Source organism: Pleurodeles waltl, chromosome 1_2, assembly GCF_031143425.1.
Source record: "Pleurodeles waltl isolate 20211129_DDA chromosome 1_2, aPleWal1.hap1.20221129, whole genome shotgun sequence".
NCBI lineage: Eukaryota > Metazoa > Chordata > Amphibia > Caudata > Salamandridae > Pleurodeles > Pleurodeles waltl.
Genome location: NC_090437.1, coordinates 1,339,683,543 through 1,339,755,631, shown reverse-complemented (window position 1 = coordinate 1,339,755,631; position 72,089 = coordinate 1,339,683,543). Strand labels below are relative to the sequence as shown.

Here is a 72,089-nt window from a genome sequence, read left to right as displayed (position 1 = left end):
ACTAATAAGACACAATAAGAAATACGTGTTCACGGAGACTGAGCGGGCAAAATCCAGCTCGAACAGTCTGCACAAGGAAGTAATGCATGATCTTTTATAGCATTAAACCGCAGACACATTAACACATTTCATTGGTTCTTGATATTGTTGTATGATTAACATCTTTCTAAATAGCACACGTGATGCTCCATATAAGGGTTAGAATCATGGACAAGAAGCTTGCACAATGTCCTCTGAGTCAAATGTCTTGTGATACATCTATATGTGGAGAAAGAGGAACCATAAGTGCATACGTTAGTACTTTTAGCAGTGAGGATTTCGCAAGCTAGCATGCAGTGGTGTCTTGTGATGGCCATCAGTTTAGCAAGCCTTGCAACATAATGCGTTTCAAGCACAATAGACATTTCTTCAAGGCCTAGTTAATTCAACATTGTAATGTGTTAAACAGAAATGGGCCTGTATTTTCATTGTGTATCACAGGGTCTACTAGGTCCAAATGGAACCAAAGATATGTGATTCCACAACTATAGGCCCAGGGGATAAAATGGGTGGTAGGCCACACCCCCTTTCTGTCTGCACTCCTTCGTGAAGCCCGCAGTGGGGTTGTTGGTCGAAGTTCAGGCCCACTGGGTCGCCAGGATTCTCAGTAACTGGTATCAACCAAAGTCTGTTCACTGATGTCTGGTGCAACCTCCTATGCTATGGCAGTTCTATGTGAGATGCTATCTAAGGTCGCCTATGCCCTGGACTCCCCCGGTATCAGGCCTTGCTGTGGCCAAGAGTTTTGTGGTGGCAGGTGGGTCGCAAAAGGGAAACGGCCTGCTTGGTCAGTTAGCATGACACCAGCACACTCTGATCCCCAAACATTCCAATTCCTGCTTGGGGGTCAACAGCGGATGTGTCAATAATCCCCCACAACTAGTCTGCTTTACCAGTAGAAAAAGATGTGGAGGGGTATATGGTGGAGAGGTAAGCCAGTGTATAATACCATTAAAAAATGTTCATATAAGCTATTTCACAGTGGGATAAGCTTTCTTAAGTTTTAGGTATGTCTCGCCAAAGGGGTTCCAATTGCTTAGACGAAATGCCATCTGTAGTGGTAGTCTGCCTGAAAGTTTGAAATGTGTGGGTTTGAAGAGGTGTGGAGTGTTGAATGGTCCGGTATGTATTGGAGATTAGTCCTTTAGACCCGTCATATGCGCTCACTAATTTTTCAAGTCAGTATAGGACATGGTAGCCCCAGAATAATTGCTGGGGTGCAATGCCCAATGATGCAGCTGGCAGTACTGTAGCCTTGTTGTTTCAGGGAGAGAGTAATAAGCCTTACACTGTTCAAATGATGTAATGGAGGCTCCCGCAAAGAGGTCTCTTAATTTCCTACACTCCTCTGCCTCCAAGCTAGTAAATAATGGAGGCAGTAGCACAAGAGTGAAATCCGGGTTGCGTGCAATTGGAGTGTTGGAAGAGGGGAAGGTAGTAAGCCCTCACCTGATTCCCAACCTGTCTCATATGTCAAGTACCGTCCTAATGGGGGGTAGCTATGTAGGTGCTGAACAATGAAACGTGTTTGGGTAGCCAGGCTAGAACCCAGAGGGGCCAGCAGTCCACTGACAGATCCATGTGGAACCAGTGTTTCTCACACTCGTGGACCACCTACTCAGAGATGTATCGTAAGTGGGTGGCCCAATAGTACTCGAGCATATTACGGCAGGCTAGTCCAGCACTTTCTGTAGCCTGCATTGGTACCGAGTTACAGATCCTTGGATGCTTGCCATTCTTGATAAAGGAGCGAAAGTCCCTCTGTAAGCGAGTTGTCACCTTGGGTGATCAGAGTAGAAAGGGACCAAAAAAGGTGAAGGGCCTTATTTTTATGACATTGATGCCTACCAGCAAAAAGACAATGTGGGGTTTCCAACATCTGAGATCTGTTAGAATGGATCTCTGTAGTTGCCGCCAACTGGCCTGCGTCCAAGGTGGCAGTGTGGGAGTTAGGTTAATACCCCAATATCTTATTGTGTTAAGAGCCCATTGGGTCTACTAGGGCTTGCATATCAGGGAGGTCCTTCTTGGGTATAGTTAAATTGAGCAGTATTCCATGTAGGGGTGTGTGCATGGATCCAGCACCCCTCCTTAATACGCAAGACTCCATGTTCTCATAATTTACTCAATGATGGGTTGGCCACTAATTAAACCGGGCCCTTAGTTGAGTGAAACAAGTCCAGTGCAGAGTTTCTTGGCAACATAAAAAACTCCAATTGTCTGCACATAGGATTCATTCTGGAATCTCATTTTGCACTTATCAGATACCATCTATGACAGATGATTAGCCCTATAATAAAAACACATTTTAGGAGACGCAGGCCTTCTGCCACTGTGTGTGCCTACAGTTTAGTCCTCCGGGTCCTAGGCTTAGTCGACCCCCAATACGAATTGTTTTATCATTCTTTCAACACTCGTCAATAAAGATTTAGCAATTGCAACAGGGCATCAAAAACTCTGCCAAGACCTTTTCTGCCAGAGCGTCCATGTAATGTTAGGTAATAGGACGTTTTAGTATTGCAGATTTAGAATTTCAGAGGGCTCACACAATAAGGCTCTGTAATGTACCCTGGCAGTCAGACTCACCAAAGAACAAAATAGCCTATCTGACATGACATCATCATGTCGGAAATATTTTACAGATTGCCAAAAAAAGTGAGGCCTATTAATATAGGATGGACATAATGGCCCTCATTCTGACCCTGGCGGTCCTAAACCGCCAGGGCCACGGGCAACGGAAGCACCGCCAACAGGCTAGCGGTGCTTCAGTGCCCGTTCTGACCGCAGCGGTAAAGACGCGGTTAGAAAAGGGGATCCGGCGGTTTCCTGCCGGATTTCCCCTGGGCCAGAGAATCCTCTATGGCGGCGCTGCTTGCAGCGCCGCCATGGGGATTCCGACCCCCTTCCCGCCATCCTGTTCCTGGCGGTTTTTACCGCCAGGAACAGGATGGCGGGAACGGGTGTTGTGGGGCCCCCTAACAGGGCCCCACAAAGATTTTCACTGTCTGCTTTGCAGACAGTGAAAATCGCGACGGGTGCTACTGCACCCGTCGCACCCCTGCAACTCCGCCGGCTCCATTCGGAGCCGGCTTCATTGTTGCAGGGGCTTTCCCGCTGGGCCGGCGGGCGATCCTCTGGCGGTCGCCCGCCGGCCCAGCGGGAAAGTCAAAATGACCCCCGCGGTCTTATGACCGCGGTGCGTTCTTTCGGCGGTTACCGACCGGCGGGCGGTGCCCGCCACCCACCTAGGTCGGAATGAGGGCCAATATGTATATCTCCACGGACTTTCAAATTGGTTAGCTTCGACTGTAACCTGGCAGTAGCTGTACCCCAATCAGGCGGTTGACCATAGACATGATATATTTCATCTATACTTTTATTAGTGTTATCTACATGTTGATGAATAAAAATCAGTTCTAATATGAAATATATTACATTGCGTGCCACGTCTAGTAGACTAGTGTTAAAGGTTGAGATCTTCGTATATATGGAATTAACTTCCTTAAGAATCGTGGCAAGTGTGTCTGTTTCTGCCCTTGAAAACAGTGGACCACCTTCAGCCATATTTCCAACACCTGTATTGACGTATGAAAGTTTACGGTTAGCCTCTAATCTGACATGTATATTTTGCTCCACAACAAGTTAAACTCTGATTTAACTTAAAAAGAGAACAAATAAAAACATTTAAAATGATATGACGCAAACACATGTTCACCAATAAATGAAAATTAACACACAGTCTCAGCATCAGTCGCTGTGAATACAGTTAAAAATGATATTGGAGGATTACCCACAGTCCAACCGTCATGATCTCTGGAGGTGGGGGTGTGAGGGGTGGTTAAAAACCCATTGCACTCAAAGATGTATCTAAAAAAATGAAAAGAAAATATGTTTGGAGACCGCCAGCCTAAGACCAGAATTCCAGCCCCTTGGACTCTAATGGTCCTTCTCACTCACCCGTGGGAAAGACTGGAAGATCTGCCCTCATTATACCTCCAGGGAACACAAAGATTACGGGACGCCAAAGGTGTTGCAAAACAAGCATTGGCAAAATCAATAGATCTCACATATGCAGGGGTGGGTCCTCCGTTAGGTCGGAGGAGCATCGCCCCCGCCAGCAGCAGCAGCTATGCTATGAACTATGTTTATTATTGTTGTATTGTAGAAGGGGTGGGGCCACGGGCCCTGACGAGCACAGAGGGGGAATACTCAGTACTCCTCAGTACGCATGTATGTTTAGCTGGCCGTCTCAGGCTGGGCAAACATACATGAGCACTAAGCTCTGTCCAATCCAGCAATGCAGTGCTGGGTTGGAGAGAACAGGCAGACTCTCACAGTCTGCCTAGGAGCATCCTGGCTTGGCACTCCCCCAAATCTGAACACTTGTGTCATGATGCTAACGTTTAGATTGGTCGCAGGGCAGGCTGGGAGCCTATGCCTGTTGCCAAGGAAAGAGGTGATGCTTGGTGGTGGTGATGGCAGCGGCGCATTCAGGTAAGTTTTTTTTCTTCAAATATTAATTTTTCTTCACCCCCGCACCAGCCGCCCCCGCCACGCACTGCTCCTGCACATATGTAAACTATATTGATTTAGAAGGAGTGGAGTGGCGTTGCGTTGCATGGCACTGTGTGGAGTGGAGTGTAGAGGAGTGAAATTGTATTAAGTGGAGTTATGTTATGTTGCATCAAGTAGAGTGCACTGACTGAAGTGGAGTGCCTTGGCGTGGGGGAAGTGTCATTTTGTGGCCTGGAGTGTAGTGTATTATCATTTAGTGGACTTTCATGGTTTGAAGTAGCACTGTGCAACATGTAAAAAAATAGCATTGTGTGGATTAGAGTAGTGTGGTACATTGTGGGATGGAGTGGCACTGTGTGGCTTGGAGTATACTGGAGTGGCATTAAGTGGAGTGGAGTTGCACTTAGAGGAGTGGAGTAGAGTGCCATTGTGTAGAACAGGGGGCCTTTAAACTGGGAGGTGGGTTCCCCTGGGGGGCCTCAAATGATCCCAGGGAGGTGAGGCGCCAGGCTATGGCCAAGAGAAGCATTATGCTGAGAACCGTGCTGTGTCTTAAACTGAAAAAAATGAGCAGTACATGCCTGACCAGAATAGTATGGTTGCCATCATGTATTTGATTGCATTTTTTATAACAGTAACACAAGTTATCTGCAATATTTAAAAACTTTTAAACATTGCCCATTTAATAAATTAATTGTGAAAAAATTGGTGTGGGTGTGTGTGCCTGTGTGGGTGTATTTGTCTGTGTGGGCCTGGGGTTAAAAGGTTTGAAGATCAATGGTGTAGGGTGGAGTGGCTTAGTGCTGGTGGAGTGGAGTTGGTATTGTGTGGTGTGGTATTAAGAGCGGTGTATTTGTGTGGTGTAGGGTGGCATTGTGTGGCTTGGAGTATAGTGGCATGGAGTGTAGTCATATTATGTGGTGTGAGGTGTGAAGTGGTGAGGCACTGAGTATAGTGAAGTGGCACTGTGTGGTTTGCAGTTGCATTGAGTGGAGTGGAGCCATACTGGAACCCACAGATATAAATGGACTTATGAGAAAAAGAGGAATAGCAATATTACGGCCATAGACACAGAGGAGTATACCAAGTACAAAAGAGGACTACATGTTGGAATTTGAATAAGACACTATTAAGTCAATGCAGTAGCAGCCGGACAACAATAAAAGGGCAAAATAAAATGCAAAGAGTTCAAAAGAAACACACAGACCCACCAGCCAAGACATAACCGACAACAAGCATCGAGTGACAGTGCCTATGGGCCGAGCTGAGCAATGAAAAGGGCAACTGCAGACCAAAAACGGTGGTAGGAGATGGTGGGGCAGAGAAGGAGACCTGCTAAACAACAAATAACAAGGCATCAACTGGACCAGCAAGAAAAGCTAAGGTCACACAACCAAGGGCAAAAAGAGGCCTACCTCTCTCTGTGAAGAAAGTTATATAAACACAAACCAGGCTTGGCTAATATTCAGACTCCAACAAGGTAAGTGCAAGAAATGCATCCCTGCAAGAGTGAGCTACACACTAATGAAATATACTATCATGAGGTGTGAATAAACTGTCATACAGCATGAGCATCAGACAACAGCTCAACTATATAAGTAAAGATAGATGCAAATGAAGCACCTTGCAGCTGATGCAGGTCTCGAAGGAGTAAGTCTGTGTTGATTGCGGTAGATAGGATTGAGGTATATCAGGGTAGATTGCAGTAGAGTGGACTGAGATACACTGGAATGGGGTAAATTGGGGAAGAGTGGATTGGGGTGTACTGGAGTATATTGGAGTGGAGTAGTTTGAAGTGGGTTAGATTATAGTGGAATAGTGTAGGTTGGAGTGGAGGAGAATGGGGTATAGTGGAGTAGATTGAGGTAAAGTAGATTGTAGTGGAGTATACTGCACTAGACTGTAATGCCGTAGATTGGGGTGGAGTGGGTTAGATTGCAGTGGTGTGTGGTAAATTTTTAGTGGGATTGATTGGAGTGAAGTGGGGTAGATTGGGGTTAAATACAGAGTGTAAAGGGGATTAGAGTGGAGTGGGCTAAATTATAGTGGAGTACAGTGGGGTGGATTGGACTAAAGTAGAGCGGGGGTAGGTTAACGTGGAGTGTGATACAATGGAGCAGAGTAGATTGGGTAATTTAGAGTATGGTAGATTGAAATGGAAGGTTTGAGTGGAGTGGCATAGATTGTAGTGCAGTGGAGTGGGGTAGACTGGGTTGTATTGAATTGGAGTGGAGTGGGGTAGAATGGAGTGTAGTGGTGTGGAGTGGAGTGGCGAGCCGTGTCATAGAAAGTCTTACAGTGGAGTGTCTTGGAGTGGAGTAGCATGGAGTAGAAGGGCATAGAGTGGAGCAGAGTGTTGCAGAGTGAAGTGATGTAGAGTGTTGTAGGGAGGAGTAGTGTAAAGTGGAGTGGTGTGGTGTTGCCCTACGTAGGAAGCTTATGCCCAGATGTTTATCCTGTGGTCACTGTGCCACTGAATTCAAGCTAGCCTGGCCCATAGGTGGTGATACCCTGAAAACGGTCCCAGAATGCTTGTTTATGGTCCGGGGAGGATCTGGCCTGGCATTTCAGGCTGGACTGTTCCTTGAGGAGTAGGGTAAAAACTGCTTTGCATATGGCAGGTTCCAAACTGGGGTGATATGGTGGCATGGTGGGCAAAAAAAAAGTTGTAATGGGATGCTGCCCAAGCGATTTCCATGGGCCGGGATTAATTCAAGCATTCCATCCATCACCTTGTCATTTTTGCATCCGGTCCAACAGCAAGCAATGGATAGGCTACAAACCCCAAAAGGTAAGCTATATATATTGCAGAGGCAGTAAATGCACTGTGGGCAGTGCAGACCTAAAAATGGAGAGGAGGTGACCCTTAAGACATCAGACGTACGTACACTCCTAAATCCCATACATTCTTTCAGGCACCTGTGGAATTCAGCTTCCCAGAGTCCCAATAAAAACATAAAAAGAAAATGTAACAGGGTATGTATAGTCTAACACACTAGCTTTGGTCCAGGGGTCCCCCTGGGACCCCACCAGGGCTTAAAGGTATTTTGTTTTTAAATCTCTGCAAAATCTGCGGCTGGATCTGTAGATTTTGCAGAGGTTAAAAAAATGGTCTCCCAAGTTTCACAGTTATTTTGCCCCAGGGTTGGCCAGGTCCTCAGGGCATTATGGCTTAAAAATAGGATGGGGGCACACAGGATCCCCCTTACAGTGCTTTTAGAAGCCCCAGAGACCACTACCTCCCTAGGGCTAAGCTTAGTAACTATGCAAGGGCTGCGCCTAGCCCCCACACCCTGGAGACCACCACTTCCCCAGGGCTACAAGTAAAATAATATGATAGAGGTTAAATATAATTTGTCCACTCGCCGTGCGCTGGTAATTAACCCAGATCATTACATCTGTTATAACAAAATTGATGTGAGACCATAACATTTGTAGTAAAATGTTCGATGACATAAATGCATGGCGGGGGAGAGGTTCTAGTTACTATAGCACGGCTGGGTGCATCGCGCTGACTGTGGACTGTACGGCCTAATGGGGGAACAAACCACGCTGCAGCAAGCTGTACAGTTAACTAGCGCGCCAATACCGCGCAGGCCGGGCACCTCTTTATTTTATAACCTCCGCCCGGACAACGTATGGTGTCACAGAGCAGGCAACATTGTAGGGGAGAGCCCGGGTGGTTGTCTACTCCCCCCCCCATGTTTTAGTGAACTACTACAAAAACATTCACCCTCGAACAAGGCATATGAATAACAATAACAACCAGGGATACAAAAGAAAAGAGAGAGAAAGGAAAAGAAGTTAACAGCAGGAGTTATTGGCTGTACAAGCACACCAGTCACTTTTCTTTTAAACACATGAAGTCTCTTAAGACTTTGGCTGGGTTCAGGGTTGGGCAGCAGGTGGTACCTTTCACTTCTCCCGCTCTGCTTCAGCCCTCGTGCGGGTCCCCGATCCGGGGAACAGGACCCTTCGAGATCTCTGCTGGGACCTCCGTCACATCCTGGTCGGCATTCATCTGGAGAACTTGGCTGCGAAACGTAGCCTCCTTCAAGCTCTTCGCCACTCTCCTCCAATGGGTCAGCTCCTGAATCGCCATCCCGAGGCTCCACCCTCCAGAACCACAACACATTCCGGGTCACCTGACGCCCCACTTTTCTGGCAGCAACGATGGTCCCAGCGATCTTCTGGACTATCCATATGTCAGGTTCAAAAGGGGTACGGAACTTCCAACCTGAGTGGCGATCCTTCAGAATGACGGATTCCCACACTTTTAGGTCAGAATGTTTCACCCTTCTCCTCTCGCTGGCCTAGACATTGGTCGGTTTTCGCTTCTCCTGCGTCTTGAGTATATCCAACTCAGTGGGTTGCCACTGCTCATCAGCGTATCTGGAGTCCTGTGGTGGCGAACGAAACATCAATGCTGCCGGGGCACACCCCGTTGTGCTATGGGGTGTCTGCCGGTATGCCCTCAGGAATGCATGCAGGCATTTCTTGGCATTCTCTTGTTGACTTACTCCAGTTCGTAAAGCGGGGTTCAAGGTCCACATGAAGTGCTCAACATCCCCATTTGCCTGGGGCCATTGAGGGGTAATTCACCAGTGTGATATGGCGAACGAAACCTGAAACTCCTGGCTGTGAAATGGAGGACCATTGTCCATTGTTATGTCCTCCAGCAGACCCAGGAGAGCGAAAACCTTCTCCAAGACAGGATGGACGTGCTCAAATGCCGTGGACGTCACCAGTTCCACCATCGGGAATCGGGCGCACAAGTCAGTCATGACAGCCGTCAGCCAGCCATCAGGAAAACTACCAAAATCCAGGCTTACCCAGGGGCATGGTCGAGTGCTGGGCGGTTCGGTCATCACTGGAGCAAGGACAGGATCTTGAGCGGTGATCACACAGGGATCACCTGTTGGTATCAGGTCATCTACCATGGCGTCCGTCCTGGGGAACCACACCTTCTCACGCAAACAGGCCTTAGTCTTCGCTGTCCCTTGATGACCCTGGTAAGCTAATTCTACAACTCTAAGGTGTAGACTGCGGGGTATTACTAAGCGCTAGCCCTGGAGAGGAAGGCCTTCCGGACTCACAGAGAGCTCCAGGCCTCACATTCCAAATCCACTGCACCGTCTTGCGCTCCTCAGAGTAAAAATCATGCTTCTTGTCAAGGAAACATTTCCATGACTGATTGGCTCAGCCGATGACTGCATCTCGGATTGAGGCGTCAGTGATCTCCGTCACCATCAGCACTGTGGGACATGATAGGTTCACAATCATGCTTACGAAACTCTCTGTCCGTCTTCAATATCGTCCATGGTGGGTGTGATGTGGCGTTCTCAATTTATGGCAATGGTGGGAAGGCGCATGTCCACACACAGGCGAATGGTGTCAGGCTGCTTAGGCTTTGGGGCGATGTCGAGTGGCGACACCCAGGGCGTCGGGCCGGTCACCTTCTCTATGACCCCCCACTCCTCAATTGTCTGTAGTTTACTCTCCACCTGGGGTCGTAAGTGGAAAGTCACTCGACGGTGCCTTAGGGCAATGGGTCGTACTGCAGGATCAACATGTAACTGGAACTACTTTCCTTTCAGTTTTCCTAGCCCCTGAAACAACTCCGGGAAATGGGCCAGCACCGCCTCAGCCAGGGAGTCGTGGACTTGCCGGGCGAAAAAAACTAGCTCCAGGTCTTCCACCGTGTGGCATCTGAGAAGGGTTCCTTTCTTGCCTTCCAACAGATGGCATTTGGCATGTGTCGAACGGCGCTCACTACCAACAGTAACCTCTATCGCCCCTCGCCGGGGTAACGGGTCCATGCCCCTATAGGCATATATCTTGGTCCAGCATGGTGTGAGCTCTGGTGGGGGAGATATCTTGCTGTATTGTTCCACACCCATAACGTTTACCGACGCCCCAGTGTCTAAGAGCACAGTCACTGTCGTGACATTTACCGTTATGGTACACATGAGTGGTGGCCTCCACCTCTGGTCCAACCTGTCAGCAAACGAAACAACAAATATCTCCTTGTCTTCATCAACCTGGTAGGGTTTGTTGCCTGGGTATGCGTCCACCATCCCAGTGCCATCGTCTGGCGTAACTTGCTTTATTGCCGCCTTCCGGGCCAACGTGGGATCTGGGCCACCTCCCTCGGAAAACTTTGGCAAAATCATTGGGCTTATCACATTTGGAGCAGTTCTTTCCCTTGGCAGGGCATACTCCTGGTATCCTGTGCTCTAGACCACAGCTGCTGTACCCCTTTTCCTCCAGTCTCGATGGTCGAGCCACATGCGGCTGATTGTAGCATCCTTGGATGGTGTCAACCCGTTCTTCCTTTACTGGGCCCAATTTGGCCTGGCCTGGTGCCAGAGCAGATGGCGCTAGGGCAGCATCCATGTCCTCTGCGACTATTGGACAGTTTGTGTGACCTTCCAAGGATAAGTATTTCATCCAGCGATATGCCTGTATAACATCACGTTTGGGGAGGCACCGACAGACGTACAAGCTCAAACATACAGGCAGCAGCGGTATTTCTGAGCACCCTCTGATATCAGGGGGAGCGCAGACAGACGGGGATGCGCAGACAGACGGGAATGTGCAGACAGCTAGAACACCGGAAGAGAAATGCTTTTGAATTTCTCTTCCGACCAGGAGGTGGGGCGGGAGGGACAAGAAAGGAAAGGAAAGACCTTACCTTTCTTGTCTCTCACAGCATTTCTGCTGTTTGATCGCAATGCGATTGGGCAGCCAAAATGGCCACTAGACACCAGGGATTTTCTTTTAGGTACTGTCAATAAGGGGAGCAGCCCCTTGGGCAAGGATCGCTCCCTAGGAGTCCATATTATTTTTAGGCCATTTCTGCCACCCCTGGTGGCAGATCGGTCTAATATAATTAGGCCGATCTGCCCCCAGGGGGCAGAAAGCCCCTAGACACCAAGGATAATTTTTTTTTTTTTTTTTTTTTTATGTATGGGGAGCGACCCCTTAGGCAAGGGTCACTTCCCGGGAGCCAAATTATTTTTAGGCCAATTCCGCCCCACCTGGGGGCAGAAACCACTAGACACCAGGGAATTGTTTTTTTTTATCATGCTGACACATAAGGGGAGAGGCCCCTTGGGCAAGGGTCGCTCCCTAGGGGCCCATAATATTTTTAGGCCATTTCTGCCCGGCCCCACCAACCCCATGGGGGCAGATCGGCCTAATATAAGCCCCTAGTCACCAGGGATTCTTTTTTTTTTTGTTTATTTTTAATTTTTTATATGTGGGGAGAGACTCCTTAGGCAAGGGTCACACCCCGGGGGGGCAAAATTATTTTTTGGCCATTAATGCACACGGGGGGCAGAAACCACTAGACACCAGGGAATTTTAATTGTTTTTATACTTACTCATAAGGGGAGCGGCCCCTTGGGCAAGAGCCGCTCCCAAGGAGGGGCAAAACATTTTTAGTCCATTTCTGCCCCCACGGTGGCAGATTGGCCTAATATAATTAGGACGATCTGCCCCGAGGGTGGGCAGAAAACCCCTAGACACCAGGGATAACTTATTTTTTTGTTTATTTTTTATATGTGGGGAGCCACCCCTTAGGCAAGGGTCACTCCCAGTGGGGACTAATTTCTTTTAGGCCATTTCTGCCCCCCCCACCGGGGGTAGAAAACCCCCTAGACACCAGGGATAAAACATTTTTGGGGTATTTTTTTTTTATATGTGGGGAGTGACCCCTTAGGCAAGGGTTGTTCCCGGGGGGGAGGGGCGAAATTATTTTTAGGACATTTCAGCCCCCCTCAGTTGCAGAAACCACTAGACACCAGGGATTTTTTCTTATCATACTTACGCATAAAGGTAAAGGGTAAAGGCTGCTCCCCAGACAGGGGGCAAAATATTTTTAGGCTTTTTATGCCCCCGCTTGGGGCAGAAACCTCTAGACACCAGGGATATATATATATATATTTTTTTATTTACTTTATGTTTTTATGTATGGGGAGCGACCCCTTAGGAAAGGGTCGCTCCACTGGGGGGCAAATTGTATTTAGGCCATTTCTGCCCCCTTTGGGAGCAGATCGGGTCATTTTTTTAGGGCCAATATGGCCCCGGGGAGGGGAGAAACCAGTAAACATCAGGAATTGGTGTGTGTGTGTATGTTTGTGTTTTGTTTGGGGGGGCAGCCCCTTGGGCAAGGGTTGCTCCACATGGGGGCATATTACTGTTGGCTGTATCCACCCTCCATGGGGGCAGACCTGCCCATTTTTGGAATGCCCATCTGTCCCCAAAGGGGGGCAGAAAGCCCACCAGTGAAGATTTTTTTTTCAAATTAAGAGGGTGGGGGTATGGCTTCCCCCCACCCCAAATAAATGGGGCCAAAGTTGTCCTGCCCACCAGTGGGCATATGGAGCAATTACCCCTGATACACACCCCGGGGGGGCAGAAAGTCTAGTAGATGCCAGGGAATTAAAAAAAAAAAAAAAAAAACAATAATGGGGTGTTGGCTACCAACCAGTATGGCCCTGGTTATACCCCCACCCCAAATGAAGTGGGTAACAGTCTTTCAGCTCTCCCCCGCAAACTAAAACATCTTATCCCATGGCAAGCAAGAGGACATTTAATTATTTTGGGTTCCGTTTTACGTTTGGGCCATGAGAGCTTGGTAACTCTCAAAAGTGTGCCACTTGGAATGTTGAGGGCTGCGCTTTTTGGACTTTGGGGCGCTGCCATTTAGAAACATCCACAACACCTAGACACATCTGATAACTAAACATCTGGTTGATTCCAGAATAGTGTGCTTCACATGCACCCCGCACCATTTTCTTTCCCACAATGCCTTGCAAACCTGCAACTTTGCTGGGAATCACACATTTCTACCACATTTTTGTGATGTAACCTTCTGGAATCTGCAGGAATACACAAACTTCCTACCTCTCAACATTGTCTCATCTATACCGATAAAAATTATGCTGCACTTGTCAGACTATTTTTTTTTTTATTTCAAACTGCCCTTTTGGACCCGCTTTGGTTCCCCCTCGATTTCCACATGTTTTTGGCTCTTCCCTTTCACAGGCACTTGGCCCACCTACACAATTGAGGTATCATGTTTACCGAGAGACTGAGGGGAACACTGGGTGGTAGGAAATTCGTCCCGGTGCGGTGATCCCAAACAGAAATGAGGGAAAATTTCGATTTTTTAGCTAAATGTGAGGTTTGCTGAGGATTCTGGGTAAGAAAACATTGGCGGCTCCACGCAAGTCAAACCTCCCTGCACTCCCCCTAGTGTCTAGTTTTCAGAAATCTCTGGATTTGGTAGGTTTTCCTAGATGGCTGCTGAATCCAGGAACAAAAACGCAGGTGCGCCCCTCCCCACCAAAACAGGTAGTTTTGTATTTGATAATTTTGATGTGTCCAGATAGTGTTTTGGGGCATTTTCTGTTGCGAGACCTAGGCGTACCCACAGAAGTGAGGTACCATTTTTATCGGGAGACTTGGGGGAAATGCACAGGTTTGGTAGGTTTCTCTAGGTGCCGGCTGAACTTGAAGCCAAAATCCACAGCTAGGCACTTTGCAAAAAACAGCTCTGTTTGCTTTAGGAAAATGTGTCTTAGGGCATTCCCTGTCGCGGGCGCTAGGCCTACCCACACAAGTGAGGTACCTTTTTTATCAGAAGACTTGGGGGAACGCTGGGTGGAAGGAAATTTATGTCTCCTCTCAGATTACAGAACTTTCTGTCACTGAAATGAGAGGAAAATGTTTTTGGGGACAAATTTTGAGGTTTGCAAAGGATTCTGGGTAAAGGAACTTGGTGAGTGCCCCACAAGCCAACTCATTCTGTAATTCCATAGGTGTCTAGTTTTCAGAAATGTCCTGGTTTGCTAGATTTTCTTAGGTGCTGAATGAGCTAGGGGCCCAAATCCACAGGTAGGCACTTTGCAAAAAACACGTCAAATTTCAATGTAAAAATGTGATGTGTCTATGTTACGTTTCTTGTTGCAGGCACTAGGCCTACCCACACAAGTGAGGTACCGTTTTCATCAGGAGACTTGTGGGAAAACAGAATAGAAGAACAAGTGTTATTGGCCTTTGTCTTATTCAAAAAAAATTCTTTCCAAATGTAAGACAGTGTGTAAAAAAGACATCTATTTGAGAAATGCCCTGTAATTCACATGCTAGTATGGGACCCCGGAATTCAGAGATGTGCAAAATAACCACTGCTTCTCTACACCTTGTCATGGCCCATTTGGAAATACAAAGGTTTTCTTGATACCTATTTTTCAATCTTTATATTTCAGCAAATGAATTGATGTACGCCCGGAATAGAATGAAAACTCATTGCAAGGTGCAGCTCATTTATTGGCTCTGGGTACCTAGGGTTATTGATGAACCGACAAGCCCAATATATCCCCGCAATCAGAAGAGTCCAGCAGACGTAACAGTATATTGCTTTTAAAAATCTAACATCACAGAAAAAAGTTACAGAGTAAAACGTGGAGAAAAACATCTGTTTTTTTGGACGTCAATTTTATTACTTTTTCATTTATGCTGTTATTTCTTTAGGAAAACACTGTAGGATCTACACAAATGACCCCTTCGTGAATTATAAATTTTGTCTACATTAAAATGGGGTATGTCCCAGTAAAGTGCCAAAATTGGGTTGAAAAATTGCGTTTTCTGATTCAAGTTTGCCTGTTCCTGAAAGCTGGGAAGATGGTGATTTTAACACCGCAAACCCTTTGTTGATGCCATTTTCAAGGACAAAACCACGAGCCCTCTTCTGCAGCCCTTTTTTCCCTTATTTGAAAAAACTAAATTTTTGCTGCATTTTGGCAAATTTCTTGGTCTCCTTCAGGGGAACTGTAGGAGGCTGGCCTGGCTTGTAGTGGGTACCAAGGTGTACTTACACCCTGTACCAGGTCCAGTTATCCCTTATTAGTGTAGAAGAGGTGTTTCTAGCAGCTTAGGCTGATAGAAGGTAGCTATAGCTGAGCAGCTTAGGCTGAACTAGGAAACATGCAAAGCTCCTACTATACCACTGGTGTCATATGCACAATATCATAAGAAAACACAATACACAGATATACTAAAAATAAAGGTACTTTATTTTTATGACAATATGCCAAAAGTATCTCAGTGAGTACCCTCAGTATGAGGATGCCAAATATACACAAGATATATGTACACAATACCAAAAATATGCAGTAATAGCAAAAGGAAGTAATGCAAGCAGTGTATAGTTAAAATAGATTGCAATAGGAGCACATAGGTATAGGGGCAACACAAACCATATACTCCAAAAGTGGAATGCGAATAACGTATGGACCCCAAACCTATGTGAGCTCGTAGAGGGTCGCTGGGACTGTAAGAAAACAGTGAGGGTTAGAAAAATAGCCCACCCCAAGACCCTGAAAAGTAGGTGTAAAGTGCACCTATATTCCCCAGAGAGCACAGAAGTCGTGATAGGGGAATATTCTGCAAGAAAGAACAACACCAGCAATGCAACCAAAGTGGATTTCCAGACAAGAGTACCTGTGGAACAAGGGGACCAAGTCCAAGAGTCGCGACAAAGTCGAGATTGGGCAGATGCCCAGGAAATGCCAGCTGAGGGTGCAAAGAAGCTGCCACCGGATGGTAGAAGCTGTGGATTCTGCAAGAACGAAGAGGGCTAGAAACTTCCCCTTTAGAGGATGGATGTCCCACGCCATGAAGAAGCTTGCAGAGGTGTTCCCATGCAGAAAGACCGCAAACAAGCCTTGCTAGCTGCAAGGGTCGCGGTTAGGGTTTTTGGATGCTGCTGTGGACCAGGAGGGACCAGGATGTCGCCAACTGCTGAGGAGACAGAGGGGGCACCCAGCAAGATAGGGAGCCCTCACAGAAGCAAGCAGCACCCGCAGAAGTGCCAGAACAGGCACTACGAAGAGGAGTGAAGCGGAGCTCACCCGAAGTCACAAAAGGAGATCCCACGACGCCGGAGGACAACTCAGGAGGTTGTGCACTGCAGGTTAGAGTGTCAGCGACCCAGGCTTGGCTGTGCACAAAGGAAATCCTGGAAGAGTGCACAGGATCCGGAGCAGCTGCAAATCATGCGGTACCCAGCAATGCAGTCTAGCATGGGGAGGCAAGGACTTACCTCCACCACACTTGGACTGAAGAGTCACTGGACTGAGGGAGTCACTTGGACAGAGTTGCTGAGTTCCACGGACCACGGTCGTCGTGCTGAGAGGGGACCCAGAGGACTAGTGATGCAGTTCTTTTGGTGCCTGCGGTTGCAGGGGGAAGATTCCGTCAACCCACGGAAGATTTCTTCTGAGCTTCTAGTGCAGAGAGGAGGCAGACTACCCCCACAGCATGCGCCACCAGGAAAACAGTTGAGAAGGCGGCAGGATCAGCGATACAAGGTTGCAGTAGTTGTCTTTGCTACTTTGTTGCGGTTTTGCAGGCGTCCTGAGCGGTCAGCGGTCGATTCCTTGGCAGAAGGTGAAGAGAGAGATGCAGAGGACCTCTGATGAGCTCTTGCATTCGTTATCTCAAGAATTCCCCAAAGCAGAGACCCTAAATAGCCAGAAAAGGAGGTTTGGCTACCTAGGAAGGAGGATAGGCTAGCAACACAGGTAAGAGACTATCAGAAGGAGTCTCTGACGTCACCTGCTGGCACTGGCCACTCAGAGCAGTCCAGTGTGCCATCAGCACCTCTGTTTCCAAGATGGCAGAGGTCTGGAGCACACTGGAGGAGCTCTGGGCACCTCTCCTGGGAGGTGCAGGTCCGGGGAGTGGTCACTCCCCTTTCCGTTGTCCAGTTTCGCGCCAGAGCAGGGCTGGGGGATCCCTGAACCGGTGTAGACTGGCTTATGCTGAAATGGGCACCATCTGTGCCCATCAAAGCATTTCCAGAGGCTGGGGGAGGCTACGTCTCCCTAGCCCTGACACCTTTTTCCAAAGAGAGATGGTGTAACACCCTCTCTCTGAGGAAGTCCTTTGTTCTGCCTTCCTGGGCCAAACCTGGCTGGACCCCAGCAGGGCAGAAACCTGTCTAAGGGGTTGGCCGCAGTAGCAGCTGCAGTGAAACCCCGGGAAAGGCAGTTTGGCAGTACCCGGGTCTGTGCTAGAGACTCGGGGGATCACGGAATTGTCTCCCCAATGCCAGAATGGCATTGGGGAGACAATTCCATGATCTTAGACATGTTACATGGCCATGTTCGGAGTTACTATTGTGACGCTATACATAGGTAGTGACATATGTATAGTGCACGCGTGTAATGGTGTCCCCGCACTCACAATGTCCGGGAAATTTGCCCTGAACGATGTGGGGGCACCTTGGCTAGTGCCAGGGTGCCCACACACTATGTAACTTAGCACCCAACCTTTACCAGGTAAAGGTTAGACACAGATGTGACTTATAAGTTACTTAAGTGCAGTGGTAAATGGCTGTGAAATAATGGGGACGTTATTTCACTCAGGCTGCAGTGGCAGGCCTGTGTAAGAATTGTCAGAGCTCCCTATGGGTGGCAAAAGAAATGCTGCAGCCCATAGGGATCTCCTGGAACCCCAATACCCTGGGTACCTCAGTACCATATACTAGGGAATTATAAGGGTGTTCCAGTATGCCAATGTGAATTGGTGAAATTGGTCACTAGCCTGTTAGTGACAATTTGGAAAGCAGAGAGAGCATAACCACTGAGGTTCTGATTAGCAGAGCCTCAGTGAGACAGTTAGGCATCACACAGGGAAAACATACATATAGGTCACAAACTTATGAGCACTGGGGTCCTGACTAGCAGGGTCCCAGTGACACATAACAAACATACTGAAAACATAGGGTTTTCACTATGAGTACTGGGCCCTGGCTAGCAGGATCCCAGTGAGACAGTGAAAACACCCTGACATATACTCACAAACAGGCCAAAAGTGGGGGTAACAAGGCTAGAAAGAGGCTACTTTCTCACACAACCCCCCCTCCCCCCAAACGAAGGACAATAAGGCTAACCATGGCCATTTGAGACGTTATTGTCTAAGTGGTGATAAGTAGAGAGTAGCTCTGCAATAGACTGGTTACTCCCTTTATCATCCACTATATGGTTACTTCCCTGTGGGGATGTAAACCACCCTGTTTGAAGTTTTTTAGCTAAGCAACAATGTGAAGATGTATTTTCAGAGTTTCTATCAGTAAGTTTAAGTTTAGAGCAGTGGAAATTGTCCACTGGACCTATTTCTAGTGATGAGAATGCCAGACAGAGATGCTGTCTCAGTAAAGCCATAGCTGGGCAAAAACTTTGTCCATATGGCTGGAAGAGAGAACAGGGATGCTGTTTCTCTTTAGTTGGAGCAGGGCAGGGATGCTGTCCTATGAGCTCCACATTAGGGCAGGGTTGCTGTCCTAAGTGTTGTGAGGCAGTGCAGGGTTTCTGCACTAAAGTTTCTCTGGGAGGGTTGGAGGGATGCTCCATGTTAACTAAAATGGTGCTCTTTTTCTCACCAATATGAGTTATCCCACAGAGAGGTACTTCCACCTCAGGGAGTACAGCTATGCCAGCTGATGATTCCCTTGGAACAGGTGCCACCCCAGGAGAGGTTTCTCCCACCACAGGAATGGTATCCTGAATGGTAGGGTGGTTAGGGGATACTGTCATACCCTTTTTACCTGTTGTTGGAGAGAGATCCTGAGTTTTCAGGCCTTCTCTCCTTTGCTTTTTCATTTCAGTAGAAATGAGAGGGAACAATTCCTCAGGGATACCCAGCATGGCTGCATGGGTATAAAACTCTACATCAGCCCAACCTGAGGCCTCTACTGTAGGTCATTACCTAAGAGACAGTCTACAGGTAAGCTAGGTGACACTACCACCTGCTTAGGGCCAGTAACTCTACCCCAACTAAGTTAAACTATAGCTGAGGGAAGAAACTCAGTGGAGTTATGGACATCAATAATCTTATACTGTTGTCCAATGATGTGTTGTTCGGGAGCCACTAGGTTTTCAGTCACCAAAGTGATACTGGCACCTGTGTCCCTGTAGGCCTGGGCCTCAACACCATTTATTGAAACTGTCTTGGGACTGACTACCCAAGTTTCTATGATGGACCCATAAGTGAACCCAACTACACCCTTAGCTTGACTGTTGCCAGCAGTCCCACCACTAGTACCACTACTGTTAGGGGCACTAGAGCTTGATGTATTAGTGGTGGTAGGCTCCGGGGGTTTACCTGGACAGGACTTATCCCCTGGCCTATGGCCTCTATTTTTACACACAAAGCACCAAGGCTTTTTAATGTGTGCAGGTTGGGAAGAAGAGGAAGAATTTGTTTTATCCCCACCCTCTGAAGAGTGTTTAAGATTTGAAGTGGGATCTTTGGTTTTACCCTTATCCCCATGCTTATCTTGAGATTTTTCACCATCTTTCTTCTTATTGCCATCTTTGTCACCCCCTGTATGAACTTTTCTGTTCACCCTTGTTCTGACCCATTTGTCTGCCTTCTTTCCCAATTCTTGGGGAGAGGTCAGATCAGAGTCTACCAGGTACTGGTGCAACAAATCAGACACACAATTATTAAGTATATGCTCTCTCAGGATTGTGTTATACAGGCTTTCATAATCAGTAACTTTACTGCCATGTAACCACCCCTCCAAGGCCTTCACTGAATGGTCAATGAAATCAACCCAGTCTTGTGAAGACTCCTTTTTGGTCTCTCTGAACTTTATCCTGTATTGTTCAGTGGTTAAGCCATAACCATCCAGGAGTGCATTCTTAAGAACTTGGAAATTATTAGCATCATTTTCTTTCACAGTAAGGAGCCTATCCCTACCTTTTCCACTAAATGATAGCCATAGGATAGCAGCCCACTGCCTTTGAGGGACCCCCTGTACAACACAGGCCCTCTCAAGTGCAGCAAACCACTTGTTAATGTCACCCCCCTCCTTGTAAGGGGGAACTATCTTGTGCAGATTCCTAGAATCATGCTCTTTCACAGGATTACTATCTGTAAGACTGCTGCTGCCACCATGTGGTCCAAACCCCAACCTCTGTCTTTCTTTTTCTAAGTCTAAATATTCACTGTCTAGAGCCAGCTGTTGCTGTTTAAGCTTCAGCCTGGACTCTTCCACTCTCAATCTATTGAGCTCCCTTTCTAACATTCTGTCATCAGGGTGGGTGGGTTGGGCATGCTTTGACACAGAAGAACGGTGTGAATGAACAGAGGGAGAATTGTCCCTAGCAGTTGGCACTCTAACAACCCGGCCTGCAGGAATGACATCCCTACAGTGATGAGAGCTCACATTAGTACCAGTTATGCTAGGTGGTCTGCTAAGGGTCAAGTTGGGAAGGATACCATCTAACATTCTTACTGGGGGTGTGTAGGAGGCTGGACTGGCTTGTAGTGAGTACCAAGGGGTACTTGCACCTTGCACCAGGCCCAGTTATCCCTTATTAGTGTATAGGGTGTCTAGCAGCTTAGGCTGATAGATAATGGTAGCTTAGCAGAGCAGCTTAGGCTGAACTAGGAGACGTGTGAAGCTACTACAGTACCACTTAGTGTCATATGCACAATATCATAAGAAAACACAATACACAGTTATACTAAAAATAAAGGTACTTTATTTTTATGACAATATGCCAAAGTATCTCAGAGTGTACCCTCAGTGAGAGGATAGGAAATATACACAAGATATATATACACAATAGCAAAAATATGCAGTATAGTCTTAGAAAACAGTGCAAACAATGTATAGTTACAATAGGATGCAATGGGGAAACATAGGGATAGGGGCAACACAAACCATATACTCCAAAAGTGGAATGCGAACCACGAATGGACCCCAAACCTATGTGACCTTGTAGAGGGTCGCTGGGACTATTAGAAAATAGTGAGAGTTAGCAAAATAACCCTCCCCAAGACCCTGAAAAGTGAGTGCAAAGTGCACTAAAGTTCCCCTAAGGACAAAATAGTCGTGTTAGAGGAATAATGCAGGAAAGACACAAACCAGCAATGCAACAACTGTGGATTTCCAATCTAGGGTACCTGTGGAACAAGGGGACCAAGTCCAAAAGTCACAAACAAGTCGGAGATGGGCAGATGCCCAGGAAATGCCAGCTGCGGGTGCAAAGAAGCTTCTACTGGACAGAAGAAGCTGAGGTTTTTGCAGGAACGAAAAGGGCTAGAGACTTCCCCTTTGGTGGACGGATCCCACTCGCCGTGGAGAGTCGTGCAGAAGTGTTTTCCCGCCGAAAGAACGCCAACAAGCCTTGCTAGCTGCAAATCGTGCGTTTGGCGTTTTTGGACGCTGCTGGGGCCCAGGAGGGACCAGGAGGTCGCAAATTGGACCTGAAGAGAGAGGGGACGTCGAGCAAGACAAAGAGCCCTCGCTGAAGCAGGTAGCACCCGGAGAAGTGCCAGAAACAGGCACTACGAGGATGCGTGAAACGGTGCTTGCCGAAGTTGCACAAAGGAGTCCCACGTCGCCGGAGACCAACTTAGAAAGTCGTGCAATGCAGGTTAGAGTGCCGTGGACCCAGGCTTGGCTGTGCACAAAGGATTTCCGCCGGAAGTGCACAGGGGCCGGAGTAGCTGCAAAGTCGCGGTTCCCAGCAATGCAGCCCAGCGAGGTGAGGCAAAGACTTACCTCCACCAAACTTGGACTGAAGAGTCACTGGACTGTGGGGGTCACTTGGACAGAGTCGCTGGATTCGAGGGACCTCGCTCGTCATGCTGAGAGGAGACCCAAGGGACCGGTAATGCAGCTTTTTGGTGCCTGCGGTTGCAGGGGGATGATTCCGTCGACCCACGGGAGATTTCTTCGGAGCTTCTGGTGCAGAGAGGAGGCAGACTACCCCCACAGCATGCACAAGCAGGAAACCAGTCGAGAAGGCGGCAGGATCAGCGTTACAGAGTTGCAGTAGTCGTCTTTGCTACTATGTTGCAGGTTTGCAGGCTTCCAGCGCGGTCAGCAGTCGATTCCTTATCAGAAGGTGAAGAGGGAGATGCAGAGGAACTCGGATGAGCTCTTGCATTCGTTATCTGAAGTTTCCCCAGAGACAGAGACCCTAAATAGCCAGAAAAGAGGGTTTGGCTACCTAGGAGAGAGGATAGGCTACTAACACCTGAAGGAGCCTATCAGCAGGAGTCTCTGACGTCACCTGGTGGCACTGGCCACTCAGAGCAGTCCAGTGTGCCAGCAGCACCTCTGTTTCCAAGATGGCAGAGGTCTGGAGCACACTGGAGGAGCTCTGGACACCTCCCAGGGGAGGTGCAGGTCAGGGGAGTGGTCACTCCCCTTTCCTTTGTCCAGTTTCGCGCCAGAGCAGGGGCTAAGGGGTCCCTGAACCGGTGTAGACTGGCTTATGCAGAATTGGGCACCTCTGTGCCCAACAAAGCATTTCCAGAGGCTGGGGGAGGCTACTCCTCCCCTGCCTTCACACCATTTTCCAAAGGGAGAGGGTGTCACACCCTCTCTCAGAGGAAGTTCTTTGTTCTGCCATCCTGGGCCAGGCCTGGCTGGACCCCAGGAGGGCAGCTGCCTGTCTGAGGGGTTGGCAGCAGCAGCAGCTGCAGTGAAACCCCAGGAAGGGCAGTTTGGCAGTACCAGGGTCTGTGCTACAGACCACTGGGATCATGGGATTGTGCCAACTATGCCAGGATGGCATAGAGGGGGCAATTCCATGATCATAGACATGTTACATGGCCATATTCTGAGTTACCATGGTGAAGCTACATATAGGTAGTGACCTATATGTAGTGCACGCGTGTAATGGTGTCCCCGCACTCACAAAGTTCAGGGAATTGGCTCTGAACAATGTGGGGGCACCTTGGCTAGTGCCAGGGTGCCCTCACACTAAGTAACTTTGCACCTAACCTTTACCAGGTAAAGGTTAGACATATAGGTGACTTATAAGTTACTTAAGTGCAGTGTAAAATGGCTGTGAAATAACGTGGACGTTATTTCACTCAGGCTGCAGTGGCAGGCCTGTGTAAGAATTGTCAGAGCTCCCTATGGGTGGCAAAAGAAATGCTGCAGCCCATAGGGATCTCCTGGAACCCCAATACCCTGGGTACCTCAGTACCATGTACTAGGGAATTATAAGGGTGTTCCAGTAAGCCAATGTAAATTGGTAAAAATGGTCACTAGCCTGTTAGTGACAATTTGGAAAGAAATGAGAGAGCATAACCACTGAGGTTCTGATTAGCAGAGCCTCAGTGAGACAGTTAGTCACTACACAGGTAACACATTCAGGCACACTTATGAGCACTGGGGCCCTGGGTTACCAGGGTCCCAGTGACACATACAACTAAAACAACATATATACAGTGAAAAATGGGGGTAACATGCCAGGCAAGATGGTACTTTCCTACAGGGTGCCCCAGAATCAGAGTGTGAAGCATCTGCTAACTTCTCAACTGATGTGCCAGCTAAGGCCTTATCATTCAATGAGCATGTTAATCAACAATTCTCTAGAGGGATTCTTCCCTACCCCTAAACCTCTATCAATGCAGAGACTCCTTACACCTTTCCAGCTAAGGTTATCATAAGCAGTGCTGGTCAGATCAAGAGTAGGACCTGTACCAGACATGATAGAAAACGGTTTAGGGACAGATAAAAGAAAGAAAAAGTTTCAGGACTTTTAAGGAAACAGAAAAAAACTTTTTCAACTTTTTAGAACTTTTTTAAAGTTTTAAAGGTACTTTTCAGCACTTAGCAATAGAGTAAGAGAAGAAAAGCAAAACTTTTTGTTTAGGTGTACATACACTGAACTTGTTTTGTATATTTTTCTCTTATGAAAAGTACAAAATGACAAAGTGGTAAGTAGTTGCAAGTACTTATCCCACCGCTGCACAACCAATGTAGGAGGCTGACCTGGCTTGTAGTGGGTATCAAGGGGTACTTACACTCTGCACCAGGTCCAGTTATCCCTTATTAGTGTAGAAGAGGTGTTTCTAGCAGCTTAGGCTGATAGAAGGTAGCTATAGCTGAGCAGCTTAGGCTGAACTAGGAGACATGCAAAGCTCCTACTATACCGCTGGTGTCATATGCACAATATCATAAGAAAACACAATACACAGATATACTAAAAATAAAGGTACTTTATTTTTATGACAATATGCCAAAAGTATCTCAGTGAGTACCCTCAGTATGAGGATAGCAAATATACACAAGATATATGTACACAATACAAAAAATATGCAATAGTAGCAAAAGGAAGTAATGCAAGCAATGTATAATCACAATAGATTGCAATGGGAGCACATAGGTATACAGTAGGGGCAACACAAACCATATACTCCAAAAGTGGAATGCGAATAACGTATAGACCCCAAACCTATGTGAGCTTGTAGAGGGTCGCTGGGACTGTAAGAAAACAGTGAGGGTTAGAAAAATAGCCCACCCCAAGACCCTAAAAAGTAGGTGTAACGTGCACCTATCCCAGAGAGCACAGAAGTCGTGATAGGGGAATTCTGCAAGGAAGAACAACACCAGCAATGCAACCAAAGTGGATTTCCGGATGAGAGTACCTGTGGAACAAGGGGACCAAGTCCAAGAGTCGCGACAAAGTCGAGATTGGGCAGATGCCCAAGAAATGCCAGCTGAGGGTGCAAAGAAGCTGCCACCGGATGGTAGAAGCTGTGGATTCTGCAAGAACGAAGAGGGCTAGAAACTTCCCCTTTGGAGGATGGATGTCCCACATCGTGAAGAAGCTTACAGAGGTGTTCCCACGCGAAAAGACCGCAAACAAGCCTTGCTAGCTGCAAGGGTCGCGGTTAGGGTTTTTGGATGCTGCTGTGGCCCAGGAGGGACCAGGATGTCGCCAATTGCGTGAGGAGACAGAGGGGGCGCCCAGCAAGATAGGGAGCCCTCACAGAAGCAGGCAGCACCCGCAGAAGTGCCGGAACAGGCACTACGAAGAGGAGTGAACCAGAGCTCACCCAAAGTCACAAAAGGAGATCCCACGATGCCGGAGGACAACTCAGGAGGTTGTGCACTGCAGGTTAGAGTGTCGAGGACCCAGGCTTGGCTGTGCAGAAAGGAAATCCTGGAAGAGTGCACAGGAGCAGCTGCAAATCACGCGGTACCCAGCAATGCAGTCTAGCGTGGGGAGGCAAAGACTTACCTCCACCAAACTTGGACTGAAGAGTCACTGGACTGTGGGAGTCACTTGGACAGAGTTGCTGAGTTCCAGGGACCACGCTCGTCATGCTGAGAGGGGACTCAGAGGACCGGTGATACAGTTCTTTTGGTGCCTGCGGTTGCAGGGGGAAGATTCCGTCGACCCACGGGAGATTCCTTTGGAGCTTCTAGTACAGCGAGGAGGCAGACTACCCCCACAGCATGCACCACCAGGAAAACAGTTGAGAAGGCAGCAGGATCAGCGATACAAGGTTGCAGTAGTCGTCTTTGCTATTTTGTTGCGGTTTTGCAGGCGTCCTGAGCAGTCAGAGGTTGATTCCTTGGCAGAAGGTGAAGAGAGAGATGCAGAGGAACTCTGATGAGCTCTTGCATTCGTTATCTAAAGAATTCCCCAAAGCAGAGACCCTAAATAGCCAGAAAAGGAGGTTTGGCTACCTAGGAAGGAGGATAGGCTAGCAACACAGGTAAGAGCCTATCAGAAGGAGTCTCTGACGTCACCTGCTGGCACTGGCCACTCAGAGCAGTCCAGTGTGCCAGCAGCACCTCTGTTTCCAAGATGGCAGAGGTCTGGAGCACACTGGAGGAGCTCTGGGCACCTCCCCTGGGAGGTGCAGGTCAGGGGAGTGGTCACTCCCCTTTCCTTTGTCTAGTTTTGCGCCAGAGCAGGGCTGGGGGATCCCTGAACCAGTGTAGACTGGCTTATGCAGAGATGGGCACCATCTGTGCCCATCAAAGCATTTCCAGAGGCTAGGGGAGGCTACTCCTCCCCAGCCCTGACACCTTTTACCAAAGGGAGAGGGTGTAACACCCTCTCTCTGAGGAAGTCCTTTGTTCTGCCTTCCTGGGCCGAGCCTGGCTGGACCCCAGGAGGGCAGAAACCTGTCTGAGGGGTTGGCAGCAGCAGCAGCTGCAGTGAAACCCCGGGAAAGGCAGTTTGGCAGTACCCGGGTCTGTGCTAGAGACTCGGGGGATCATGGAATTGTCTCCCCAATGCCAGAATGGCATTGGGGTGACAATTGCCTGATCTTAGACATGTTACATGGCCATGTTCGGAGTTACCATTGTGATGCTATACATACAGTAGGTAGTGACCTATGTATAGTGCACTCGTGTAATGGTGTCCCCGCACTCACAACGTCTGGGGAATTTGCCCTGAACTATGTGGGGGCATCTTGGCTAGTGCCAGGGTGCCCACACACTAAGTAACTTAGCACCCAACCTTTACCAGATAAAGGTTAGACATATAGGTGACTTATAAGTTACTTAAGTGCAGTGGTAAATGGCTGTGAAATAACGTGGACGTTATTTCACTCCGGCTGCAGTGGCAGGACTGTGTAAGAATTGTGAGAGCTCCCTATGGGTGGCAAAAGAAATGCTGCAGCCCATAGGGATCTCCTGGAACCCCAATAACCTGGGTACCTCAGTACCATATACTAGGGAATGATAAGGGTGTTCCAGTATGTCAATGTAAATTGGTGAAATTGGTCACTAGCCTGTTAGTGACAATTTGAAAGAAATGAGAGAGCATAACCACTGAGGTTCTGGTTAGCAGAGCCTCAGAGAGACAGTTAGGCACCACACAGGGAACACATACCTATAGGTCACAAACTTATGAGCACTGGGGTCCTGACTAGCAGGGTCCCAGTGACACATAACAAACATACTGAAAACATAGGGTTTTCACTATGAGCACTGGGCCCTGGCTAGCAGGATCCCAGTGAGACAGTGAAAACACCCTGACATACACTCACAAACAGGCCAAAAGTGGGGGTAACAAGGCTAGAAAGAGGCTACTTTCTCACAGTAACCCACAAAGTCTGGGTACCTCTAGAATCCCTGGGATGTGGGGAAAAAAGGACTAAAATTTGGCTTGTGTAGCTTATGTGGACAAAATGTTATGAGGGCCTAAGCGCCAACTGCCCCAAATAGCTAAAAAAAAATCCCTGGCGCCTGAGAAGGAAGAGGCCCGGCAGCGAAGGGGTTAAACATTGTCAGGAAGGGGTTAAACACCTCGTTTGAAGCTGTGTTGCTGTGACCGCTAGCGCAGTGCGAGACGGACGCACGAGCTGAGACATGCAGGAAGCAGCTGAGTGAGAGATCCCCCTCCGAAGCAGGGGTGCAGATTCAGACGGGGAGCGCCAAGAGGAAGTACAACGGGAAGAGGCGCCTCTAGGGTCTGTGGCCGCCCTGGACATGAGCGCGCAGGGGGGCGTCTGGGGCCACCTGGCCCCTTGGTATCTGGAGTCCTTCCTGAAGGACCGAGTCCTGATCCGCAGGGAGGACACCTTCCGAGCCCTGCAGTGGGTGCTGGAACAGGTGGAGCCCATCCTGGAGAAGGTCCATGCCCAGGATGCCAGGTTCGCCTCCAGCGCCCAGAGGTCCGGCAGCTACATCGCAGGTGTCCGAACCCGACGAGTTCGACTTCCTGGTGCCGGTGCTCGCCCTCCCGGCCCTCTCCTTGCTCCTGGCGGCCCATCTGACGTGGTTAAGTGAACAGCCCCCCGATGCTTCCTTCCAGGCGGTGGGGGTCAGAAACCACTGGTGGTCGGATGGAGCGCGGACCGCGGGCGTGCAGGACTGGGTCACTGCCGTCGATGAGCTACCACGGGCGGCTAATTCTTTTAGTTCTTTTGCATCGTATGCCCTTTTCTGGTATTCTTATTTTTATCCTTTTCTTTATGCCCGAGTGGGCCTGCTGAGCCCTGGCAAAGTGATAGGTGCCTTCAGGGAGCTCGTCCGTAGCGCCAACAGCTCCACAGCAGGTAAGACGCGCACCATTAGAGTCATGCGTAAAAGGCGCGCACCATCTAGAGTCAAGCGTAAAAGGCGCGCACCATCTAGAGTCATGCGTAAAAGGCGCGCACCATCTAGAGTCATGCGTAAAAGGCGCGCACCATCTACCGGCATGCGTTAAAGGCGCGCACCATCTAGAGTCATGCGTTAAAGGCGCGCACCATCTACAGTCATGCGTAAAAGGCGCGCACCATCTACAGTCATGCGTAAAAGGCGCGCACCATCTACAGTCATGCGTAAAAGGCGCGCACCATCTACAGTCATGCGTAAAAGGCGCGCACCATCTACAGTCATGCGTAAAAGTCGCGCACCATCTAGAGTCATGCGTAAAAGGCGCCCAGATACCTGTCGGGACAGGTGCGATATCCCCACGTTCGCAGATGCGAAAGAATGTGTGGAAAGAGTCGATTGAAGGGCAGGAGAGGGCTGACCAACAGTGACCCACAGAGGGACAAACAGCACCCTCGACAGGCCGCTAATACAGCCAGGCAGTCGTGTCACACCACTCACCACCACCAACAGAGTCGCATTGGGAAGGTGGGCGAGTGGGCATTGCTGTTTTTTTTAGGGCCCAAGAGACTTGCTTTCTTCCCCAGCTCCCGCCAGGCCCCTCGAAGGAGGCAGTATTATGGGCACTCCCCTGCCACCCTGTGAGATAGTTGTACTTGTTGTACACCAGTGTGGCTGCTGCTCATCATGGAGTGTCAGAGTACAGTGGGGGAGTCGAGTGTTGTAGAGTGGGTTTGTTTGAATGTCATAGAGTGAAGTAGGTAGAGCAGAGTATCATACAGTTGAGTAGAGGGGAGTAGAGTTCGGTGGTTCAGTGGCAGAGTGTTGTAGAGTGGACAAGGGTGGAATTGCGTCGAGTGGGTTGGAGTGGATTCAGGTTGTGGGGTGGATTGGAGTAGAGTGGGGTGGATTGGATTGGAGAGGGGTAGATTGGCTTGGAGTGGGGTGAATTGGATTAGTGTGAGGTGAATTGGATTGGTGTGGGGTGGATTAGATTGGTGTGGGGTGGATTAGATTGGTGTGGGGTGGATTAAGGTGTTTTGGAGTGGGGTGAGGTAACTGTTGAATTTTAATGGTTTTGTGTGTGTAAAATCAGAACCTAACTATAGTGTCCCTGTAACTGTTTTTTTTTTTCAATGAATAAATATATATGCTGATCATGACTATAAGTATATGTACATAAGCATACATTTACGGTAGCAGGAGGAGTCTGGGAAGAGGAGATGTATTGCAGACCCTTGATTGTACCTCCATATTTGAACTACTGTATCTTCTCCCCCCCCCACATTCCTGCTATCTTGGTTCAGTGACAGTCCGGCCACTGCAGCAGGGGACACCCGCCGTCACTCTCACAATGCCCTACTACCCGAAGCAGATCAGTGTGGACCCGAAGCAGATCAGTGTGGACCCGAAGCAGATCAGTGTGGACCTGGTGCCGCTCATCAAGAATCCCTTTGGCTGGTGCAACATCCCATGGCCGCGTGAGGGAAAGCCCTGGCCGTCTCCAGAGAAGATCCATGACATCAAGGCCACTGGCGTGGACCTGGTGGCCAAGCACCCACTATACTGGAGGTAGGAGATGGACTGGAAGAAGAGTAACTTGACAAGGGAAGGGTTCTTGCCTTTACAGGGGCCTGTGATGTGGCTTTGGTTCTCCATTTTGCTACTCCCACGAAAAGGAAGGCGGTCCAAGGTCCCCCCACTGCGTAGAAAGACAGGTCTCTAGTATCCACCGCACTCCACTCACATTAACAGCTTTCCAGCCTTGGTATTGGCTTGGTTGGTGCTGAGTGCACAAGATATCCCTGCAGTGGGACAGAGAAGCAACATTCATCAATGAAATGTGTCGGCGGGTTAATATTGGGAGTAACAGAGGTGACAGTGGGGCTCAGACACTTCAGATAGGACTTCACCTATGTCTGTTTTCCTCCTGATCCTCAGTGTGCTCTCTCAAACCCCTTCTACTGAAATAATCATTCCAGGCCAAACTACCCCAGCCTCCTTATGGAGGAAGCTTTGTGTGAAGTGTGCTCCTCTCTCCCCTAATCAGTGACAGCTGGATACTTCTGAGAGTCATGGGGGCACTGAAGTCATTTGTGACTTTCACGCAGCAAGTAAGCAAGCCCGACTCATACAAGGATTTTAAAGATGGCGTGGGTAGACGTAAATAGCCAATGAAGTTCCATCAGCATAGGGGTGATGAGGACATATTTCTTCAGGCCCTTGATGAAAGGTGCTGTGGCCTCTATGATGCCCTTTAGGAGAGCAAGTGCACGGTCTGGGACACCATGGAGTAGGGTTTTGCAACCATCGAGATGCGAGAGTGCAAGGGCTTGAACAGCAGTTCTGAAGTTGTTTACTGGAAGAAACAGTTTTACTTTCTTTAGAAGAGAGCTGGTACAGGCCTTCCCTGTCTGTTGTGTTATGCTTTGTCTTTTTGGTGTTGCTAAATACTTAGCACATTTTCCAAAGTTAAACCTGTCCATTCTATGCCATAGCTACCAGGGCTTGAGCCCATGTTTAAATCAATTAAACTGTGTTTAACCTTGTAGGATTTTGGGACTTATTACTTGGGTATGACGCACATCCTCTCAAACTAATAGCCTATTTAGCCCAAGAAAGAGTAGCATAACTGATTGAGAACAGAAGAACAACCATGGTGGTTTGTTAAAACAAAGCCGGTTCATGTCTTCCATTACTGTGTATATTTGGTGTTTCAAAATAATAAAGACTACAGTTTTCTTAGATTGCCCTCGCTGCTGTTTTACAGTTTAATAGGTCTGCCAAATACCAGGAATTACCATTACCCAACTTAATCTTACACTCGTTATCTACACTGGGAGGATGAAAATCTGTGTTAGCTCACCGTGGATTCACACTTGTGATATGCAGGATGTATAACAAGCTCAGCAGCACAAGCTCAAACCCACTGAGTTTGCTAGTCCAAATGCTACCTGAGGAATTCATGTGGAAAGTTGTGATACTGTTTACTGACACTAAACAAAGTAGAATGTTTACACACTCTACCTGGGGACACCAAGACAGGGTCAGAGAGAGAGGGGGGCAGGAAGTAGGTAGAAACATGAGAAGGGGCACCGAGACAGGTGCTAAGAACACAAAGCACCTTAGCTGCAGATATTGAGGTACTGGCCTTTCAGCCTTCCTAGGCATGGCAAAAGGCTGTGGGAAGGGATATTAATTGTACCACTTGGCACCAATGGAGAGAAAGAACTTCCCTCTAAAATGCTTTCTTTTAAAAGAGGTATAGGTTACCAATCCTACATTTGCTGGCCTAAGTTCCCAGCTAGGTGTGTACCAATAGAGACAACTCAAATAGTCTTCAGGTCCCAACCAGAGTGAGGGTGGTCTCGGTGAATAGTGCCTTTACTGGGGTCTTCCTCCTGTAATAGTGGTCTCAGGGGTGGCCCTGCTTTCTACATGGGTAGCTAGATGTACGAGAGTTGTGTAGCTAGATGTACAAGAGTTGTGTAGCTAGATGTACAAGAGTTGTGTAGCTTGATGTACAAGAGTTGTGCCTGAGATATTCAAATGTTGGTGATATGGAAAAGTTGAAAGAGATCTGACTCTCTCAGGACAGATTAAAAGGTCTGAACATGCTTATTGTATGATGTAAGTTGTAAGAACTTGTTCTGCTTTGCTTGCACTGGTCAGATATTCTTTCTCGCGCGTTGAACGAGTGCTGCTTGAAAAGATTGATGATGATGGAGGGCGCCGACGTGACAGTCTTCGCATCCTGAAGAAGGTTGGAGAGGATTGTTGGAAGAAGAAGTATGGGAAGGTGTTGGTGTCGTATCACCTGAAGGTGAGTGTGGAAGAGTCTCCTCTCCTTTGTGTACATCTTTACCAGTCAGGAGCATCAGCCGTGATCTTGGGACCCCTCTCTTGCCGTATATTCGTCATTACCTGACCATCCCGGTGACCTGTCATACGATTGCCACAATCTCACTTTGAGAACGTGCTGCTGGCTCCACCCCCACATTTAATTACTATTAGACATCACTCATTGACTCAGTTCTGGTGAAGAGCAGCAACACAACCCTGATTGCTGCTGTTTATGCCTTCCGCATGCACTGGTTGTCCCAAGAGATTTCCAGACCATGTGCCTTAGCCAGGTTGTTTTATTCCCAGGATCTCCTTCTGGCCTGGGACTCCCTTCTTCTCACTTGCTCCTCTAAAGATTTGCACCTCAGATTAATGATTTTGCTTTGGTTTCTGTTCAATTTGTTACAAAATCCCTCACAAGAGTCTGGTTCTGTATCTATAGTGGGTGTCCCTGTAGTTACATTTGCAGCTATGTTTTCTGATCAATCAGTAATTCGATTTTCCTCCTTCTGTGGCTGCTTCTCCGCCAGGATTGTAAGGCATCCCCTATGTCCCTTCAGGTCACATTCACTCTCCAAAAACATCAGACACTTGTGTTCTTCTGCGAAATTCTAGAGTTATTGGATAGAAATCTAATGACATGACCATCCTATGACTAAGGGAGGATATACATTTGTGGCCAGAGATTGGAGGATTATAATCCAAATTTCCATTTCAGTAGGTGTCCAATTCCTTGCATATCTGGAGTGAAGTTTCCACTTCTCCAGTTACACTTCCTTTCACTCTCCCTTTCAGAATCAGCTGATTCCACTTCACAGAAGAGTTACTAAAGTGATAGAATTCCCTAGACCCTCCCATTAGGCTGCAGTAACTACCCAAGAACCCTACTTGTCACTAGTGCAAGCCATGAACATGCTCCCATGGAATGATACAGATTGCCCACACCTGGTAAAACGTCACCTCTTCCGTAATGGGATAATTCCTGGGAATCTGTGGCATCCATGGCATGATGTCCCCCTCTGATAACATGCTGGCCCTGGTGCAGAGCTGGTAGTTATGTGTCAATACGTGACGTAATACCACTCGTCTGTGCTTGATAAAATGGTACCCTTGCATAGTAGTAGTATTTTTTGGCAAACCATGTGATATCCATGGCATGATGTCAACCCTGGTGAAACCGGACCTCACATAATTGTGGCTTTTCATGGCAACTTATGGGTTTTTGTGTTGCTCCCCGATAAAGTATGGTCCTTGCATGATGCGCGATGCAAACCGTTGGCTGGATGATGTCCCTTGCGTACTGGTGTTATTTCTTGTCAATGTGCAAGAACAAATAGTGGTCTTTGTAGAATGGGTTTATGTATTGGCGCTGCAGGCCTCCATGTTGTGATGGTTTCATCCTCAGCATAATGGAGGACCTTACAAAACAGTGGTAATTTCTGGCATATTGTGGGCATCCATGGATAACCACGCCCCTCTCTCGCTCTCTGGCACAATGCTGGTCCTGAAAGAACGGAAGCCATTCTTGTCCTATTGTGGTTGTCACGGTGGTGCCCACCTAGGGAATAAGGGTGGTCCAGGCAGTATGCAGGTAGCTCTTGACTTATAGTGAGCATCCATGGCACTATGCTGCCATGTTGTCATAATGCAGGTATGCAGTTCCTAGCATATTGTGGGCAACAATGGTATGATGGTATGATGGTGCCAAGGTAAAAATATAAATAATTCTGAATGTATTAAAGTTCACACAGGCTCAGAAGAGAGGAACCAGTACAAGTGAAGATAAGGGAGATGCATGCTAGTGCACACGCGTACCCAGCCCTCTTTCCAAAACCCAGGACAGATGCATCTCTGCCAGTTCCTGGGTGCTGTTGAGAGTTCAAGCGAAGCTTTTGCATTTCTAAGTGTATTTTTCTTGCGGTGATATCTCTCCTGTTTCTGTTTCCTTAGTCACCATTTCAGCTTTCTTTGATAAATACAGTGTTACAGGACCTTCAGATTTTAGAACTTTTATATATGTAACATACATTCTGATAGGGGCTTTCATCCATCCTTCTTCATACACTGGTCTGTTGGGTCATTCACGCCTGTCTTCTGCCCACTGCAGCACAAGCACAGGGCACTGAGACATCCCACTCCAGTCATTGGCTAATTTCACTGTCAGTGGCAGCATTTGTCTCTTTCACAAGGAGCCCCTCCGCACACAAAGTAGTTGCCTTCCGCATTTGTGACCCCAGTTCAGTTGTAAGAGTACTGTTCCCAGGTCAGTCATGAAAACACCGGTGGCTGCCACTTTAAAATACTCGTGCATGTTCTCACACGCTGCACTCTCTGGTGCTGCCCCTGTTGCAAGTGTGGGAGCCACCTCTACAGGACTCCTTGTGTGACCTGCCATGCCCCCATGCACCTTATCTTGTATTATTGCAATAGTTCCTTATACGGGGATGGGTACATGGTACAGATCATGAGGTCTATAGTCCAAATGTAATCTTATCATTTTAAAGAAGCTTTAGGTGCCATCATTTCGGAAGCTTCATAAAGGAACGTCCCTTCTCTCACTAACACACACATTTATGTTCTGTGCACTGCAGGACCCATGGAACTCTCCCTGCAAAATTCAGGTTTAAGGAGTACCGGCCACAGTATCAAAGTTTAAATACCCGGTGTAGGAAGCTGGCTCTGTATATACTATATCAAAGTGAGAAGTAGTGTGCACAGAGTCCAGGGGTTCCCCAAGAGGCTTGACAGAGGCAATAATAGATAATACTAATGCTCTATTTGTGGTAGTGTGGTCGAGCAGTAGGCTTATCAGAGGGTAGTGTTAAGCATTTGTTGTACACACACAGGCAATAAGTGAAACACACTCAATAACTTAACTCCAGGCCAATAGGTTTTTATATAGTAAAATATATTTTGTTATTTTATTTCTACAACCACAAGATTCAATTTGCAGGCAAGTACATAATAATACTTAGAACTTTGAATGGAATCAACAATGTATACAGTTTTCTTTAAAATGGCAAAAAGCTATTTTAAAAGTAGACAGTGCAATTTTCAACAGTTCCTGGGGGAAGAAAAGATTGTACAGTTTAACAGGTAAGTACACGTCTTACAGTGCCTATCTCCGGGTTTTAGGTAGTCTGTCTTTGGGGGTTCAAGTTAACCCCAAACACCAGCCACCAGCAACACGGAGCCAGTCGGGTGCAGAGGTCAAAGAGGAACCAAATTAACGTTGGCTCCTATGGAGACAGAGCGGTCCTCGGATCTTGGTTGGCCAGCAGGTAAGTACCTGCAACTCGGAGGGCAGACCAGGGGTGATTGAAAGAGCACTGGAGGGGCTCCAAGTAGGCACCAAACTTACACCCGCAGCAGCACAGGGGCGGCCGGGTGCAAACAGGACGTCAGGTTTGTAATAAGAATCAATGGTAGACCCCGGGGGTCACTTAGGCGCTGCAGGCAATGCAAAGGGGGGCTCCTCGGGGAAGCCACTGACTGGATAGAATGGAGGGCCGCCTGCTGGTCATAGCTGCATCGGTGGTCGGGTTCTCTCAAGTCTGGGGGCTGCAGGGGCAGTGCTTCTCCAGGCGTCGGATATCTTTGTCCTGGGCAGTCGCGGTCAGGGAGGTCCTCGGGATTCCCTCTGCAGGCGTCATCGTGGAGGGGTGGAGAGGTCAGCCCAGGGTGGACACTCGGTCGGAATCGCCTGTGGATCCTCTCTAGCTAGTTGGGCCACCTGGACACAGCCCGTGGGCGTCGGGTGCAGAGTGGTTTAGGACTCACGCTTCTGGAGTGAGGTAGGAGTCCTTTAGAAGCAGTTTCTTCTTCTTTCTTGTTGGACAGGGCAACTGTCCACGGGAGTTACTTGGTCCTCTGTGATACAGGCAGTCCCCTGGAGGCTTTTCAGGGGTCACTGGTCCTGCAGAATGCGTCCCTCTTCTTTTGCAGCTTTTTGAAGCAGGAGACAAGCCGGTAGGGCTGGGGCTGAGTCAGTTGTTGTCTCCTTCTCTTCTCTGCGTGGTTCTCAGCTCAGAAGTCCTTCTTCTTTCTTGAGGTCATCAGGAATCTGGTGAGCTGGGTTCAGGGAAGCCCCTAAATTCTAAATTTAGGGCCGAGTTAGGGTCACGGGGCAGTAGCCAATGGCTAATGTCCCTGAGGGTGGCTACACCCTCCTTGTGCCCACTCCCTTTTGGGAGGGGGGCACATTCCTATCCTATTGGTCATAATCCCCCAAAGCAAGATGGAGGATTTCTCAAGGAGGGGGTGACTTCAGCTCTGGACACCTTAGGGGTGAACCTGACTGAGGGGGTGACTCCTTGTTTTTCCTAATTTTCCCTCTGGACTTGCCACCAAAAGTGGGGCTGTATCCGGGGGGGGGGCATCTCCACTAGCTGGAGTGCTCTAGGGCACTGTAATATGAGGATTGAGCCTTTGGGGGTCAACGCCAGGTGTTACAGTTCCTGCAGGTGGAGGCGTGAAGCACCTCCACCCAGGACGGGCTTTGTTTCTGACCACAGAGAGCACAAAGGCACTCATCCCATGTGGTCAGAAACTCGTCTGAAAGTAGCAGGCTGGCACAGACCGGTCAGCCTTACACTAGCAGTTTGGCTAACATACAGGGGGCATCTCTAAGATGCCCTCTGTGTGAATTTTTAAATAAATCTCACACTAGCATCAGAGTGGGTTTATTGTGCTGAGAAGTTTGATACCAAACTTCCCAGTATTCAGTGAAGCTATTATGGTACTGTGGAGTTGGTAATGACAAACTCCCATACCATATACTCAATATGGCTACCCTGCAGTTACAATGTCTAAGAATGGACTTGGACACTGTAGGGGCATATTGCTCCTGCAGCTTTACCCTCACCTGTGGTATAGTGCACCCTGCCTTAGTGCTGTAAGGCCTTCTAGAGGGGTGACTTACCTATGCCACGGGTAATGGTTTGTGGGCATGGCACCCTGAGAGGAGTGCCATGTCGACTTAGCCTTTTTCTCCCCACCAGTACACACAAGCTGCAAGGCAGTGGGCATGTGCTGAGTCAGGGGTCCCCAGGGTGGCATAATACATGCTGCAGCCCCTAGAGACCTTCCCTGGCCACATGGGCCTTGGTACCACTGGTACCTTTTACAAGGGACTTGACTGGGTGCCAGGGCTGTGCCAATTGTGGGAACAAAGGTACAGTTTTAGGGAAAGAACACTGGTGCTGGGGCCTGGTTAACAGGGTCCTAGCACGCTTTCAGTCAAAGTTGGCATCAACACTAGGCATAAAGTGGGGGGGTGTAACGATGCCAACAGTGGCATTTTCCTACACCCAGAAGTTTTAGAACATTTTCCTTTGCCACAGTCACAGTACCTTTTACTGAAGTACGAGTTGTTTTAAACTTTGCAAACTCTCTAATAACAACCAGAACACATTCAACACTAAACTCGGGATGCCAGGTACACTGGTGGCTGTGTTGGCACAGGGATGGCAATAGTTTAGTGGCAGAGGCTTTGACTGTTAAGAAGGCAGTCTCTGGTTCGACGTTCGTGATCTGTAGTTCTTCAGTCATTTTCCACTTTATATCAGATTATTTATTTTGCAAACCATGGTTTTAACAGTTATTTACTGATGTGAAAAGGATACTTTGGAAGTAATGTACTGGCTCTTCTGATTATGTTTCCCAGAAAATTGTAAGGCGTTCAAGGGGTTAACTTTCATTGGTTGAATGTGTGCAGTAAACTGGAGAGAATAGCCAATGCTCCATTTCTATTCTTTGAATCAGGGAAATGAGTGAAAAGTTATTTACTGTCAAAGGGCCACCTTCTGCTTGTGCGTGTCAGTCACTTCCCCTCCTGCAGATGTCACTCTCTCCACATGCAGGAGTTCCCTGCCTCTGTGTGGAAGTCACACACTTTACTCCTCCAGATGTCACTATCTCAGTCCACAAGCATTCCCTGCCTCCCATGAGCATACAGTCGTATCTACCAGAGCTCTGCTTAACCTGTGAGTTTGTAGTAGGGCTATGCCTGCCTGGTGAAGTGTTCACTGGTTTGGCACACCCATACTTGTTCATTGGCTGGATTGGCCTTGAGAATGAAATGTCACTGGTGGCATTTCTTGACAATAAAACGGGTGAGGTTTTATCCGACACATGATTTTAAAGCCAGCAAGCTAACTAGTGAACGTCTTGAAACCTCCCAAACCCTTGCAGTGAGGCACCAACCTGCTCCAGGCAGCCTAGGAGGCTTTGCCTGTTGGCTAGCACCATGGCCTGAGGGGATCGGGCCTCCCAGGTGAAAGCCAGGGTTTTGCCCACCTCTCACTGGGGATTACTGGAACTACTCAGCCAGCAGGAGCCCCACACTCCTTCCTTGATCCGACTGCCACCCTGGTCAGGTCAGGCTAGGTGGGAAAGCTTGATGGCTGGGCTTCACGGAGGTCTTATCTCTGCTGCACACCATGGAGGTGCATGAATGTCCTCGCTGCTTTGTACCCACCCTGCCTTGGTTAGGGACTGGAATCCCCTGAGTCAGTGCCTTCCACCTTTCTGTAGCCCGGGCCTTGGGAGCTAAGGAGGGTTAAGCCCCCACCAACCCCCTGCCCCCTATGGCCTGCCCAGGATGCTATTTTTCCTCAACTATTAAGCCCCCACCTTGTGGGGCTTTAATAGTCCTAGGAAAGTCAAAAGTCAGTTAGCTGCACCAGCTGGCTCTCCAGTTGGTGGTCGGCCAGCTGGCCCTCTGGTCAGCTACACCAGATGGCCCAGCTCAGCCTGGCGACCAGATTGTCCAGGCCGACCTGGCGACCAGAGTGCCCAGGACCTTTGCATCTGTTGACACTAAAGGTAGCCATGCTTTTTGAGGCCAGCTCTCAGGAGGGTCCTTTCTAATTCCACCCACCGGCTTGCCTCCCAATGAGTACACTTGTGGCTGCTTCGGCCAGCTGGTTGTCCTGCTCATCTGAGAGGAGCATGCACCCGTCCCTGCACCCAACTGCGTGGGGTAGGAGGAGAAGGAGCCCCTCGTGCTGCATGGCACGTGGTGGAGGCAGCCTCCCACAGGCCTACAGAGGTTCCTTCTACCGGCCGGTCCCAAAGGGTTCCCTCCCCTTTTTTTAAATTGTTGCAAAAAAAAAACCCTGGGGCAGAAATGGCCTAAAACAATTTTTGCGTCTTTGCTATGTAGAATTCCACACAAATGGAATAGAAGCTCAGGCAGTGCTTAATCTGAGCCGGTGTTGAAGGTGGGACCAACCAATACTTATTTTCGGGACTGGCACTTATTTTTCCTCAGCAGACTTTAGTCCAGAGCAAGAGAAACAAAAAATCAAAGGGGGACATGACATTCCCCTATGGTCACCAAGCTTCATTGACAAAGTAAAAGGGACAACATCACCTGTCGGTCCAGTTTAGCAGCATGGTCCCTGAGGTCATCGAGCATCAAAAACTTTCAACAGAATCACAGAGGTGCTAGAGAGACAAAAACCTGAATGACGTGCTTCTGTGGCATGCACACAAGATCTGGTACCTGGAGATTGCGTTACAACAATCCCACTAGTAGCTAGTAACGTAGGGGAAGCGCGTTTAGAGGAAGGAGGAGGCGGCATACAGGGCAGGAGCCCTTTAAATTTGACTCGCGCTCCCGCCGTCGCGGGAAGCGCGTTTGGAGGAAGGAGGAGGCGGCATACAGGGCAGGAGCCCTTTAAATCTGATTCGCGCTCCCGCCGTCGCGGGAAGCGCTTTTGGAGGAAGGAGGAGGCGGCATACAGGGCAGGAGCCCTTTAAATCTGACTCGCGCTCCCGCCGTCGCGGGAAGCGCGTTTGGAGGAAGGAGGAGGCGGCATACAGGGCAGGAGCCCTTTAAATCTGACTCGCGCTCCCGCCGTCGCGGGAAGCGCGTGTGGAGGAAGGAGGAGGCGGCATACAGGGCAGGAGCCCTTTAAATCTGATTCGCGCTCCCGCCGTCGCGGGACGCGCGCGGGCGGCGCCCGGGCGAAGCCCGGGCCAAGGGCGGGCCCGTCCTTCGCCCGTCATCACCCGGAAGAGGCCGGGCTGGGCCCCCCCCTAACGTCTACTCCCTCCACCTGTGGTAATTCCATCTGGGAGCCGTGTTAGATACTGTGTGAGTTTGTTATTAAATATGGGGAAAAGAAAGACTAATGTTCAGAAGGGGGAAGCCGGGTCCAGCTCCCTTCAGTCCTCCATTACTAGCTATTTATCTTCCGTGATGGGGGCCATCGAATCAGAACTTGAACATGTAGAAAAAAGGATTGGGGCTGTTCAAAGTACCGTTCAACACCCCCCTTTGGAACCTATCGTTCACATTTCCACCTTTCCAAGAACTGGTCCTTTATCACTGATTTCGCCTCTGAATACCAGTCAGTTGGGCGTTGATATACTCCCCACTACCGACCGAATCAATTCTTCTCCCCGTTTAGCCACTTCTCCTCTTGAAAGCTCATGCTCTCAGGCCGATTCTCCTCCACTGAAGAAGAGGAGAGCCGGGAAAAAAAACCAAAACACAAAAAAGGCCCTGGGCTCCAAAAAGAAACTACCTACCTTCCCGGCCCAAAGTGACCAACCCCCAATTTCCCTGGTCTCCTTCCCTGAATGCCCTCATTGACCAGACACTCAAATCCTTTTGCGCAACTCTAGAGGCAAAAATTACCACTCTGATCGCTAGGAAGCTTGATTGTTTTTGTAATGATTTGACCAGGTTCTTATCTAGTTTCTTAAAATCAGGTCCTCTATGTACGGGAATACATTATAGTCCCGAACCAGCCCACCAACCCACTCCTCCCTCTACTTTGGTACCCCAAGGTGTAAGTAATTCTTCGCTTGATCCACAAGCCGTCTCTGGCCAAGGAACTCATGATGACAACCCTGTATTAGGGTCGACAAGGGAAGTTTCTTCCTCTAGGACACACGACAAAGGTCCAAATAAACTTACTAACCATGTATACTTTTTACATTTACCACCTGCCTGTAATCCGTACGTTTTGGTTCTCTCAAATGTTCCTCCCCTGGAGTGCTCCAAACAAGAAGATACCCACTCCCTAATCAGAAAAGCTGGTCACTGGCTGAACTCTAATTTCAAATCTAATTGTTTTTTTAATGATAAGATTCTCATGGCCCGAAGAGTGAGGAGGGTAGGATATTCCAAGGTATTGGAGGAGGGAGACTATGTCGTTTTAAATTTTGCTAATCCTCGTTCAGTAGACCTTTTTTTGACCAGTTTGGGCCATTGTAATATGTCAAATAACAGGATTCAAATACATCCCTTGTGTCATTTTTAAGACCCTGTGCTCCTACCAAGCCACACTGTCACTAATTCTAGTATTTACAGACCAGACCCAGAAAGGCTTCAATTACAGGTTACTGTACCCTCTAGCAACCGGTTCTCGACTCTTAGTCGTCTTGACGAGAACGATTGACTATCGGTGTTCCACCCCTGCTTTTCTAACAGGGAGAGACCGAAGGCTGGGAACGTCGACGTGGAATGTACCTGGGACACAGGAAACCCTGAATTGGATCTGAAAGTTCCTATAAATACTAAAGTTCTAATGTCATGCCCTGTGTCTAGACCATTAACTCTGCTTAGCTGGAATATAGCAGGGCTGCGATCCAAATCTGACAATTCGGACTGGAAGAGTTTTATTTCCTCCTACGATATAATCTGTCTACAGGAGACCTGGTCCAAAGATACGTTCCTTCTGAACGGTTTCACCTCTCTGTGTCAGCCAGCACTAACCTCCCAAATGGGGAGAGCTAGTGGTGGCCTTTTAGTTCTTGTCTCCGTACATCTTCCGCTTTTAAATGTGTCTTTAATTTGGTCTTCTCTTTATTTTATGGTTGTCTTGGTCTCTATTAGTGGCCTAAAGGATATCCTAATTTTAAATTTTTACAATAATATCCCTCGGGGCCTGCTTATGGGTCATCTGGAAGAGGTATCGGACCTTATAGATTCCTCACATGTTTTGAAGAATAGTGATCTAATTATTATCTGGGTGGGCGATTTCAATACTCCTCTGTGCAGCAAAGAACACATGGATCTGTGTGCCTTTCCTGCCGAGGGCAGAGAGTCAGTAATTCATTTTAACCATACATCTGAAGGAGATGCCTTAAACCTTTTTACTTCTAAATTTGATCTGGTTCATGTCATCGAGAAATTGGCCCCTGACGCCTGTAATACACCAACCTTTACAGGGAATTTGAGGGGGAGCATTATCGACTTCATACTTATCAGCTCCTCTGATTTATATGTAATTCAAGAATTTAAGATTACGCCCCATTGTGCAAGCGATCATAACCCCCTTAGCATCATATTGGACCTAAAAATTTTCCAGGCACCCAAGAATAAAAGCTTGAGCATTGCTACTGCTTATAATCCAAATTGTGGCATACGTCTAAAATGGGACAAAATAGATCCAAACATTTTTAACCAGGAAATTGTAAGAAGTAGGTCTGACTCGATTCATATGTGTCTGTCCCAGCAGTTAGATTCTGACCGCATAGTGCGTGAATTTGAATTCTTAAGCATTGATATCTCACGCGCCCTGGCGGCGGACAGGCCCTCGAAGGGGCCGGTGGCCCACACATGGTTCGATTCTGCGTGTTCATCCGCCCATAAAAAACTTAAAGTTGCACTTAAAGCAGTTCCTTTCTCCCGTCAATTAGTCAAAATAGCAAGAGCCGATTATAAGGCTGCCATTGACAAACGGAAATCAGAAATTAGGTTTAGGGCCTGGGGCGAACTTTTGGCTGCATCTGAACAGAAGGATACTTCTAAATTCTGGAGAGTGATAAATCACTCTTACTTTTCTGATAACCATTCCTTGGCAAATGAATGTCTTATAGCTGAGGACGTCTGGCTAACTCATTTCAGGAAAGTCTTCTGCTCAGAAACTTATGAGAATAGGTATGTAAATTCCTCTGCACCTTTTATTTCAGACTCCAAAACTAAGGCCCCAAACATCATTTTTGATCTCTATGAGGTCAAAAATGCCATTGACAGATCAAGGCAGGGGAAAGCTCCTGGCCCCGATGGGGTTCCCGCTGATCTTTTTAAATCAGAAATTGATCTTTGGGGTCCGTTAGTTACCAATGTGTTGAATAGTGTGGTAAATAGTAACGTGCCCCTCTCATGGAAATCGGCTATTAGTGTTCCTATCTTCAAAAAAGGAAATAGACAAGATCCTTCTTGTTACAGACCAATTTCTCTTCGATTCGACGGCAAAGATTTTAGGTAGCGTGATCCTGTCCCGTTTGGAAGATTGGGTGTCCGAGGCCCAGATTTTATCACCTATTCAATTCGGTTTCAGACCTGGTGTAGGCACAGTTGAGCAAGTCTTAAACTTGCAGCTGATACTCAGCAAATAAGTGACAGTCAAAAAAGAGTCGATTCACATGGCTTTCATCGATCTAACCAGTGCCTTCGATATGGTTAATAGGTCAAAGTTATGGCAAATTTTGGAAGCCTTAGGCTGCGATCCACCACTATTGGAACTTATTAAACGCCTACACACAGACCTAACGATTTCTGTCCAGGCCGGCTCACACGGGCAGAGAACCTCCCCCATCCCGTCAACTAGGGGTGTAAGGCAGGGATGTACCTTAGCCCCTTTTCTTTTTCTGATTTACATTAATGGGCTCTACGATTCACTGTTAAAACATGCAAAGGATATACCGAGGATGGGCCAGAGACAACTTCCAGTTTTATTATATGCAGACGATGCAGTTTTAATTGCTCGTACAGCAAACGGTTTACAGGGACTACTGGATGTATTTTATGATTTTATGTTGAACCTTGATCTGAAAGTAAATTACCCCAAGACTTTTGTTATGACTTGTGGCCCACGTAATACAAAGTCTAAACAATTTACTATGGGAGGGCACACCCTTACTAAGGTCAAAGAATTTTGTTATCTAGGCATGTACATGAGTTCCTCTTTGTCCTGGAAGACACACATTAATTTTAAGCTTCAACAGTTGATAAGGAACAACGAAGCAATTTTTCGCTTTTCAAATAAATTAGGTCACAGGCCCCCTGCACAGTTGAAAATTCTTTACAATTCCAAATGCACTGCATCAGTCCTTTACGGGGCAGGCGTCTGGGGCTATAATAAAATACCGTCTCTTCAGAGTGTTGAAAATAAATTCCTGCGCAGATTATTGTTGGTTCCAAAATGCACCGCAAATATCATCTGCCATGAAGAACTTGGTCAGTGCTTTTTGGAGGATAGGGTCTTTATGGCCCCCCTATTACTCTGGATCAGATGCTGGTCAAACCCTACGGCAAGTTTGGTTCAAGACTGTATCTCTGACTGTCTACATTTGGAAAATTCAAATAGGATTCCTTGGCTTATGTTTTTGCAAAACTCCTTTGAGAACCTAGGCCTTAGATACATGTTTGATGACCCTCATTTGTTAACTATAAACTCTAGGTCTGTCTTGAAGTCTACTTACTTCAAGCATATATCAGAGTTGAGATTTTATAATTCCCTGAAATTGAAATCCTTTGATTCCTACTCTCGGATCGTGACCGTTCCATGCCTTGAACCCTATTTGACTTGGTTTTCGAGTTTTAGAACAATTTCCTTTTTAACACTTTTTAGACTTAATCTAATTCATTTTAAGGTAGCTTTCCCCGAACCATGTTTCTGGAAAAAGGATTTACCACTTTGTCCCTGTGACTTCAAATCAACTCAGAGCACTTTGCACTTTTTTCTTTTTTGCCCTTTATACGCTACTCCTAGAGGGGCTTTTATTTTACCTACGCTACGTCTTCTTAGACCCATTCATTTTAAGGAAGCCCTACTATATTTTCAGAGATTGTCTGATATTCAAATTTGTCATCATGTATTAGACTTTGTCACAGCTTCCTTAAGTATTAGGAAAAGGCCTACTCCTTTAAAAAAAATTTATGCACGTATAGTATATCATTTTAAAGCCAATATTTGTACTTTTCTGACTTTGTGATTTTTAATTATGTCTTGTATATTTATCTATGTATGTTAAGGGGTTTTAGATTGGATGCTCATGTGGTGTTTTCAGCAATGGTATTAAGTTTTATTTTTACTATTTATAGATCGGTAAATGTGTCTTGGTTTGTACTTTTATGGCAACTGCCGAATAAAGTTATTTTGACTGACTGACTAGTAACGTAGGAAAGATCCTGACATGCTGTTAATTACTGCATGTGATGGCGAGGAAGCTCTCACTCATCTGGTTGGTGACCATAAGTGAGAAATTGACATGTTACTACATGTGACGTACAGGAGGCTCACAGGCCTCTCGGTACACCTACATCTGCTAACATCACATGGGTGACACTATTGCTGACACCTTACTACAGATGACGGTCAGGAGGCTCTCACACCTCTCGGTGACGTCACACATACATCACCTAGTATCACACGGGAGAGCCTGACACGCTAGCTAGTACATGTGATGCGCAGGAGGCTCTCACACCTCTCGGTGACGTCACACATACATCACCTAGTATCATCGGGGAGATCCTGACACACTAGTACATGTGATGTGCAGGAGGCTCTCACACCTCTCAGTGACGTCACACATACATCACCTAGTATCATAGGGGAGAGCCTGACACGCTAGTACATGTGATGCGCAGGAGGCTCTCACACTTCTCAGTGACGTCACACATACATCACTTAGTATCACTGGGGACAGCATGACACACTAGTACATGTGATGGACAGGAGGACTTCACACCTCCCGTTGACGTCACACATACATCATCTGGTATCATAGGAGAGATGCTGACATGTTAGTACATGTGACATACAGGAGGCTCTCACACCTCTTAGTGATGTCACACATACATCACTTAGTATCACTGGGGACAGCATGACACACTAGTACATGTGGCGGACAGGAGGGTCACAGACCTCTCGGTGAGGGTGCACCTGCATCACCTAGTATCATGGGGGAGATCCTGACACGCTAGTACATGTGATGGAGAGGAGGCTCTCACACCTCTCGTTGATGTCACACATACATCACCTAGTATCATAGGGGAGATCCTGACACGCTACTACATGTGATGGACAGGAGGACCTCACACCTCGCGGTGATATCACACATACATCACCTGGTATCATAGGAGAGTTGCTACATGTTAGTACATGTGACATACAGGAGGCTCTCACACCTCTCAGTGATGTCACACATACATCACCTAGTATCATCGGGGAGATCCTGACACGCTAGTACATGTGATGCGCAGGAGGCTTTCACACCTCTCAGTGACGTCACACATACATCACCTAGTATCACAGGGGAGAGCCTGACACGCTAGCTAGTACATGTGATGTGCAGGAGGCTCTCACACCTCTCAGTGACGTCACACATACATCACCTAGTATCATCGGGGAGAGCCTGACACGCTAGTACATGTGATGGACATGAGGACTTCACACCTCCCGTTGACGTCACACATACATCATCTGGTATCATAGGAGAGATGCTGACACGCTAGTACATGTGACATACAGGAGGCTCTCACACCTCTCAGTGACGTCACACATACATCACCTAGTATCATAGGAGAGATCCTGACATGCTAGTACATGTGATGGACAGGAGGCCCTCACACCTCGCGGTGATATCACACATACATCACCTAGTATCATAGGGGAGATCATGACACGCAAGTATATGTGACAGACAGGTGGCTCTCACACCTCTCTGTGATGTTATACCTACATCACTTAGTATGATAGGGGAGATCCTGACACGCTAGTACACGTGACGGACAGGAGGCTCTCACACCTTTCTGTGATGTCACACATACATCACCTGGTATCACAGAGGAGATCCTGACACACTAGTACATGTGACAGACAGGAGGCCCTCACAACTCTTGGTGATGGTACACCTCCATCACCTAGTATCATGGGGGAGATCCTGACACGCTACTACATGTGATGGACAGGAGGCTCTCACACCTCTCGTTGATGTCACACATACATCACCTAGTATTATAGGGGAGATCATGACACGCAAGTATATGTGACAGACAGGACACTCTCACATCTCTATGTGACGTTATACATACATCACCTAGTATTATAGGAGAGATGCGGACACGCTAGTACATGTGACAGACAGGATGCCCTCACAACTCTCTGTGATGTTACACATACATCACCTAGTATCATAGGGGAGATCCTGACACGCTAGTACATGTGATGCGAAGGAGGCTCTCACACCTCTCAGTGACGTCACACATACATCACCTAGTATCATCGGGTAGAGCCTGACACGCTAGTACATGTGATGGACAGGAGGACTTCACACCTCCCGTTGACGTCACACATACATCATCTGGTATCATAGGAGAGATGCTGACATGTTAGTACATGTGACATACAGGAGGCTCTCACACCTCTTAGTGATGTCACACATACATCACTTCGTATCACTGGGGACAGCATGACACACTAGTACATGTGGCGGACAGGAGGCTCACAGACTTCTCGGTGAGGGTGCACCTGTATCACCTAGTATCATGGGGGAGATCCTGATACGCTACTACATGTGATGGACAGGAGGCTCTCACACCTCTCGTTGATGTCACACATACATCATCTAGTATCATAGGGGAGATCCTGACACGCTACTACATGTGATGGACAGGAGGACCTCACACCTCTTGGTGAGGGTACACCTACATCACTTAGGGCCAGATGTAGGAAGGAAGCAATTTGCGAGTTGCAAATTGCGAGTCCTTCCGACTCGCAATTTGCAACTCGCAAATTGCTATGCAGTACGGTGTCTCAGACACCGACTGCAACTCGCTATGGGGTCGCAATGACCCACCTCATGAATATTCATGAGGTGGGTCGCAAATTGCGGCCCCATAGCGAGTATAGGCACTCGCTAACATGGAAGCCTGCTGTAGTCAGCAGGCCTCCATGTTAGCGACCTGCTTTTCAATAAAGCAGTTTTTTTTTTTTTTTAAATGTAGCCCGTTTTCCCTAAGGGAAAACGAGCTGCATTTCAAAAAATCCGAAACCTTTTGTTTCGTTTTTTCAGGGCAGGGAGTGGTCCATTGGACCACTCCCTGCCCTGAAAAAATATTTTGGGGTCCATTCACAAAGGGGAAGGGGTCCCATGGGGACCCCTTCCCGTTTGCGAATGGGTTACCATCCACTTCAAGTGGATGGTAACTGCGACTCCATTTGCGACCGCATAAGCGGTCACAAATGGAATTGCATACCATTGCGAATCGCAAATAGGAAGGGAACACCCCTTCCTATTTGCGATTCGGAAATGCATTTTGCGAGTCGGTAATGACTCGCAAAATGCATTTCTGCATAGGAAACACGCATTTGCGAGTCGCAAACGGCAAATTTTGCCGTTTGCGACTCGCAAAGTGCTTCCTACATCTGGCCCTTAGTATCATAGGGGAAATCCTGAGACGCTACTAAATGTGACATACAGGAGGCCCACAGACTTCTCGGTACACCTACATTTTCTATGGGTGACACTATTACTGACATCTTACTATAGATGACAGACAGGAAGCTCTCGCACCGCTTGGTGAGGGTACACCTCCATCACCTAGTATTATAGGGGAGTTCCTGACACACTAGTACATGTGACGGATAGGAGGATCTCACACCTCTCAGTGACATCACACATACATCACCTAGTATCATAGGGGAGATCCTGACACGCTAGTACATGTGACGGACAGGAGGCTCTCACACCTCTCGGTGATGTCACACATACATAACCTAGTATCATAGGGGAGAGCCTGACACGCTACTACATGTGACGGATAGGGGGCTCTCACACCTCTTGGTGATGTCACACATCCATCACCTAGTATAGGGAAGATTCTGACATGCTAGTCCATGTGACGGACAGGAGGCTCTCACACCTCTCAGTGACGTCACACATACATCGCCTAGTATCATAGGAGAGATGCTGACATGCTAGTGCATGTGATGGACCAGAGTGTCTCAGACATCTAGAAGAGGGTACATTACATAGTACCACAGGGGAGATCCTGACATGTTATGTTACTGCTTGTGATGGACAAGAGGCCCACACACCTCTCATTGAGGATAGACCCACTACCTCCCTTAGTATCATAGGGGAGACACTGACATGTTACTCAATGTGATGGAGGCTCTCGCACCTCTCGGTGAGGGTAGGCCTTTATCACCTAGTACTGTAGGGATATACTGACATGTTCCTGCATGTGATGTGCAAGAAGCACTCTCACCTCTCCGTGAGAGTTCACCTAGCTGCATGAAAGTTTCTAAGGAAAAGAATATCTAGTTTAACTTTGGCGTTTTAGTGATAATTTAGTTTTCTGTAGCTTCATCCGTATCTGAACCTCTGATTCGTTGCACTAAATTAGAGGTCTTGATGTTAATGGTGGACATAATAGGTCATTGAATCAAAACACAGTGTGACCCATTGGTGTTTGGGTGGAACTGGCACAAGAATAGAGAACAAAGCCATGTAATCTGAGCAGAGAATTGAGAAAGGTAAGACACTGATTGACACATGAGCAACGCATGGATACAAACCCACTCTAAAGGCATAACAATTAAAAGGCGACACCTAGCTGATCATCTCACTGACAACCCCACAACTGCCAAGAAGAATTTCCTCAACGGGATGGAAACCGTTGCCGCCTCGATGAAGGACAGCTGCCTCAAGCTCAACTCTGACAAGACCGAGATCCTCATCCTGGGAACACCCACATCAGCCTGGGACGACTCCTGGTGACCATCGACCCTCTGCACCCCCCCACTCTAACAAACCACTCACACAACCTCTGCTTCATTCTGAACTCATCGCTCACCATGACCCGCCAAGTAAACTCAGTCTCATCCTCCTGCTTTCACACACTCCAACTTTTCTACAAATGGATCCCAAAGGACTGCTGCAGAACCATAACTAATGCCCTAGTTACCACCAGACTTGACTATGGCAACACCCTCTATGCCAGCACCACCCAGAAGAACCTGTCGAAACTACAGCACATCCAAAACGCCTCCGCCTGACTCATCCCGGACGTTCCCTGCTGCGAACACATAACCTAGGAGACATCTGCTGGTTTCCTGTTGAAAAAACTTCAAACTCGATGTGTATCCTTAGAAGGCCCTCCATGACCTAGGACCCACTACCTCAACCACCACATCACCTTCCACTCCCCCACCAGACCTCTCCTCTCCTCCCAGCAGTCACTCGCCACCGTACCCCGCATACGGAAGACGTCGGCTGGAGGAAGATCCTTCGCCTACCTCATGGCAAAGAGCTGGCACACCTTGCCCCTGCACCTCAGACAGTCACCATTGTTACTTCAGTTCTGGATGGACCTTAAAACCTGCCTCTTCAACTGAAGCACAGAGGACCAACCCCCTCAGCGCCTTGAGACCCTTACAGGTGAGTAGTTGCACTCTATAAATCCTGATTTGATTTGATTTGAAAGAGGTCTGTGGTTAACAGAAAGTTGAAGAGCTCTGTTGGCAGACTTAAGAAAAGAGAGAATCGACCAAGGCATTGAAGTGAAGGGCAATATTGAATTACAAAAATAATATTTAAAGCAGCAATATGTTCCATTCACTAGTTGACAAAGCATTGTTTCAAAGTGACGACAAATGGCAAACAATTGTGAATTAAAGGTGCAACACCCTCTGACCTCCTTCTGTAAAATGGAAGGTCAGCAATTTAGGCCCTCTGAAGTTGACTCAGTACTTATAAAACAAAAAGTGAAGTTAACAGTATAAATAATAGATTCAGTAAAAAACAGATATGAAGGTCTCAAAAAATTCCATAATCAAATGACATAAAACCCACTGAATACAGTGATAAGCACATGGCATGATTAGGTTGTTTGCAGCATCTTTTGTGGTACTAACTAATGAATGTGCTTGTTTCTACAGACTGTGTTGTTCTGGGCTTGTGAGTTTCACCACTTACCAGACGATTGGAAGGACCTGACGAAGAGCTTCAAAAGGCTGGTGGACTATCTTGAATTTTACCTCCAGAAAAAATGTCTGCCCCATTATTTCCTGGGTTCAGCTGTCAACCTGTTCAAACCGGAGCACAGCTCCCGCCTTCAGGATCTCCTGTGTGACGTCATCAAGTTCAAAATGTCCCCAATGAACGGCCTCAAATTATAATTCCCAGGTAAACCCCACATTTTGCGCAGAGGTTGGTCCATACCACATGCACCCACACCTGTTTTGCACATTTTCTGATGCGAGATTGTGAACACCTAATTTGAGCACCAAGGTGAACTTATTTTATACTGCACACACCCCAAGCATCATCGTGGCACAAGAAAGATGTGTATTGTTATGCAAAAGTAAAGGAAACATGGCCATTGTCTGATGTTTCTACCTGCATTATGTGACATGAAAACTATGGGCTTTATTACGAGTACAGCGGTCCTAGGACCGCCATAGCCACGGTGGCGGTCCAACCGCCATATTATGAAGCTGGCAGTTAGACTGCCACAAGACTGCCACCACCGCCAGGATCTTGGATCCTGACGCATTGGCGGTGGGGAAAGCTGTGGTCAAGCAAAGCGGTGCCGACGCCGGCACCACTGTGCTGATCACATCTTGTCTTTCTGCCGGCCTTTCCATGGTGGTGACACCGCCATGAAAAGGCCTCCGGAAAAGAAGAGATGGGGCTACAGGGTGGCCCCTGCACCACCCATGGCCATGTCCTGGGCAGTGCAGAGGTCCCTCTGTCAGCACAGTTGGAATGTGCACTGTCTGCACTGCCTGCAATGGCAACAGTGTGCATTCTGACTGTGCTGGCAGCACAGACAGTGGGGCAGCATTGGTCTTGGCTGTCCCTTGGAGCTGAAGCCAATGCCCCCACACTGTCACCACTGTACAGCCCTGCGGGGGAATCTGAATTTGGCAGTCAGGAGGCTGGTTTGGCGGCGTTCTCCCGACTGTCCTGTTGGCGGTTTGAGGGTTGGACGGCCAAGTTCGCAGTCAGGCCCTGTATGATTTTAGGCAAGCTCAATATTTGAATTAAGGTCTCAGACTGAGGGTCTAATTTATATAATGGCGGATGGCTCCTTTCTTTGCCAGGGAGGCCAGGGAGACAGAGTAAATAACTCTGTAGCCCTGAAGGAGGTGCTGCCCACCAAATGTAGAAATGACTGCTGGCGGTCATTTCTAAAGCACTAGCAGGAACGCCCATCACTGCTGTTCCTGTCATTGCTCTTTACAGTTTGCTGCAGCCAGGGGCCTAAATTCAGGGGATGTTTGAGGTGTTACGGTCCCCCCCATACACAAACCAAAATGAGGTAAGTAAAACAGTCAGAAAGTAGTGCAAACACTAGAATACAATAGGATGCTATAGGCCTAGGGGCAACACAAACCATAGACTAAGAAAGTGGAATGCGAACCACAAATGGACCCCTAGGCTAGTGTATTGTGTAGAGGGTCGCTGGAAGTGTAAGAAAACACAAAGGGTGTCCAATATACCCCACCCCAAGACCCTGGAAAGTAGAATTAAAGTACTACTATTTCCCCAGAAACACACTAAACTCATGATAGAGGATTTTGCAAAGACCACAACAGACTGCAAAACACTGAAGACGGATTCCTGGACCTGAGGACCTGTAAAGGAAGGGGACAAAGTCCAAGAGTCGTGAAAGTGTCCACGGGGTGCAGGAGCCCACTAAATCGTGGAAGAAGGTGCAAAATGGCTGCCTCCAGATGGAAGAAGCTGAAGGTTCTGCAAGAACGAAAGGTGCTAGGAACTTCTCCATTATGAAAAAGATGTTCCACGGAGTGCTGGAGGATGCAGAGTTGTTTCTTTGGCAAAAGACCGCAAACAAGCCTTGTTAGCTGAAAGAGTCGCAGTTGAAGAAAAAGGGAGCTGCCTGGGCCCAGGAAGGACCAGGATGTCACCACTTTGGAGAGGAGACAGAGGGGGCCCTCAGCAACGTAGAGAGCCCACGCACAAGAAGGTAGCACCCGCAGAAGTCCTTGAACACGGGTTCAAGAAGCCTGAACTCAGCAGTCGTCTCAACACTACAAAAGAGAGTTTCACGAAGCCAGAGGTCAACTCAGGGAGTTGAGCAATGCAGGACGGAGTGCTGGGGACCTGGGCTTGGCTGTGCATGAAGGATTCCTTGGAAATGTGCACAGAAGCCCTAGCAGCTGCAGTTCACGCAGTGCACAGGATTACTGTCTGGAGAGGGGAGGCAAGGACTTACCTCCTCCAAATTTGGACAGTTGGACCACTGGACAGTCTGGGTCACTTGGGTCCACCACCTGTGTTCCAGGAGCCACACTCGTCAGGATGAGAGGGGTCCCAGAGTACCGGTGATGCTGAAGTTTGGTGCCTACTGGAGCAGGGGGAAGATTCTGTCAATCCACAGGACATTTCTTCGTGGCTTCTAGTGCAGGATGAAGGTGGGCAGACCCCTGATTTTAGACATGTTACATGGCCATATGCAGAGTTACCATTGTGAAGCTACATATAGGTATTGACCTATATGTAGTACACACGTGTAATGGTGTCCCCACACTCACAAAGTCCGGGGAAATTGTCCTGAACTATGTGGGGGCACCTTTGCTAGTGCAAGGGTGCCCTCACACTTAGTAACTTTGCACCTAACCTTCAGCAAGTGAAAGTTAGACATATAGGTGACTTAAAAGTTACTTAAGTGCAGTGAAAAATGGCTGGGAAATAACATGTGCGTTATTTCACTCAGGCTGCAGTGGCAGTCCTGTGTAAGATTTGTCTGAGCTCCCTATGGGTGGCAAAAGAAATGCTGCAGCCAATTGGGATCTCCTGGAACCCCAATACCCTGGGTACCTAGGTATCATATACTAGGGAATTATAAGGGTGTTCCAGTGTGCCAATTAGAATTGGTAAAAATGGTCACTAGCCTATAGTGACAGTTTTAAAGGCAGAGAGAGAATAAGCACAGGTTCTAGTTAGCAGAGCCTCAGTGACACAGTTAGTCACTACACAGGTACACACATTTAGGCCACAAACTATGAGCACTGGGGTCCTGGCTAGCAGGATCCCAGTGAGAAAGGTAAAAACAAACTTACATACAAGTAAAAATGGGGTAACATGCCAGGCAAGATGGTACTTTTCTTACAGTCGTTCCCCCCCGAACTTATAGACCAGGCTACACCTCTGGCTGCAGGGCTCTGCAATATGGCACAGCCCTGCACCAATCTGTTTTCTTTTTCATTTTACCAAAATAGGATTTTCTTTTTGAAAATAAAAAGAAAGTGTATCTCTCGCCTTGGGAGACACCCATCTCTCCCCGACCAGCCCCTCCCGCCCCCCACCCGTGGCTAGGGGAGTATTTTGCCACCCTGTAGGTCGAGGTCAAGGGCAACCCTTACAGCCCAAGATCCAGACAATTTGGGACTGGGAATCTCTAAAAACCCAGACTCAATTCAGGACATTTCTTGACTTGATTGGTTACTATAGGAGGTTTGTGAAGGGGTATGGATCCATTGTGACCCCCCTCACAGAACTGACTTAAAAAAAGATGCACAAGAAACTAAACTGGACTATTTTGTTGTCAAATGGCCTTTGACACCCTGAAGGAGGCAATGTGCACAGCACCAGTTCTCAAAGCTCGAGAATACTCAAAGCAGTTAATTGTGCAGACAGATGCCTCTGAAGATGGGATAGGAGCAGTCCTGTCCCAAACAAATGATGATGGCCATGACCAACCTGTTGCTTTCATTTGCAGGAGGTTACTCTCCAGGGAACAGTGTTGGAGTTCCATTGAGAGGGAGGACTTTGCTGTTGTTTGGTCCCTGAGAAAAGTTGAGACCATACTTGTTTGGTATTCACTTTATTGTTCGAACTGACCACAGACCTCTGAGATGGTTGATGCAAATGAAAGGTGAGAACCCTAAACTTTTGAGGTGGTCCATCTCCCTACAGGGAATGGACTTTACAGTGGACCATAGACCTGGGACCGCCCTTGCCAATGCAGAAGGCCTTTCCAGGTTTTTCCACTTAGACAATGAAGACTCTCTTGGGAAAGGTTAGTTTCATCCTCTTTCATTTGGGAGAGGGTTGTGTAGGAAAGTGCCCCCTTTGGCATGGTTACCATCCGCTTTTTGCCTGATATTGATGCTGACTTGACTGTGAGTGTGCTGGGATCCTGATAATCAGGCCCAAGCACCAGTGTTCTTTCCCAAAACTGTACCATTGTTTTCACAATTGGCACACCCCTGGCACACAGCCAAGTCCCTTGTAAAATGCACCAAGGGCTCTGTGACCAGGGAGTGTCCCTAAGGGCTGTAGCATCTACTGTGCCACCCCAAGGGACCCCTTACCAAACACAGGCACACTGCCATTGCAGCCTCTGCGTGCTGGTGGGGAGAAAAAGGTAACATCGACATGGCATCTGTAGGAAGTTGGCTCTGTATGCACTATTTCAAAGTAAGGAATAGTATGCACAGAGTCCAAGGGTTCCTCTTAGAGGTAAGATAGTGGCAAAAAGAGATAATACTAATGCTCTATTTTGTGGTAGTGTGGTCGAACAGTAGGCTTATCAAAGGAGTAGTGTTAAGCATTTGTTGTACATACACACAGGCAATAAATGAGGAACACACACTCAGAGACAATTCCAGGCCAATAGGTTTTTGTATAGAAAAATATATTTTCTTAGTTTATTTTAAGAACCACAGGTTCAAATTCTACATGTAATACTTTGCATGAAAGGTATTGCAGGTAAGTACTTTAGGAACTTTGAATAATCACAATAGCATATATACTTTTCAAATAAACTACATATAGCTATTTTAAAACTAGACAGTGCAATTTTCACAGTTCCTAGGGGAGGTAAGTAATTGTTAGTTCTTGCAGGTAAGTAAACCACCTACGGGGTTCAAGTTTGGGTCCAAGGTAGCCCACCGTTGGGGGTTCAGAGCAACCCCAAAGTTACCACACCAGCAGCTCAGGGCCGGTCAGGTGCAGAGTTCAAAGTGGTGCCCAAAACACATAGGCTTCAATGGAGAAGGGGGTGCCCCGGTTCCAGTCTGACAGCAGGTAAGTACCCGCGTCTTCGGAGGGCAGACCATGGGGGTTTTGTAGGGCACCGGGGGGGGACACAAGTTAGCACAGAAAGTACACCCTCAGCAGCACGGGGGCGGCCGGGTGCAGTGTGCAAACACACGTCAGGTTTTCAATTGGAACCAATGGGAGACCAAGGGGTCTCTTCAGCGATGCAGGCAGACAAGGGGGGGGGGCTCCTCGGGGTAGCCACCACCTGGGCAAGGGAGAGGGCCTCCTTGGGGTCACTCCTGCACTGGAGTTCCGATCCTTCAGGTCCTGGGGGCTGCGGGTGCAGGGTCTTTTCCAGGCATCAGGATCTGGGAGTCAGGCAGTCGCGGTCAGGGGGAGCCTCGGGATTCCCTCTGCAGGCGTCGCTGTAGGGGCTCAGGGGGGGCAACTCTGGTTACTCACAGTCTCAGAGTCGCCGGGGAGTCCTCCCTGAAGTGTTGGTTCTCCACAAGTTGAGCCGAGGGCGTCGGGTGCAGAGTAGCAAGTCTCACGCTTCTGGCGGGAAACGCCGTCGTTTTAAAGTTGCTCCTTTGGAAACAAAGTTGCAGTCTTCAGTGAACAGGGCCGCTGTTTTCGGGAGTTTCTTGGTCCTTCTAGAGCAGGGCAGTCCTCTGAGGATTCAGAGGTCGCTGGTCCTGGGGAAAGCGTTGCTGGAGCAGTTTCTTCAGAAGGGGGGGAGACAGGCCGGTAGAGCTGGGGCCAAAGCAGTTGGTGTCTCCGTCTTCTCTGCAGGGTTTTTCAGCTCAGCAGTCCTCTTCTTCTTAGGTTGCAGGAATCTGAGTTCCTAGGTTCAGGGGAGCCCCTAAATACAGAATTTAGGGGTGTGTTTAGGTCAGGGAGGGCAGTAGCCAATGGCTACTAGCCCTGAGGGTGGCTACACCCTCTTTGTGCCTCCTCCCAAGGGGAGGGGGTCACATTCCTATCCCTATTGGGGGGATCCTCCATCTGCAAGATGGAGGATTCCTAAAAGTCAGAGTCACTTTAGCTCAGGTTGCTTAGGGGCTGTCCTGACTGGTCAATGACTCCTCCTTGTTTTTCTCATTATCTCCTCCGGCCTTGCCGCCAAAAGTGGGGCTGTGGCCGAAGGGGGGGGGGGGTAAACTCCACTCGCTGAATGCCCTGTGGTGCTGTAACAAAGGGGGTGAGCCTTTGAGGCTCACCGCCAGGTGTTATAGCTCCTGCAAGGGGGAGGTGATAAGCATCTCCACCCAGTGCAGGCTTTGTTACTAGCCACAGAGTGACAAAGGCACTCTCCCCATGTGGCCAGCAACATGTCTCGAGTGTGGCAGGCTGCTAAAACCAGTCAGCCTACACGGATAGTTGGTTAAGGTTTCAGGGGGCACCTCTAAGGTGCCCTCTGGGGTGTATTTTACAATAAAATGTACACTGGCATCAGTGTGCATTTATTGTGCTGAGAAGTTTGATACCAAACCTCCCAGTTTTCAGTGTAGCCATTATGGTGCTGTGGAGTTCGTGTTTGACAGACTCCCAGACCATATACTCTTATGGCTACCCTGCACTTACAATGTCTAAGGTTTGGCTTAGACACTAGGGGCACAGTGCTCATGCACTGGTGCCCTCACCTATGGTATAGTGCACCCTGCCTTAGGGCTGTAAGGCCTGCTAGAGGGGTGACTTATCTATACTGCATAGGCAGTGTGAGGTTGGCATGGCACCCTGAGGGGAGTGCCATGTCGACTTACTCGTTTTGTTCTCACCAGCACACACAAGCTGGCAAGCAGTGTGTCTGTGCTGAGTGAGGGGTCCCAAGGGTGGCATAAGATATGCTGCAGCCCTTAGAGACCTTCCCTGGCATCAGGGCCCTTGGTTCCAGGGGTACCAGTTGTGGACTTGCCTGGATGCCAGGGTGTGCCAATTGTGAAAACAAAAGTACAGGTTAGGGAAAGAACACTGGTGCTGGGGCCTGGTTAGCAGGTGTAGGAGGCTGGACTGGCTTGTAGTGAGTACCTAGGGGTACTTGCACCTTGCACCAGGCCCAGTTATCCCTTATTAGTGTATAGGGTGTCTAGCAGCTTAGGCTGATAGATAATGGTAGCTTAGCAGAGCAGCTTAGGCTGAACTAGGAGACGTGTGAAGCTACTACAGTACCACTTAGTGTCATATGCACAATATCATAAGAAAACACAATACACAGTTATACTAAAAATAAAGGTACTTTATTTTTATGACAATATGCCAAAGTATCTCAGAGTGTACCCTCAGTGAGAGGATAGGAAATATACACAAGATATATATACCCAATAGCAAAAATATGCAGTATAGTCTTAGAAAACAGTGCAAACAATGTATAGTTACAATAGGATGCAATGGGGACACATAGGGATAGGGGCAACACAAACCATATACTCCAAAAGTGGAATGCGAACCACGAATGGACCCCAAACCTATGTGACCTTGTAGAGGGTCGCTGGGACTATTAGAAAATAGTGAGGGTTAGAAAAATAGCCCACCCCAAGACCCTGAAAAGTGAGTGCAAAATGCACTAAAGTTCCCCAAAGGACAAAGAAGTTGTGATAGGGGAATAAGGCAGGAAAGACACAAACCAACAATGCAACAACGCTGGATTTCCAATCTGGGGTACCTGTGGAACAATGGGACCAAGTCCAAAAGTCACAAGCAAGTCGGAGATGGGCAGATGCCCAGGAAATGCCAGCTGCGGGTGCAAAGAAGCTTCTACTGGACAGAAGAAGCTGCGGTTACTGCAGGAACGCAAAGGGCTAGATACTTCCCCTTTGAAGGACGGATCCCTCTCGCCTTGTAGAGTTGTGCAGAAGTGTTTTCCCGCCGAAAGAACGCCAACAAGCCTTGCTAGCTGCAAATCGTGCGGTAAGCGTTTTTGGATGCTGCTGTGGCCCAGGAGGTCGCAAATTGGACCAGGAGGTAGAGGGGACGTCGAGCAAGACAAGGAGCCCTCTTAGCAGCAGGTAGCACCCGGAGAAGTGCCAGAAACAGGCACTACGAGGATGCGTGAAACGGTGCTCACCCGAAGTTACACAAAGGAGTCCCACGTCGCCGGAGACCAACTTAGAAAGTCGTGCAATGCAGGTTAGAGTGCTGTGGACCCAGGCTTGGCTGTGCACAAAGGATTTCCGCCGGAAGTGCACAGGGGCTGGAGTAGCTGCAAAAGTTGCGGTTCCCAGCAATGCAGTCTAGCGAGGTGAGGCAAGGACTTACCTCCACCAAACTTGGACTGAAGAGTCACTGGACTGTGGGAGTCACTTGGACAGAGTTGCTGGATTCAAGGGACCTCGCTCGTCGTGCTGAGAGGAGACCCAAGGGACCGGTAATGCAGCTTTTTGGTGCCTGCGGTTGCAGGGGGAAGATTCCGTCGACCCACGGGAGATTTCTTCGGAGCTTCTAGTGCAGAGAGGAGGCAGACTACCCCACAGCATGCACCACCAGGAAAACAGTCGAGAAGGCGGCAGGATCAGCGTTACAGAGTTGCAGTAGTCGTCTTAGCTACTATGTTGCAGTTTTGCAGGCTTCCAGCGCGGTCAGCAGTCGATTTCTTGGCAGAAGGTGAAGAGAGAGATGCAGAGGAACTCGGATGAGCTCTTGCATTCGTTATCTAAGGAATCCCAAGAGACAGAGACCCTAAATAGCCAGAAAAGAGGGTTTGGCTACTTAGGAGAGAGGATAGGCTACTAACACCTGAAGGAGCCTATCAGAAGGAGTCTCTGACGTCACCTGGTGGCACTGGCCACTCAGAGCAGTCCAGTGTGCCAGCAGCACCTCTGTTTCCAAGATGGCAGAGGTCTGGAGCACACTGGAGGAGCTCTGGACACCTCCCAGGGGAGGTGCAGGTCAGGGGAGTGGTCACTCCCCTTTCCTTTGTCCAGTTTCGCGCCAGAGCAGGGCTAAGGGGTCCCCTGAACCGGTGTAGACTGGCTTATGCAGAATTGGGCACATCTGTGCCCAAGAAAGCATTTCCAGAGGCTGGGGGAGGCTACTCCTCCCCTGCCTTCACACCATTTTCCAAAGGGAGAGGGTGTAACACCCTCTCTCAGAGGAAGTCCTTAGTTCTGCCATCCTGGGCCAGGCCTGGCTGGACCCCAGGAGGGCAGATGCCTGTCTGAGGGGTTGGCAGCAGCTGCAGTGAAACCCCGGGAAAGGCAGTTTGGCAGTACCAGTGTCTGTGCTACAGACCACTGGGATCATGGGATTGTGCCAACTATGCCAGGATGGTATAGAGGGGGCAATTCCATGATCATAGACATATTACATGGCCATATTCGGAGTTACCATTGTGAAGCTACATATAGGTAGTGACCTATATGTAGTGCACGCGTGTAATGGTGTCCCCGCACTCACAAAGTCCGGGGAATTGGCCCTGAACAATGTGGAGGCACCTTGGCTAGTGCCAGGGTGCCCTCACACTAAGTAACTTAGCACCCAACCTTTACCAGGTAAAGGTTAGACATATAGGTGACTTATAAGTTACTTAAGTGCAGTGTAAAATGGCTGTAAAATAACGTGGACGTTATTTCACTCAGGCTGCAGTGGCAGGCCTGTGTAAGAATTGTCAGAGCTCCCTATGGGTGGCAAAAGAAATGCTGCAGCCCATAGGGATCTCCTGGAACCCCAATACCCTGGGTACCTCAGTACCATATACTAGGGAATTTTAAGGGTGTTCCAGTAAGCCAATGTAAATTGGTAAAATTGGTCACTAGCCTGTTAGTGAGAATTTGTAAAGAGAGAGCATAACCACTGAGGTTCTGGTTAGCAGAGCCTCAGTGAGACAGTTAGGCATCACACAGGGAACACATACCTTTAGGTCACAAACTTATGAGCACTGGGGTCCTGACTAGCAGGGTCCCAGTGACACATAACAAACTGTAGGAGGCTGGACTGGCTTGTAGTGAGTACCAAGGGGTACTTGCACCTTGCACCAGGCCCAGTTATCCCTTATTAGTGTATAGGGTGTCTAGCAGCTTAGGCTGATAGATAATGGTAGCTTAGCAGAGCAGCTTAGGCTGAACTAGGAGACGTGTGAAGCTACTACAGAACCACTTAGTGTCATATGCACAATATCATAAGAAAACACAATACACAGTTATACTAAAAATAAAGGTACTTTATTTTTATGACAATATGCCAAAGTATCTCAGAGTGTACCCTCAGTGAGAGGATAGGAAATATACACAAGATATATATACACAATAGCAAAAATATGCAGTATAGTCTTAGAAAACAGTGCAAACAATGTATAGTTACAATAGGATGCAATGGGGACACATAGGGATAGGGGCAACACAAACCATATACTCCAAAAGTGGAATGCGAACCACGAATGGTCCCCAAACCTATGTGACCTTGTAGAGGGTCGCTGGGACTATTAGAAAATAGTGAGAGTTAGAAAAATAACCCTCCCCAAGACCCTGAAAAGTGAGTGCAAAGTGCACTAAAGTTCCCCTAAGGACAAAGAAGTCGTGTTAGAGGAATAATGCAGGAAAGACACAAACCAACAATGCAGCAACGCTGGATTTCCAATCTGGGGTACCTGTGGAACAAGGGGACCAAGTCCAAAAGTCACAAGCAAGTCGGAGATGGGCAGATGCCCAGGAAATGCCAGCTGCGGGTGCAAAGAAGCTTCTACTGGACAGGAGAAGCTGCGGTTTCTGCAGGAACGCAAAGGGCTAGAGACTTCCCCTTTGGAGGACGGATCCCTCTCGCCTTGTAGAGTCGTGCAGAAGTGTTTTCCCGCCGAAAGGACGCCAACAAGCCTTGCTAGCTGCAAATCGTGCGGTTAGCGTTTTTGGATGCTGCTGTGGCCCTGGAGGGACCAGGAGGTCGCAAATTGGACCAGGAGGTAGAGGGGATGTCGAGCAAGACAAGGAGCCCTCTCAGCAGCAGGTAGCACCCGGAGAAGGGCCAGAAACAGGCACTACGAGGATGCGTGAAACGGTGCTCACCCGAAGTCGCACAAAGAAGTCCCACGTCGCCGGAGAACAACTTAGGAGGTCGTGCAATGCAGGTTAGAGTGCCGTGGACCCAGGCTTGGCTGTGCACAAAGGATTTCCGCCGGAAGTGCACAGGGGCCGGAGTAGCTGCAAAAGTCGCGGTTCCCAGCAATGCAGTCTAGCGAGGTGAGGCAAGGACTTACCTCCACCAAACTTGGACTGAAGAGTCACTGGACTGTGGGGGCCACTTGGACAGAGTTGCTGGATTCGAGGGACCTCGCTCGTCGTGCTGAGAGGAGACCCAAGGGACCGGTAATGCAGCTTTTTGGTGCCTGCGGTTGCAGGGGGAAGATTCCGTCGACCTACGGGAGATTTCTTCGGAGCTTCTAGTGCAGAGAGGAGGCAGACTACCCCCACAGCATGCACCACCAGGAAAACAGTCGAGAAGGCGGCAGGATCAGCATTACAGAGTTGCAGTAGTCGTCTTTGCTACTATGTTGCAGGTTTGCAGGCTTCCAGCTCGGTCAGCAGTCAATTCCTTGGCAGAAGGTGAAGAGAGAGATGCAGAGGAACTCGGATGAGCTCTTGCATTCATTATCTAAGGTTTCCCCAGAGACAGAGACCCTAAATAGCCAGAAAAGAGGGTTTGGCTACCTAGGAGAGAGGATAGGCTAGCAACACCTGAAGGAGCCTGTAGGAGGGTGGACTGACTTGTAGTGAGTACCAAGGGGTACTTGCACCTTGCACCAGGCCCAGTTATCCCTTATTAGTGTATAGGGTGTCTAGCAGCTTAGGCTGATAGATAATGGTAGCTTAGCAGAGCAGCTTAGGCTGAACTAGGAGACGTGTGAAGCTACTACAGAACCACTTAGTGTCATGTGCACAATATCATAAGAAAACACAATACACAGTTATACTAAAAATAAAGGTACTTTATTTTTATGACAATATGCCAAAGTATCTCAGAGTGTACCCTCAGTAAGAGGATAGGAAATATACACAAGATATATATACACAATAACAAAAATATGCAGTATAGTCTTAGAAAACAGTGCAAACAATGTATAGTTACAATAGGATGCAATGGGGACACATAGGGATAGGGGCAACACAAACCATATACTCCAAAAGTGGAATGCGAACCACAAATGGACCCCAAACCTATGTGACCTTGTAGAGGGTCGCTGGGACTATTAGAAAATAGTGAGAGTTAGAAAAATAACCCTCCCCAAGACCCTGAAAAGTGAGTGCAAAGTGCACTAAAGTTCCCCTAAGGACAAAGAAGTCGTGTTAGAGGAATAATGCAGGAAAGACACAAACCAACAATGCAGCAACGCTGGATTTCCAATCTGGGGTACCTGTGGAACAAGGGGACCATGTCCAAAAGTCACAAGCAAGTCGGAGATGGGCAGATGCCCAGGAAATGCCAGCTGCGGGTGCAAAGAAGCTTCTACTGGACAGGAGAAGCTGCGGTTTCTGCAGGAACGCAAAGGGCTAGAGACTTCCCCTTTGGAGGACGGATCCCTCTCGCCTTGTAGAGTCGTGCAGAAGTGTTTTCCCACCGAAAGGACGCCAACAAGCCTTGCTAGCTGCAAATCGTGCGTGTTAGCGTTTTTGGATGCTGCTGTGGCCCAGGAGGGACCAGGAGGTCGCAAATTGGACCAGGAGGTAGAGGGGACGTCGAGCAAGACAAGGAGCCCTCTCAGCAGCAGGTAGCACCCGGAGAAGTGCCAGAAATAGGCACTACGAGGATGCGTGAAACGGTGCTCACCCGAAGTCGCACAAAGAAGTCCCACATCGCCGGAGAACAACTTAGGAGGTCGTGCAATGCAGGTTAGAGTGCCGTGGACCCAGGCTGAACTGTGCACAAAGGATTTCCACCGGAAGTGCACGGAGGCCGGAGTGGCTGCAAAAGTCGCGGTTCCCAGCAATGCAGTCTAGCGAGGTGAGGCAAGGACTTACCTCCACCAAACTTGGACTGAAGAGTCACTGGACTGTGGGGGCCACTTGGACAGAGTTGCTGGATTCGAGGGACCTCGCTCGTCGTTCTGAGAGGAGACCCAAGGGACCGGTAATGCAGCTTTTTGGTGCCTGCGGTTGCAGGGGGAAGATTCCGTCGACCTACGGGAGATTTCTTCGGAGCTTCTAGTGCAGAGAGGAGGCAGACTACCCCCACAGCATGCACCACCAGGAAAACAGTCGAGAAGGCGGCAGGATCAGCATTACAGAGTTGAAGTAGTCGTCTTTGCTACTATGTTGCAGGTTTGCAGGCTTCCAGCGCGGTCAGCAGTCGATTCCTTGGCAGAAGGTGAAGAGAGAGATGCAGAGGAACTCGGATGAGCTCTTGCATTCGTTATCTAAAGTTTCCCCAGAGACAGAGACCCTAAATAGCCAGAAAAGAGGGTTTGGCTACCTAGGAGAGAGGATAGGCTAGCAACACCTGAAGGAGCCTGTAGGAGGCTGGACTGGCTTGTAGTGAGTACCAAGGGGTACTTGCACCTTGCACCAGGCCCAGTTATCCCTTATTAGTGTATAGGGTGTCTAGCAGCTTAGACTGATAGATAATGGTAGCTTAGCAGAGCAGCTTAGGCTGAACTAGGAGACGTGTGAAGCTACTACAGAACCACTTCGTGTCATATGCACAATATCATAAGAAAACACAATACACAGTTATACTAAAAATAAAGGTACTTTATTTTTATGACAATATGCCAAAGTATCTCAGAGTGTACCCTCAGTGAGAGGATAGGAAATATACACAAGATATATATACACAATAGCAAAAATATGCAGTATAGTCTTAGAAAACAGTGCAAACAATGTATAGTTACAATAGGATGCAATGGGGAAACATAGGGATAGGGGCAACACAAACCATATACTCCAAAAGTGGAATGCGAACCACGAATGGACCCCAAACCTATGTGACCTTGTAGAGGGTCGCTGGGACTATTAGAAAATAGTGAGAGTTAGAAAAATAACCCTCCCCAAGACCCTGAAAAGTGAGTGCAAAGTGCACTAAAGTTCCCCTAAGGACAAAGAAGTCGTGTTAGAGGAATAATGCAGGAAAGACACACACCAGCAATGCAACAACTGTGGATTTCGAATCTAGGGTACCTGTGGAACAAGGGGACCATGTCCAAAAGTCACAAGCAAGTCGGAGATGGGCAGATGCCCAGGAGATGCCAGCTGCGGGTGCAAAGAAGCTTCTACTGGACAGAAGAAGCTGAGGTTTCTGCAGGAACGAAAAGGGCTAGAGACTTCCCCTTTGGTGGACGGATCCCACTCGCCGTGGAGAGTCGTGCAGAAGTGTTTTCCCGCCGAAAGAACGCCAACAAGCCTTGCTAGCTGCAAATCGTGCAGTTAGCGTTTTTGGACGCTGCTGAGGCCCAGGAGGGACCAGGAGGTCGCAAATTGGACCAGCAGAGAGAGGGGACGTCGAGCAAGACAAGGAGCCCTCTCTGACGCAGGTAGCACCCGGAGAAGTGCCAGAAACAGGCACTACGAGGATGCGTGAAACGGTGCTCACCCGAAGTCGCACAAAGGAGTCCCACGTCGCCGGAGACCAACTTAGAAAGTCGTGCAATGCAGGTTAGAGTGCCGTGGACCCAGGCTTGGCTGTGCACAAAGGATTTCCGCCGGAAGTGCACAGGGGCCAGAGTAGCTGCAAAAGTCGCGGTTCCCAGCAATGCAGCCCAGCGAGGTGAGGCAAGGACTTACCTCCACCAAACTTGGACTGAAGAGTCACTGGACTGTGGGGGTCATTTGGACAGAGTCGCTGGATTCGAGGGACCTCGCTCGTCGTGCTGAGAGGAGACCCAAGGGACCGGTAATGCAGCTTTTTGGTGCCTGCGGTTGCAGGGGGAAGATTCCGTCGACCCACAGGAGATTTCTTCGTAGCTTCTGGTGCAGAGAGGAGGCAGACTACCCCCACAGCATGCACAAGCAGGAAAACAGTCGAGAAGGCGGCAGGATCAGCGTTACAGAGTTGCAGTAGTCGTCTTTGCTACTATGTTGCAGGTTTGCAGGCTTCCAGCGCGGTCAGCAGTCGATTCCTTGGCAGAAGGTGAAGAGAGAGATGCAGAGGAACTCGGATGAGCTCTTGCATTCGTTATCTAAAGTTTCCCCAGAGACAGAGACCCTAAATAGCCAGAAAAGAGGGTTTGGCTACTTAGGAGAGAGGATAGGCTAGCAACACCTGAAGGAGCCTATCACAAGGGGTCTCTGACGTCACCTGGTGGCACTGGCCACTCAGAGCAGTCCAGTGTGCCTGCAGCACCTCTGTTTCCAAGATGGCAGAGGTCTGGAGCACACTGGAGGAGCTCTGGGCACCTCTCAGGGGAGGTACAGGTCAGGGGAGTGGTCACTCCCCTTTTCTTTGTCCAGTTTCGCGCCAGAGCAGGGCTAAGGGGTCCCCTGAACCGGTGTAGACTGGCTTATGCAGAATTGGGTACATCTGTGCCCAAGAAAGCATTTCCAGAGGCTGGGGGAGGCTACTCCTCCTCTGCCTTCACACCATTTTCCAAAGGGAGAGGGTGTCACACCCTCTCTCAGAGGAAGTTCTTTGTTCTGCCATCCTGGGCCAGGCCTGGCTGGACCCCAGGAGGGCAGATGCCTGTCTGAGGGGTTGGCAGCAGCAGCAGCTGCAGTGAAACCCCAGGAAGGGCAGTTTGGCAGTACCAGGGTCTTTGCTACAGACCACTGGGATCATGGGATTGTGCCAACTATGCAGGGATGGTATAGAGGGGGCAATTCCATGATCATAGACATGTTACATGGCCATATTCGGAGTTACCATTGTGAAGCTACATATAGGTAGTGACCTATATGTAGTGCACGCGTGTAATGGTGTCCCCGCACTCACAAAGTCCGGGGAATTGGCCCTGAACAATGTGGGGGCACCTTGGCTACTATGTTGCAGGTTTGCAGGCTTCCAGCGCGGTCAGCAGTCGATTCCTTGGCAGAAGGTGAAGAGAGAGATGCAGAGGAACTCGGATGAGCTCTTGCATTCGTTATCTAAAGTTTCCCTAGAGACAGAGACCCTAAATAGCCAGAAAAGAGGGTTTGGCTACTTAGGAGAGAGGATAGGCTAGCAACACCTGAAGGAGCCTATCACAAGGAGTCTCTGACGTCACCTGGTGGCACTGGCCACTCAGAGCAGTCCAGTGTGCCAGCAGCACCTCTGTTTCCAAGATGGCAGAGGTCTGGAGCACACTGGAGGAGCTCTGGACACCTCCCAGGGGAGGTGCAGGTCAGGGGAGTGGTCACTCCCCTTTCCTTTGTCCAGTTTCGCGCCAGAGCAGGGCTAAGGGGTCCCCTGAACCGGTGTAGACTGGCTTATGCAGAATTGGGCACATCTGTGCCCAAGAAAGCATTTCCAGAGGCTGGGGGAGGCTACTCCTCCCCTGCCTTCACACCATTTTCCAAAGGGAGAGGGTGTAACACCCTCTCTCAGAGGAAGTCCTTTGTTCTGCCATCCTGGGACAAGCCTGGCTTGACCCCAGGAGGGCAGAAACCTGTCTGAGGGGTTGGCAGCAGCAGCAGCTGCAGTGAAACCCCAGGAAAGGCAGTTTGGCAGTACCAGGGTCTGTGCTACAGACCACTGGGATCATGGAATTGTGCCAACAATGCCAGGATGGCATAGAGGGGGCAATTCCATGATCATAGACATGTTACATGGCCATATTCGGAGTTACCATTGTGAAGCTACATATAGGTAGTGACCTATATGTAGTTCACGCGTGTAATGGTGTCCCCGCACTCACAAAGTCCGGGGAATTGGCCCTGAACAATGTGGGGGCACCTTGGCTAGTGCCAGGGTGCCCACACACTAAGTAACTTTGCACCTAACCTTTACCAGGTAAAGGTTAGACATATAGGTGACTTATAAGTTACTTAAGTGCAGTGTAAAATGGCTGTGAAATAACGTGGACGTTATTTCACTCAGGCTGCAGTGGCAGGCCTGTGTAAGAATTGTCAGAGCTCCCTATGGGTGTCAAAAGAAATGCTGCAGCCCATAGGGATCTCCTGGAACCCCAATACCCTGGGTACCTTAGTACCATATACTAGGGAATTATAAGGGTGTTCCAGTAAGCCAATGTAAATTGGTAAAATTGGTCACTAGCCTGTTAGTGACAATTTGAAAGAAATGAGAGAGCATAACCACTGAGGTTCTGGTTAGCAGACCCTCAGTGAGACAGTTAGGCACCACACAGGGAACACATACATATAGGCCACAAACTTATGAGCACTGGGGTCCTGGCTAGCAGGGTCCCAGTGACACGTAACAAACATACTGAAACCATAGGGTTTTCACTATGAGCACTGGGCCCTGGCTAGCAGGATCCCAGTGATACAGTGAAAACACCCTGACATATATTCACAAACAGGCCAAAAGTGGGGGTAACAAGGCTAGAAAGAGGCTACTTTCTCACAGAAGGGATACCTGGACCTGATATAAGGTGTAAGTACCTCAGGTACCCACAACACACCAGGCCAGCCTCGTACATATGATGTCTATCATCACCCACCCTGGCACTCCCATTAGTTTATGTTGATGTATCATGTAAATGATGTATGATGTCTTTCATACCCCACACGCTCACTCCCATTGGCTTATGTTGATGTGACGTATTGTGTACATGATGTATGATGTCTATCATCACCCAGCCTCTCACTCCCATTGGCTTATGTTAATGTGACGTATCATGTACATGATGTATGACGTCTATTATCACCCAGCCTCTCACTCCCATTGGCTTATGTTAATGTGACGTATCATGTACATGATGTCTGACGTCTATTATCACCCAGCCTCTCACTCCCACTGGCTTATGTTGATGTGATGTACATGATCTCTAATGTTTCTCTCTTACCATCCACAGCCCGCGCTCTCTTTCGGCGTGTCATGTCGTGATGTGTCATGTGACATCATCGGTGACCTATGAATGAAGAACATCAACCAAGAAGAAGCGCTAGATCCAGTTCTGGGAGCCTTCAACCCTTCACATAAAACTGCAAATATGTTTATAAAAAAAAATAATTGGCATAGTATAACTTTAAAAAAGTAAATTAATGCATGCATTCTCGGCCTCATTGTGGATCTCTTCCAATAGTGACAAAGTGAAAAATATGAAACTGCCTTTTACCATGAGTCAGTGCCTGAGTGACAGTGGCAAGGTACTCATCAGGACTCTCATCATATCACGTACATAGAAGGGATAAATACACCTCAATTCTACTATGTACGTGATATGATGAGGTTTCGATATTCAGTCCATAGATAGTAGAGTTATAAGGACTGGCCCCTTTAGTTTTGTTGTAGAGCTATTCAGGACTGGGTGTTCCTGAGTACACACGTGTAGATCTCTCTGAACTGAGATGGGTCTCTAGGCACCAATGGCTTAATCAGTAGAATCACAATAAAGTGAGACATTTGAAACTTACCATCTCTGGAAGTGGAGACAGAGTACAATCCTGCATCAACCCCCAGAATTTTCATCATTGGAATCTCTCACAGGCCAGAAATAAATGTTTTTTGGAGGGTATAACCCTGAGTACCAGCATCATAAAGGAGTGGTTCTGGGAATACAAATATAACATTACTCCCAGAATAGTTTTAAAATGTATACATTTTGGATAGACTTTAAAAACGGCTTGCATCAGGATAGGCAGCCAGGGGAGGGAGGGTAGGTTTATAAATTTTAGGGGGGATGGGACAGGGCACACAGATTACCCTTGGGCAGGTTTGCGAACACTGACTAGTAGGCACCTGTACACCTAGCCTGCTACTTGCCTGTGGCTTCCAGTTGCTGCTTGTTCCAGACTGATCCAGTGACACCACAGCTGCCTGGGTTTTCCCAGTGGGGTTTTCCTGACTGGGTTTTTCCACTCACTATTCTTCCTGCCAACAGAAGCCCCACCCACCCCAATACCTACTTAATGCAGGCCGCAGCGTGACCGCACAGTGGATGCGCAGCTGGCTCACCAAAGGCAAGCCCATCTGCGCCTGTCCGTACCTGGACCACACGCTGTGCCACGACCCCTACCCCCACCCAAGATACACCATCACAGAACTCTACACACCCAACCCCGGACACTGCAACAAACACTGTCACCACGCTGACCCACACTCCACAGTAGGACTTTTCCCCTGCACCCACTGCCACTTCACCCTCCACAGCACATACACCAGCCCACCGACCAGCCCCAACCCTGAACACACCACAGACACCACCTGAACAAAAATACCAACTCGAATGCACCCTTCTCAACAAGCGCTCACTAGGCAGCTATATCACCAAATTATGGGACCTCATCACCACCCTCGCACCCTACATCATGTTTCTCACCAAGATCTGGCTCAACCCCCACATCCGGCCCAGACATTGTCACACCGATACCCAATGAATATAAAAACACTCACCAGGACTGCAGCAACAAGCCTGGAGGAGGAACAGACATAATTCACAAAGAGACCATACAGTGCACTACCCCCAACCCCATGGAACATCTCAACTTCAAGCTCCACACAGACAATAAAATAACCATCACAGGCACCTTCGCATAACGACCCCTCAGGCCCGCGCACCATCTTCTGCAACACCATTGCAGACTTCATTGCATCCCTATTCTTAGACTCCAATGACTACACCTTCCTTGGTGACCAAAATTTCCACATCGATGACCCCAAAAACAACAGTACTGCACACCTCCTTGACAGTATGAGCAGCCTTGGATTGACCCAGATTGTTCACAACCCAACACACACCGCAGGACACAAGCTGGACCCCAATTTCAACTCCAGCAACTGCATCAAATACAGCCATGTCACATAACTCAAATTGACCGATTGCTCGATCATCAACTATAGCATCTCCATCCCCTGCACCTCCACCTTAAGAGATCAGCACCCCCCACCAGAGGTGGAACAAAATCTCAGAGACCATCTGGGCAGATGCCTTTAACACCTTCAACACCTCCAACCCCGCTACCACGACCAACCTCAAACAGGGAGTGAAAAACTTCAATGCCTGGATTACCAATTGCGCCAACAGCATCATTCCCATCAAAAGCAACATTAAGAGAAAATCCTCCAAAAAGGCCAGCTGGTACACCGAAGAACACAGAACAGCAAAACAAGACGGCAAACAGCTGGAGGGGAGATGGCACACCAGCAAGGACACCTCTGACAGAGCAGCCTTCAAGACCTCCATCAACCCTAGCTCCGGACCAGACATCGCCATTGCAATCCCAGAAGGATACAACATCCTAAGAAAGGACCGGTCCTCCCGTCCGGGCGGAGGACTGGTCATCGTACACAAGTCCTCACTCCGCATCACGGTCAACATGGAAGGACGCTGCACCAAAATGGAACACCTACCCTTTCTGAGCCACACCACTCACAACTCCTCCCTCTGCTCCACCCTGGTCTACAGACCGCCCAGCCCCTGCCCAGCCTTCATCAACGCTATTCTAGACATTGCCACCCCCCATGCCCTGGTGTCCACTGACTACCTCCTCCTCGGTTACTTGAATTTCCACCTCGAGGACCGCAACGATCAAAACACGACAATCTCGCCACCGTCGGACTTATCACAACACCCATGCACGCCGCATGGCACATGCTAGACCCCATTTTCACCTCAAGCAACCGGATTACCATCAAGAATATCTCCATCCCGGGCTGGACCAACCATCACTGCCCACACTTCGCTGTCAGCGCACCCAACAGCCACCTCCATGTCCCCAGGGTCCCCCACAGAACATGGAACAAAATTACAGAACAGCAACTCACCACGACCATTGGCAAATCAACCCTGCCCCACCGACGACACCAACAC

The 72,089-nt window shown here is 48.4% G+C and overlaps 1 protein-coding gene across 1 annotated transcript; it reads left to right on the top strand.

Annotated features, from left to right (window-relative positions):
• The first annotated feature begins 27,744 nt into the window (after positions 1 to 27,744).
• On the top strand, positions 27,745 to 69,323 carry LOC138296321 (protein mab-21-like 3). Its single transcript, XM_069235360.1, has 5 exons — positions 27,745 to 28,401; positions 29,749 to 30,013; positions 32,114 to 32,264; positions 51,193 to 51,439; positions 69,132 to 69,323. Exons 1-4 carry the CDS (start codon positions 27,981 to 27,983, stop codon positions 51,430 to 51,432), a joined length of 1,077 nt encoding a protein of 358 aa, XP_069091461.1. The 5' UTR covers positions 27,745 to 27,980; the 3' UTR covers positions 51,433 to 51,439; positions 69,132 to 69,323.
• The last annotated feature ends 2,766 nt before the right edge of the window (positions 69,324 to 72,089 follow it).

Coding starts and splice junctions, on each gene's coding strand:
- LOC138296321 (XM_069235360.1), top strand. CDS start 27,981: ATGCCCAGGATGCCAGGTTCGCCTCCAGCGCCCAGAGGTCCGGCAGCT. Junction 28,402..29,748: donor CGCCAACAGCTCCACAGCAG/GTAAGACGCGCA, acceptor ATCTTGGTTCAG/TGACAGTCCGGCCACTGCAG. Junction 30,014..32,113: donor AAGCACCCACTATACTGGAG/GTAGGAGATGGA, acceptor TGCACTGGTCAG/ATATTCTTTCTCGCGCGTTG.